General features: G+C 45.3%; 1 protein-coding gene and 1 pseudogene across 2 annotated transcripts in view, besides 6 other annotated features; both read right to left on the bottom strand.

The window, feature by feature from the left end:
• The window catches only part of YPEL2 (yippee like 2), a 70075-nt gene extending 54083 nt beyond the window's left edge, over positions 1-15992 (bottom strand). Inside the window, exon 1 of one of the 2 annotated variants that reach the window (NM_001005404.4) lies at positions 15823-15992. The gene's annotated coding sequence lies outside the window, so the exon portion shown is untranslated. Of the gene's footprint in view, positions 1-14931; positions 15108-15822 lie in introns of those variants that run through there. The other variant, XM_017024621.2, reaches the window with a different exon arrangement.
• Positions 14935-15496: an enhancer, noted in NCBI's record as "H3K27ac hESC enhancer chr17:57409512-57410073 (GRCh37/hg19 assembly coordinates)". NCBI's record gives its function as "activates a minimal SCP1, AML or CMV promoter by ChIP-STARR-seq in naive H9 embryonic stem cells {active_cell/tissue: H9 hESC(naive)}" and the evidence as "EXISTENCE:reporter gene assay evidence [ECO:0000049][PMID:30033119]".
• Positions 15707-16226: a silencer, noted in NCBI's record as "silent region_8778". NCBI's record gives its function as "represses an Ori minimal core promoter by ATAC-STARR-seq in GM12878 lymphoblastoid cells {active_cell/tissue: GM12878}" and the evidence as "EXISTENCE:reporter gene assay evidence [ECO:0000049][PMID:35858748]".
• Positions 36313-36382: an enhancer, noted in NCBI's record as "active region_12506". NCBI's record gives its function as "activates an Ori minimal core promoter by ATAC-STARR-seq in GM12878 lymphoblastoid cells {active_cell/tissue: GM12878}" and the evidence as "EXISTENCE:reporter gene assay evidence [ECO:0000049][PMID:35858748]".
• Positions 36365-36659: a silencer, noted in NCBI's record as "tiled region #3101; HepG2 Repressive DNase matched - State 8:EnhW". NCBI's record gives its function as "represses a minimal TATA promoter and a strong SV40 promoter by Sharpr-MPRA in HepG2 cells {active_cell/tissue: HepG2}" and the evidence as "EXISTENCE:reporter gene assay evidence [ECO:0000049][PMID:27701403]".
• Positions 56732-57579: an enhancer, noted in NCBI's record as "OCT4-NANOG-H3K27ac hESC enhancer chr17:57367429-57368276 (GRCh37/hg19 assembly coordinates)". NCBI's record gives its function as "activates a minimal SCP1, AML or CMV promoter by ChIP-STARR-seq in naive and primed H9 embryonic stem cells {active_cell/tissue: H9 hESC(naive and primed)}" and the evidence as "EXISTENCE:reporter gene assay evidence [ECO:0000049][PMID:30033119]".
• Positions 66196-66576, bottom strand: SNRPGP17 (small nuclear ribonucleoprotein polypeptide G pseudogene 17; annotated as a pseudogene).
• Positions 70284-70363: an enhancer, noted in NCBI's record as "active region_12505". NCBI's record gives its function as "activates an Ori minimal core promoter by ATAC-STARR-seq in GM12878 lymphoblastoid cells {active_cell/tissue: GM12878}" and the evidence as "EXISTENCE:reporter gene assay evidence [ECO:0000049][PMID:35858748]".

The following is a 71163-nucleotide window of genomic DNA, read 5'->3' as shown; positions in this document are numbered from 1 at the left end:
CCTTCTAAGAGGTGCTTCCTCAGTGGCCATGCTCTCAACAGCCTGAAGGTAAGCATCTCTGACTTATACAGCCCTGGCAGGCCTTTGGGCCTCTTTCCCCCTCAAATCCACCCACTGCATGCCAGCCAGTGTTGTCTATTTAAAAAGGAGATCTGACCACGTCATCACTCTTAAAGTTTTCAGAAAGGCAACACAGAGCAGTGGTTAAAAAGACAGGACCGGCTGGACACAGTGGTTCATGTCGGTAATCCCAACACTTCGGGAGGCTGAGGCAGAAGGACTGCTTGAGGCCAGGAGTATGAGACTAGCCTGGGCAACACAGTGAAACCCTAAAAAGAAAAAAGAAAAAAAAGGACCTGGAACTAGTTTCAAATCTCAGCTCTGTCATTTACTAGCTGTGTGACCTTGGACAAATTACCTAACCTCTCTGGACCTCACTTTCCTCACAAAAAATAGAGACAATAATATCTACTTCATAGGGCTCATATGAGGATGAACTAAGTTAGTAGAAAAGTATTCAGCATATGTGCCTGGCATGTAGTAACCACATAATACATTCCAGGTGTGTATTACCACTAACGCCCATGCATAGCTTCGGACTCATCTCATCCTCTATACCTTATCCTCCATCTCCATTTATTGAAATGACATTTAAGAGTCTACCATGTGTCAGGAACTCTCTTAGGAGGCATTTGGCAACTTGTACCACTCCTTGTAGGTCCCCTCAGTACACCACGCTTGCACTTTACGCTTCCATGGTTTTGCTGATGCCATTCCTTCAGGCTGATACAACCTTTCCATCTCTCCTCACAAGGCCCTTACTTGTCCATTGAAACTCAGCTCAAATGTCACCTCAACACCGGGCTTAGTGGCCTCTCCTGTGCTCACCTCCATCTTAACCCTACTGAAATTGAAATTACCCTTTCTGCCTCTGTATCCTCTACTAGAGGTAGGCTCCAAGAGTCATCTTTGTACCCCATGAACTCAGCAGCACAGGACACACAGTAGAAGCTAAACACCATCACTGAACTGAACCTCCTCTGCTTCCCATTGGCTGCTCACTGGACAGGTCCACCTACCTGCACAGGTAGCACATGTGATAAGGCCCCTCCCTCCCTCTCCAAGCAAGGAGGAAGGAGGCGAACTTACTCTGCGTCCCGAGACTCCATCTAACCCAATTCTCTCCTCACCACCTCCACTCTCATCCCGTGCTGTGATGCCCAGGAAAACCACAATTCCTGGGTGCCACTCAAAGGCCTGTCATTGGCATCCATGCCTATTCTTTACACTGCTGGTCTAGGTTTAAAAAACAAACAAATTAAAAACTCTTAGAAAGACTGAAAGGGACCTTGTGCTAACTTTAAGGACGGGAGGGTAGGAACGTGACTAAGTAGCCATAGCCTGTCCCAACATCTGTGAAGAATGAAAGCAGCCCTGGCTGGAGGCACTAAATGGTGGTGGCGGCAGAAAGGAGGAGGCAAGCTACTTCTGGGAGTGGGAGACAGAAAAAAGAGAGAGGTGGAATTGTGAGAAGGCCTTTATACTGGGAAAGTTGTCCTCCTTCCCCATCCTACTCTCCCCAGAATCCTGAGCCTAGAGCAGAGAGCACAGAGAGACCTGTGCCCGCCCAATGAGAGAGGTGGGCAGCAGTGTTGCCCAGCGGTTAAGAGTGCAGGATCTAGAGGTGGGTGGACCTGGATTCCGTCTTGGTTCTTCTCACCAGCTACATTACCACTGGGCAAATTGCCTGAAAGGAGATAACAATAGAGCCTACCTCCTGCAGGAGACAGAAGGATGAAATGAGATAACGCAATTGGAGTATTCAGCACAGCACCCAGCACATGGCTAATACTCAATAATCCCGATTAGCTACAGTCACCCTTACCAGTGAGGGAGAAAAAGCACAGGAATTGTTCCTATTCACAAGACCAAAAGGAATGGCGTTCCCGTCCCCCAGGTTGACTCACGGTGGTTAGGAGGTTAGGGCCTAAACTAATCGACTTAAAGGTACATTGTGGTTTAAGTAGGCTTCTGTGGCTTAGCTGGGGACCTGATATTATTGCTGTCATTCCTAACACAGACCACTCCATCACTTACTGTATTGAAAAAGTTATCTCTGTGGTCTACACTGACTCTACTAATCTCAGGACGGGGCCACTGCTAAAACTTCTCTGAAAATCGTCTATTAAAGCTGCCAAGGAGCTGATGTGCAAGGCCCACAGGAAAATCATCATTTTCTAGACACCTCTTTTACAGCACTGGAACCAGGTGGGACTTCACATCCATCCAGCTGGTAATAAAAACCAGCTTGGATACTCAAGAAACCACGCTCCTTCATAAACAAAAACAACCATTCATCTCAACCCTGGATGCAGGGTCTAGTCTTGGTTTCGGGGGCTTATACGTCAGATGATAATCCTACATGATCTCTAGAATTCTCTCAGCCTTTAAAGTCCTGGTTCCATGTAGTAGTGATGCTCTGCCTGCCGAATCCTGCCTCAGGAGAAAGTATTCCTCTGTCAGCCTTCAAAACGCCCCATCAGGTCAGTGGCGGCATTAGATTCTCATAGGAGTGCGAACCCTATTGTGAACTGTGCATGCCAGAGATCTAGGTTGTGCACTCCTTATGAGAATCTAACTAATGCCTGATGAGCTGAGGTGGAACAGTTTCATCCCAAAACCATCCCCCACATCCGTGGAAAAATTGTCTTCCACAAAACCGGTCCCTGGTGCCAAAAGGTTGGGGACCACTGCTCTAGAGGGATGGAAGAGCTACAGAGCCTTCTGGCAATGCTTCATGAATATCATTTATCATAACCAGGATTTTCGGTAACAAAAATACGGGCAGTCTCCAACATGCCAAGTCCAAACACTAATACTTTTTTTTTTGAGACGGAGTCTTGCCCTGTCACCCAGGCTGGAGTGCAGTGGCGTGATTTTGGCTCACTGCAACCGCTGCCTTCCAGGTTCAAGCAGTTCTCCTGCCTCACCCTCCCGGGTAGCTGGGATTACAGGCGTGTACCACCATTGCTGGCTAATTTTTGTATTTTTAGTAGAGACGGGGTTTCGCCAAGTTGGCCAGGCTGGTCTCGAACTCCTGACCTCAGGTGGTCCACCTGCCTCAGCCTCTCAAAGTGCTGGGATTACAGATGTGAGCCACAAACACTAATACTTTTGAATGCTAACACTATTTGGACTTGGTGCTGCCTTCAGTTGCCTTCATCTGAAATGCTCCTTAATGGGCTTTACTGTGTTTCTCTGGATTCTTCTCCTACCTCTCTGTTTGAGCCTCAATCTCCCCGGCTGTTCTCCTTCCATCGTTCTTGGCAGTGCTTCTGCCATGTGCCTCTGACTTCTTGTTCCCCTGGGCCTTCTTACCCACACCCTCTCAAGCCCTCTAAACCTGTGCCTTCTACTCCTGAACCCTTGACCCCTTTATAAAGGATGTCTCCATGCTGGGCACAGTGGCTCATGCCTGTAATCCCAGCACTTTGGGAGGCTGAGGTGGAAGGATCATTTGAGCCCAGGAGTTCCAGACCAGCCTGGGCAATGTAGTGAGACTCCTGTCACCTTCATTCCAATTCTGTTCCTGCTTCCAGTTGCCCAAGCAGGAAACCCCCTTTATGCTCTCCCTTCTATGTCATACTTCATTTGTCCCCTAGACAGTTGGTTCTGCTTCCTAGATGCACCCTCCCATTGCCACCCTCAGTCACCAGCAGCAGCACTGTGAACCCCATCTTCTCTCATCCTGGACTACTGCGACAGCTTCCCATAGGTCTCCCTGACTCAGCTCTTACCTCTCCAGCCCATTCTAGAATTCTGTTTATAAAACACAACCTGATCACACACTTTCACATTTCAAAACCTCCAGTGGTTTCCTAGTAGCTTACAAGATGTGGTCCAACCCTTCAGGTGGCACCAAGAGCCTGGGTCCAACTCTCCTTATATTGTCATCACCTCCCCACCCTACTCCAAACCTGTTTCCTACAGATCAAACTCAGTCATTATCCTGTGCTCCTTACATTATTCCAGCTCCTATAATGCCTTACCCTACCCTTCTCTGCCTACCTTATTCGTTAAGGGATGAGTAAATGCCTGCTCATCCCTTAATACTCAGCTCCAGTAGGACCCTAACAGAGCTGGTGGTCCCTTCTCCCAGCACACAAAAAACTTAATTTTTCTCTGGAATGGCATTTTATCACACTGTTCATGAGTCTCTATCCCCATAAGACTGGGAACTTCTTGCAGTCAAAGGTCCGGCCTTCCAGATCCCCCCAACCCCACCCCCAGTAGTGTCTACAGGACTCACAGCTCCAGCATACTGGAAATCCTTGATAAATGTTAACTGAGTAAAATGAATGGCCATCAGTGAAACCACACTGCCATGTAAAGCTGGTATTTTTTAAATCACCTTACTCAGTTTGCCACTCTCCAGTACATTTAAAATATCCAATCTGGGCATTACATGGGACTTACACACCATTAATGCTCTACAAAGTTAAAAAGCCAGTAAACTCTTGTGATGCCAACTCATTTGGGCCAGCAGATAGAGTATGAAACTCAGTAGGGCCATGAAATTACCCAGATGAGCCACACCACACAAGCCTCTGATGCTTTTACCTGGCTGCTGTCTGACAGCAGAAACGTTTCCTGCTCTGCCCTTCACACAGTCTGTGTATGCTCCCTTGGGTTAGCTTCCCAAGTGACCCTCCCAGGCGGGCAGGGACTTCCAGACCCCTAGTGAAAAGCTTAGAGTTCCAACCTAGGAGTCTTCTTCCAAGGTGGTCCCCACAAAACCCCCAGGACAGTCTGAACTGCTACCCCAGGCAAGAATGAGTCACAAAAAAATGAAGTGTCAGACTTGATTCAAACCAAGAAGGCAAGGGATCCCTCAACCCTGCCTTGACTATGCAGACGAGAGAGCCAAATGTGCCCTTTTCCTCCAGCCCCAAGAGACTGCCGCCCTTCAACACCAGTCCTTCCTTTTGTATTTGATCATGCTCAGAGATGATAATCCTGGTTAAAACAAAACAAATAGATTTTTCCCATGATCTGTGACCCAGAGAAAAATCTGGTCCATCTTTCTGTCCCCAGACAGGGCTATACTTAAAGTATAATGAAAAACAGCCATTTACAAGATCTAGGAAGAAAAGAAGGTCTTGGAAAATAGGGTAAGAGATACGGCCTATCTTCAGAAGTTACTGCACCAGGGAACCCTCCCCCTGGCCTCGTCCAGCCCCAACTAAGTCAGGCTCCCCTATGCCACACATATAGCACTATCCACAGCTGTACTTTTACTGAGGTGATTATTTGATTGTCATCTGTGTTTCCCACATTCAAATATCTGCTGAATACATGAATGTGTTGTAGACTTTGGGCACTGTGTGACCTTGATTTCTCTTTAAACTGCTGGTCCCCCAGGGCACAGCTGGGGCCCCAATTAGCTACAAACCACCCATCCTAAATCTGCCAATACAATTCTGTTGTTCAGCTGTCAGCATGCCTTTGGCTTTCTGACTTTAATCTCCCAATTCAAATAAATCCAAAACTCTAGACTCTGACATCTGTGGCTGGGCTCCCCGCCTTTCCGCAATTGGAATTTGGAAATTGAACTTTTTAAAAACTGAAGAGCAAAAAAGGGAAGAGGCACTTTCAAAAGGTTGCTTATATGTCTAAAGACCCAGCCATCGCCAGCCCAAAGTTGGAAGTTATTTTGTTCTGGGAATTATTAAACTGTCATCCAGTGGTGCCATTTACTGAGGGAGAGGAAAGGCGGTGGGGTGGGAAAGGGAGGAGACTCACTCTACAGCACATTTCTGGGTTTCTTCTCTGAATGGGAATAGCAGATAGATTTTAACAAGAATCGAAGTCCCTGTTCTCCTTCAATCCTCCTTCTTAAAAGTGCTTCCACCACGTGCCTCTGATCCTTTGAGGTCCAGCAAATGCACGCAGCCTGTTTACCTTTTTAATATAACTTTTTTTTTTCCTGAGACGTTGTTTCGCACTTGTTGCCCACGCTGGAGTGCAATGGCACAATCTGGCTCACTGCAACCTGCGCCTCCCAGGTTCAAGCAATTCTCCTGCCTCCGCCTCCCAAGTAGCTGGGATTATAGGCACCCGCCACCACACCCGGCTAATTTTTGTATTTTTAGTAGGGACGGGTTTTGCCATGTTGTCCAGACTGGTCTGGAACTCCTGACCTCAGGAGATGCTGGGATTACAGGCATGAGTCACCGCGCCTGGCCTTTTTTTTTTGAGACGGAGTCTCGCTCTGTAGCCCAGGCTGGAGTGCAGTGGTGCGATCTCCGCTCATTGCAAGCTCCGCCTCCCGGGTTCAAGCGATTCTCCTGCCTCAGCCTCCCGAGTAGCTGGGACTACAGGCACCAGCCACCACGCCTGGCTAATTTTTTGTATTTTTAGTAGAGATGGGATTTCACCTTGTTAGTCAGGATGGTCTCCGCCCACCTCGGCCTCCCAAAGTGCTGGGATTACAGGGGTTTCGCCATGTTGGCCAGGCTGGTCTGGAACACCTGACCTCAGGCTATCTGCCCGCCTCAGCATCTCAAAGTACTGGGATTACAGGCATGAGCCACCGCGCCCGGCCACCTTAATTTTTTAAAGTTCCGCAAAACAGCCGGGTGCGGTGGCTCAAGCCTGTAATCCCAGCACTTTGAGATGCTGAGGCGGGCAGATAGCCTGAGGTCAGGTGTTCCAGACCAGCCTGGCCAACATGGCGAAACCCCGTCTCTACTAAAAATACAAAAATTAGCCAGGCGTGGTGGCACACGCCTGTAATCCCAGCTACTTGGGAGGGTGAGGCAGGGGAATCACTTAAACCCAGGAGGCTGAGGTTGCAGTGACCGAGATGGCGTCACTGCACTCCAGCCTGGGCAACAGAGCAAGACATCGCCATTTCAAAAAAAAAAAAGTTCGGCTGGGTGCGGTGGCTCACGCCTGTAATCCCAGCACTTTGAAAGGCCGAGGTGGGCGGATCACAAGGTCAGGAGTTCGAGATCATCCTGGCTAACACGGTGAAACCCCGTCTCTACTGAAAGTATAAAAAATTAGCCGAGCGAGGTGGCGGGTGCCTGTAGTCCCAGCTACTTGGGAGGCTGAGGCAGGAGAATGGCGTGAACCTGGAGGGCGGAGCCTGCAGTGAGCTGAGATCGCACCACTGCACTCCAGCCTGGGCGACAGAGCAAGACTCTGTCTCAAAAAAAAAAAATAAATAAAGTTCCAGCTGGGCACGGTGGCTCACGCCTGTAATCCCAGCACTTTGGGAGGCCAAGGCGGGTGGATCACCTGAGGTCAGGAGTTCGAGACCAGCCTGGCCAACGTAGTGAAACCCTGTCTCTACTAAAAATACAAAAATTAGCCGGGCGTAGTGGCAGGTGCCTGTAATCCCAGCTACTCTGGAGGCTGGGGCAGGACGATCGCTTGAACCTGGGGGGGTGGAGATTGCAGTGAGCTGAGATCACACCATTGTACTCCAGCTTGGGCAACAAGAGTGAAACTCCATCTCAAAAAAAAAAAAAAAGTTCCACAAAATTAGTTGTTTCTCAGTCAGACTTCCCACTAGATTGCAAACCATTCCTGGCCATGGTTAATCAGACATGAGACCATGTCTGGTTAATCAGCCCTCATACGCAGCCCAAAGCTTGGCAAGAGGAGCTCAGAAAGCTCAGTAAGCCTTGGTTGGAGGAAGGTAGGAAGTGGGGGCAGTTTGGGAGAGAGACCCTGGAACAACTGCAGATAAACCTCCAGGATTCTACAATTTATTAATTCCCTGTTATGCGTCTATGAGGGGTCATATCTCAATTAATCCTCACAACAACCCAGGGAGACAGGCATTATGATGATGACCCCTGCTTTCCAGACACAGAAAAAGGAACAATTTGCCCAAGATCACACAATTAGAGAGGACCAAAACCAGGATTCAAATCCCCCGTCCCTTGCAAGTAGATCCTTCCTCCCCAAACCAGCCAGAGAAGAGTCTGAGGAAGTGTATTCTCAGTCCCTGAATTCCTTCCAGAGCTTCAAGCAGAATGGGAGAGTCTAAGTCAACTCAACATAATGCAAAATGAAGACGTCAAGTTCTCTCTAAACACCCTCAGACTCTCAGCTCAATGCTTCAACATTAAATTGCCGAAATGGGAGAAAACAAATGAGGGATGGGAATAACCTGAGCCAGAAGGTGGGACAACAGATTAGGCACAAGAAAAAGGGAGTTTTCAGCTCTTGTTGTACCTCTCTGCTAATGAAGCACTTAGCTTTAAGGCTGCAGTTAAGTGTGGGGATAACTTTTCCTCAAATCCTAACAGAAAAAAAGAGCCCCGCGAGCAAAACAAACTGCAAGCCCTATTTAATTTAGGTTTATGTAATGTGCACGTTCATACCATTAACGTAACCTGTCCTGAAAGTTAATTCATTTCTCTCTTATGGTTCATTTGGCAATGGGTCAATGTAGGGAGGGACCCCCAACAGACAAAGACCGAAGTGGTAAAAGAAGAAACAAGGCGTTGGGGTGGGGGTGGGGGTGGGGGGCGCAGATATCCTGGATGACGTGTAGGGGCAACACAAAGGAAAAAGCAAAAACAGAAAGAGCAAGGGCAAGGGGGCCAAAAGCCAAGGCTGCTTGGTAGCTCCTGCCAGAGGGATCAAGCACGACCTCAGTGGTTTCCAGACCTCAGTCATGTGTGGGGTTGGCTGCTTTAGAAGAACCTGGGAAACAGTTTTTCAGGGGTTGTTACTATTTTCTTGTTTTTGTTACAAATTCCCCATCCTGAAAATTCTGATTTTGTAGGCCTTTAGCAGGACGATGAATTCTTAAGGCAGCCAGCTTCGAGAATCCCTAGAGATAGCCTCCCTCCTGGAGACGCCTATGATCTGAGGCAATTAGCCATTGTGCAGTGCTCTTCACCCTTACTGTGAAGGAAGTCACAGTCCACTCCCACGGAGTGCTCTATCTGCAGCCATGGTAGCTGAGAACTACATCCCAGTGCCCTCTTTCCCCATCTCACGTGCTTCCTGAACATTCCCCATACACTCCCTCTTATATTCACACCTCAGTGCCTCTGCACAACTGTTCCCCATGGAATGTTTCTGTATGTGTAAATCCTCTTCATTCTTCACCAATCCATCTCAAAAATAGGGATCAAAATATTCCTGATGGGCAGGATCTGTTCCGTGCCTACACTTATTTGCCTCAGGTACTCCTGAACAGAATGTCTTGAGAAAACAAAATACCAATCACTAGAAAGGTCAGTATTTCCTAGAACTAAAAATTTCGTATCAGGTAAAACAAAGCCACTTTCTCTGGTGCAACTGAACTTGGTCACCATTCACACCCAGAAGATCATGTTTGAGCCTCAGTGGCACCCATCTGCCAACTGGATGTCAAGCCTTCCTTTCCCAGTGAGAAACAGACAAAGGAACTCCAGACACTGGAGGGTAAGCTCACATGGAGCCAGCAATCCAGTTTCGAATCAAAGCCACTCAGTCTAGACACACTGCTTTTAAGACCACAGGGGAGGGCTGACTCCTCTGTAGCTCAGGAGACCCAGGTATTGCTGAGCCATCCAGGTAACAGGAATGCAGGTGGCACTGCTGCACCTCGCAAGCAGAATGCTGCTCTGTCTCGTTTCAGAGAGAAGGTAGACTCTGCCTAGAATGGAGACATGGGCTATTTAGGGTTTAGATGAGGAGCTGGTATTATTCCAGAATGCGCAGCAGTAGGAAGAGGCCTGGGTCTGGGAAACAGAAGGTATGGTTTATAGCTTCCGCTTTGCCCTAATTAGCACTATGTCTTAAAGCAAGTCCTTTTTGTCTGTTTGAACCTCAGTGTGTATATCTCCAAAATGTTAACACCTAAACAGACTTTAATGCCCAACCCAGTATATACCTAATTAATAGAAAACAAAAATTACAAGGTTAACACTAGAAAAAATTAGGATGCAGGGCCCTACATAGTCACTAAAATCAAGCCACAAATTTCACTCTGTACTTCCTGGTAGCCAAAGCAAAAAGCATTTATCATTTATAGCATTTATAGCATTTATCATGCTATAAATTTCCAATTTCCACAAAAGAAAAAGCATACCAGGTTTTCAGGAGAGGCAAAGCTTTTCAGAGACATTAGGTTCTAAAAGAATTTCTCCCGGCCGGGCGCGGTGGCTCACGCTTGTAATCCCAGCACTTTGGGAGGCCGAGGCGGGCGGATCACGAGGTCAGGAGATCGAGACCATCCTGGCTAACACGGTGAAACCCCATCTCTACTAAAAATACAAAAAAAATTAGCCGGGCGTGATGGTGGGCGCCTGTAGTCCCAGCTACTCGGGAGGCTGAGGCAGGAGAATGGCGTGAACCCGGGAGGCGGAGCTTGCAGTGAGCCGAGATTGCACCACTGCACTCCCGCCTGGGCCACAGAGCGAGACTCCGTCTCAAACAAAAAAAACAAAAAAAAAGAATTTCTCCCATGAACTTCTTAAAGGGGGCATTGAATCTGTAGCTAGTCTTCAACAATATAAACCCTTATAAGAATTACAGTAACAAGTTATATAAAGCTATTTCTGACAGTGTCCTTCCATAAAGCAAAGGGCAGACACTGAAGCCCAACTCGGTAAAAATAACAACGGAGGGGCTGACATAATGGCACATGCAGATGGCCCAGCCTAATCAAGTCTAAAACCAAGAATCGCCACAGGAGCAGATAGAAAACTCGTCCTTCCAAAAACTTCTGTAACTGTTACTTCTTCCAGGTGGGTGTTGGGCAGCAGTCAGCTTGCGAATACATGGTTTCTAAATTCCATTCCAGTTCAAATAGATGTAAGTGGCATTTTCAGTCTTTACTTACTTATATTAAGAAGTCCTCCTCTGACCCCACCACACACTGTCCACTCCCAAATCAATGGATTGAGAATGGATTCCTCTGAGCCAGAGAGAGGGGAATCCACCTATTAATGTTAGTGCTGTTATTAATAGCTAGCACTGAGTGCTTAGGTGCCAGGCTCTGTACCTGGTTTCCCCTGCAGTCTCATTTAATCCTCCCATCAGTCCCGTGTGATGCAAACTATTATTAGTACCATTTTAAAAATAAGGAACAAAGATTTAGAGAATTTTAGTAGATTGCCAAGGTCACAGAGCTAATTATCCAGGTCTTTCTGATTCCAAAGTCCAGGCTCTTAGCCCCACATATAGTGCCTCCTGGTATTAATGAAATGTGATTACTGATAGAAATGCTAACATTTGTTAGAAGAAAACAAACAGCGAGGCCTAGAATAAGGTTACTGGGGTAGGTAAGAGTTGTTTATTATTAATGACAACAAAATAACAATGGAGCTTTTGGAGGCTTTGCCAACCTATAAATGGAATAAAGGAATGAAAACTATTGTGAAAAGCAGAAATAGTGCAAGTGAAAGTAATTCTGAGAGCATACTATATTATCCCAGAAAAAGAGAATTATCTTTTCCTCTTAAAGTATATTTCCTCCTCTAGAGATTCTAAACCTTGGTTCTCTTGGTCATTCACGCATTCAACCAACAAATACTTATCCAGTGTCTACTCCACACCAAGCATTTTCAGCAGCAAGCAAGACAGAGAAGCTCTCAAGCTTCCGTGTCGGCAAACAGGTAGATAATATATTTCCAGACGGTATTAAAGTGCTTTGAAGAAAATAAAGTTAAGGGGATTAAGAGAGGCTGAGGGGCAGAGAAGGGAGGAGCTGTTCTAGATAACTGGTCCGTCAGGAAGTAGCTCTGAGAACCAAGTGAGAGTCAGCCACGCAAAAATTTGGAGAAAGAGCCAGGCACGGTGGCTTATGCCTGTAATCCCAAGACTTGTCAGAGGCTGAGGCAGGCAGATCACCTGAGGTCAGGAGTTCAAGACCAGCCTGGACAATATGGTGAAACCCCGTCTCCACTAAAAATGCAAAAATTAGCCGGGCGTGGTGGGGTGCGCCTGTAATCCCAGCTACTTGGGAGGCTGAGGCAGGAGAATCACTTGAATCAGGGAGGCAGAGGTTGCAGTGAGCAGATCACACCACTGCACTCCAGCCTGGGCAAGAGCAAGACCCTGTCTCAAACAGAAAAGAAAAATCTGGAGAAAGAATCCTGGAAAGAGTTACTACCAGTAGAAAAGCCCTATGACAAACCTAAGTATGGCATGTTTCAGAAACCTCAGAAAGGCGAGCTTTTCTCAAGCAGGAAGAAGCAGAGTGGACAGGTTGGGGATTGGTAAGAGATGAGGCAGAAGATGGGGGAGTAGGACAAGCCGTGTGGTGCCTACAAGGAAAGGAATTAGATTATATCTGAAGGGCAATGGGAAGCCATTGGCAAATTGGCGACAAGAGAATAGCAAATTCTGATTTACTTTTAAGCTCTCCAGTGCTATATCCACAGCTCCCAGGTAAACAAACTCAGGCAGTACAATACTTCACAGACTCAAGTGTATCACCTTTTGTTAAGGACAATGTCACTGAAAACTAACAACTCTAAAAAATATCTTTAGCCTGCAGGCCCTGGCTGGCTTTCCATCATTACAGGCTCAAGTTGAAAATGATGCTTCTTCCTTTTCCAAAACTTTATACCTTTTTATGCTCAGGGGAATGCAGTTGTCAGAGCACCTAGTGGTTTGCCTGACAAACCCTAAGGAAATGCCAAGGTAATTTACAATGGGAATTGATCACATCCTCCATCTGAATCTCACTTCAACATCTCTTCCTTCTGGCTTTTCCAATCCTGGGACATCTTATCCCTTGCCATCCTTTTGTTGCTTTCTTTTCTCCATATGCTCAAAACTAAACATTCTGAATGTGAGTTGCTTGGCCAAACTGAACATTATTAAAGTTAATTTTTAAAATCCCACGCTTGATGCTCCCATAAGGCACACCTTTAGCAAGAAGGGCTACAGTGGAAGTTGAATTTGGATAGAGTCCTTTTTGAAGCTAAATCGCAGCTTTCATTAATTCAAATAAATGTATCCTACCAATATGTCTGGACACAATAACTAAGAGGGAAAAATCTAACCTGTGGCTGCATCAGGCGTGTGTGTGTGTGTGTGTGTGTGTGTGTGTGTGTGTTTGTGCCTGAAGGCAGATAACAGCATCAGAAACTGGATGCCTAACAAGATTCGCCTGCACACAGGGACTGGGCCATCACAATGGGAAGTAACCAGGACTGGGGTAGCCCAGGAGGTATGGGAACTTGTGCCTCTTATTAAGACCTGATGGTAGACAAACTCCTGACTCCTCACCCCCCCCCAAATAAAAAGAGTCACCTGCCTGCCTTCCCCCGAGGCTATGCAGTCTGGAATACACGGATACTAAACAAAATCAACCTCTTCTTCAGCTGGCCAATTGTGAATCTCCCAGGCACAATGACTGTGTGGCTGCCTCAAAACCGTGAAAATCATTACGACAATGAAGAATTCACATAATCTATGAACAGCACAGCAACTCACGCAACTCATCGGCACTACTCACATCTCCAACCCCCACACACCTAGAAACATCTCCTGGTACACAACACTGTGCAGCAGCCCTCAAACAGGCTGGAGTGGAGAGGGAGGGATACCAGTCTCTTAAAGCCAACTGCTTCATGGCAGTTGAGAACAAACAATACTGTGCCCTTAGACTTTTCAAAGCCTAAGCTAGTGTGATTGGCAGCTGAGTGATTTTGGGATTGCAGAGTATGGGGTCACATACCTGACTGCACTTCAGAGCCAAGTTAATACCTTTCATTGTTCACTGCCTCCAGTTCCCACTAGATCAGGGGCTCTTATCAAGCACCTGCATCACAATCTCATAGGTCCCCTGGTAAAAATGCAGATTCCTGTGGCCCACTGAAAATAAACATCTGCGGAGTAGCCTGACAAACTATTTTTAAACACTACCCAGGTCATCTTTATACACATTTAAGTTTGAGGACCTCTGCCTTAAAGCGATGCTTCTCAAACTATGGGTCAGGACCTGCTTGGTCAGGAAATCAAATTAATGGGTCATAACCAGCAGTTGATTTTTTTAAATGAAGTAGAAAAAAAAACCTTTAAAACAGAGCACACTGCAGGGAGTAAGGGTAATTATTGTTCTCTGAAACTTATTTCAGTTACAGACCTGTATGCAGTGCAGGTCCCACTCAAAGTCTGAAAACCATGCTCCTAGAGGGAAGAAGGAAAACAGTTTTCTCGCGCATGGTGTTTATTTTCCATTTTCCACCCCTAACTCTAAGCTTCTTGATTTTGGTTCAAGCACAGAAATATCAAGACAGATCCAAGAAATGCTGTCATTGAATGCTAACCTGCGGCGGCAAAGCCCAACTGAGGAAGCGGATGAGGCTCCCACTGCACTCCTGCCTGAGATCCTATCATGGAGCTGGGGACAGGGGATGGTGCCAAGGGGGAAGTCTGCACAGCTCTCCCCAGGCTGGGCCTGTTTCTGGGGAAAAGAACTTGCAGCCACTCAAAACACAGTTTAGAAGAATGAAAATGTTCCTCACCGGAGGCAAGACTCAGCCATTCATAGGCCCTGTGGCCCCCAGAGGCAGGAAAGCACGGGGGAGCAATAACCATGTGAAATCAAGTCCCACCCCAGAGCCAGTGAGGCGGTTTACTGAACTTCTTGCATCTTTAATGCTCTGTGAGGCACAGGGAAGCTGACCGCTACCCTTCTTGCCCAATGCTTTGGAACAAGGAAGAACAAGGAAGGAAGGGCAGGGAGGAAAAGACAGCTGTCTCGTTAGCCTTCAGATTCACCAAAGGCAAGGACTCACTCAAGAGCCTCCCAAGTTGCAAGGACAGCAAATCAGCAAGGAGGCCAGAAAGCAAAAACCCCAGCAAAGCTTCGGAGCAGTTCTCTGGGGCCTTTCACAGCGGCGGGACTGGGGGGCGGGCGAGGGTGCAGCTCCGCTCCAAGCGGAGGAAAACAAGACACTCGCTCACCTGGCTTTTTAAACTCTCGCAGCTAAGACTGAAGGCAGAGGTAGCAATCTTCCGGACAAGAAGTCCAGAAGAACAGGTGTCCCCCACCCCCGCACGCCCCCAAGACCGGAGAAAAGCCCACCACTCCGGGAAAGACACCAGAGGAGGTCGGCGGCCAAGCAGGGTGAACTGGAAGTGGCGAAAGGTCGGGGCCGCCCCTAAGCGCCAGCTCCGGGGAGGCGCTCGCGGCAGAGGCTCCCGCGTTCCGTCGGGCAGGACCTCGCGCCCACCCCCTTGGCAAGGACACCGGGGAGGCGCCGAGACGCGGCCAGGGAGGAACTCGGCTGCGGTTACCTCGACCCGGGTCGGGGCAGACGACGCGCTCCGAGAAATTTCGAGGGCGCCCAGTCCCACAGTGGAAGGCCCCCAGGGCGGCGCCCCTGGACCTAAGTGTCCCCAGGACTCTCCGAGGGAAACGCGGCGTCACGAGAGGACGGAGGGCGTCCCCAGCCCCACCCGGACCCCATGGAGTCCGAACCCATGGGGACGACGCGGAGGAGGAAGCGGCGATTCCAGCTCCGCACCCCCGCCCCAAACCTGGCCCCGCAGACTCGCCCAGCCCCTGGCGCGCGTCTCCCGCCCCGGCCGGGGGTCCCGCGCCCTTGGGCTCCCTCCGCGAGCGGCCGCGGGCCCGGCAGTGTTTGTAAACAAACCGGTCACGTGGCCCGGCGGCCGCTCCCCGTCCCCGGCGCCCACGGGGACCCCACGCGGAACCGAGGGCGCCGCACCCCCAACCCCGCGCAGGCCCGGCCGGGGGAGTCCGGAGGCCGGGGCCGGGGACCCAGAGCCCGAGCTGACAGCGCGCCCCACGCCCACGCGCGCCCGGCCCGCGCCGCACTCCGGTGCACTTACCCGGCGACAGGCGGCCCTGTCCGGCCAGCGTGGGGCTTGGCTCCGCTGGGGTGCGCAGCGGCGAAGCGCGGCCCGGCTGGGGCTCGGGCTCCCGGCACGCTCTTAAAGCCACAGTCTCCGCCACCGCCGCGGCCGCCACTCCGCATCCCTCCGGGTCCGGGCCGGGGGCTACCCCGTGATGGACGCGCCCCCGCACCTATCCCCTCGGCTCAGCACATAGCAACACGCCGCGGGTTGGCCGGGCGCAGCCGCAGCCCATCCGCGCAGAGCCAATCATCAGAGGACGGAACTCCGCCCCCCGCTTCCCCGACCGCCCACTCCCCCACCCCTCGGCCCGGCCCAGCCTGGGCTAGGGGAGAGCGGCTGGTTAGGGTCCCGCCCGTCCCGGCAACTTGCCGGAGGGCAGGGACCCAGAGTGCCAAAGCTGGGTGGGCTCTCAGCGCCTAGGAGGAGGCCGTTTATTTGAGTTTGGGGTTTGTCCCCAGGGCAGGGCTGGGATTCCCAGAACCTGGGTTGTATTTTGGGGCGGGGGGATTTGCAGTGCATCTCCCTGGAGGCTCAAGATAGTCATTCCTTTCTTACGTTTTAAACCTCGCCCTAAGCCATAGCCTAAGTTACCAGAAGTGGCCCTCAGGCCCCGGGTAATTGAATTTAAAATGATAGGGGGGAGGGGGGAGGGATAGCATTAGGAGATACACCTAATGCTAAATGACGAGTTAATGGGTGCAGCACACCAACATGGCACATGTATACATATGTAACAAACCTGCACATTGTGCACATGTACCCTAAAACTTAAAGTATAATAATAATAAAATTAAAAGAAAATGATAGTGCTAGTTGCACCCAGCCCACCCATGCCTTGCTCAGAAGCCAGGCATTTCCCCTCTTCTCTCTGCCCTGCTAGTAATTTCGGCGAATTAAAAGTACGAAAGGGGCTTAGTGGAATTGAAGACCGCCCCATTGCTGCTAATTTTCCATGACTTTCAGAGGCAGATGACGGTAATTAGAGTGGGATGGTCCGAGTGACCAGAGGGGAGGAGTCCACGTTCTGGGTCACCGGGGTGGTGCTTTTCAAGGAAGAGCAGGTTAAAAAATAACCTCGTGGCAGTCAGGAAACCAGGGAGGCACCAGGTGGGTGGAGTGGGGCAGTTTCCCAGCAGGAAAACAGGACAGTTTGATAAAGAATGTTGGCACGGACAAGGTGAACAAAGCAGGTCCTGCCTTTCGCTCAAGACACTGGGGTTCCGCAGTTCCTCTGGGAACTCTTCCTCCAAGGAAACTAGTGTTTTACTGTGCAGCCATCAGGATGTGAGGTGCTGCAGGAGGTGCAGCTGACTCTCCGCCTTCCACACACTGGTTTGCACGTACACCCAGAATGCTGGCTCACCTGCATCTCCACCCAGCTGTTTTTAAAATATGCTTGGTCAACCAAATTGTATTCAGTTAATATCTATTGCATGTGAATCCAGTCACCAAGGTTAGTAAAAACAACAAAACACCCCAAATACCTCAGTATTGTGGGGCTGACATATCAGCCTCAGATTTGCAGTTTCAGTGTAAACAAAGGCTATGTCCTGGTTCACAACTGACTAGTTTGGAGAGTCTAAAACGGGGGGGGGGGGGGAATGCTTTCAGATGAGAGGAATCACAAACAAGAACTGTTTAGCATTTAATCCTTAATCTAAGATGTGATGGATTCTTTAGATTAGTAAGAGCTTGCCGTCTCGCCCTGATCTGCTTCTTGAGCAAGTTTCTTTGTCTCTCCAGGCCTAGGTTTCCACAGTTTAAAACAAGGAGGGTTGAAATAGGATGATCTCAAGTCCCTTCCAGCTCTGAAATTCTAAGTAGGGCCAGAAAGTCATGTTTGTTACAACGTTTCCGCAATATTGTGTGAGCGAATATTTGTGTTGCCACATCACCACTTCCTAACAGTAGATGCTGAATTAGTTTAACACCCTAGGATATTGGTATGTTATGTAACAAGACTGGTGGCTACTGTTTCTGTTTAAATAAAAGATAACGTTAGCTAAAGAAGACTAGCCTGATACAGTGGTTTCAGAGGGAGCTCTGAGGACCCCTTCAGGCCTGCTGTGTGTATGCAGGGGACTGGAAGAGGCCCCAGACCTTAGGGTCAGGAGACAATAAAACCAGCCAGCCGGCCAATAACAAAAAAAGTGTTAAGCCTGATCATGCCTCCTCCCAGTCAAAAAGAGCCAAGCATTTTGAGCTGGTAAAGGAGAAGGGAGAGGTGAAACAATGAAGTAAGTGAAACAAAGTAATAGATGCAACTTCTCTGAACCCAGAGGGGGCACTTGAATTGTCCCTCAATACATTTTCTCAGTGCCTACTATGAGCAGAATTCCCTGCTTGACTTGGATGATAGTATTCTGAAGAATCTACTGAGAGGAGAGACGCTGAGGCCAATGGAGAGTTGGTGAAATGAGACAGATGTTTATCCTGGAAAGCAAAAAGAGATGGAGAGAGAGAGAGAAATAAACAGATCTGTTCAGAGTCAGCCAAGGCTTAAACAAACAAACAAACAAAAACCCTTGCTGGTAAAAGTTTGAGAGATTCCTGGCCTCACAGATTATCAGCCTGCCTTTGTCAATGGAACAGTACCTCTGTCTCCTCTGTGTGAAGCCAAATTCATTCATTCCCAGAGCCTTCACGGAATTATTTTCCAGCAACCTCTCACTAATCCCATCTTCCCGCTGTTGCCATATTGGTGCTACTGCTGCTGTGAACAGAGTCACTTTTATGTGTTCACCTTACTTAACCTCTCAACCTTCACATTATTAATTTGAAATAATTAATTACATCTTCCTTCCCCTCACCCGCCATCCCCCAGTTCATCAACAGGTCCTGTCAGTTTCACTTCACAAATATGTATTTGCTGTGAACACATCTGCCTTTGCTGCTGCACCCTGGTTGGAGCCACCAACATCTCTTGCCTAGAATAAGCAGCAGCTTCCCAACTGATCTCCCTGCTTCCAGCCCATTCTCTGTGCAGCAGCCAGATGGTACTTCTAAACAAACTCCTTCTGGTGGCCCACAGGCCCTAGTAACCAGGCCTGCCAACCTCTCTGGTCTTCCACCATCTGTCCTTTGCTCAAACTGCTGCAGTCAAGCTGGCCTTTTTTCTGTTCCTCGTCCTGTTGTAGGGTGTTTGTATTTGCCATCCCCTCCACCTGGAATACCTTGCCCCCAGAAGGCTGCCTCTTCACCATTTGGTTCTGAGGTCAAATGCCAGGTGCAGTGGCTCATGCCTGTAATCCCAGCACTTTGGAAGGCCAGAGCAGGCAGATCACCTGAGGTCAGGTGTTCGAGACCAGCCAACATGGTGAAACACCGTCTCTACTAAAAATACAAAAATTAGCTGGGCATGGTGGCGGGCATCTGAAATCCCAGCTTCTAGGGAGGCTGAGGCAAGAGAATCGTTTCAACAGGAGGCGGAGGTTGCAGTGAGCCAAGATCACACCACTGCACTCCAGCCTGGGAGACAGAGCAAGACTCTGTTTAAAAAAAAAAAAAAAGCCTCCTCCAGAGAGGAGGACTACCCATTCATACATGCCATGCCCCCTTTCTATCATAACCCCAATTTATTTTCTTCATAATACATATCACTCTCTCAAATAATCTTTTTCATTTCTTTGTGCTTTTTTTTTTTTTTTGGTCCCATCCAGCTCTGAAGTGTAAACTCTGTGTAAACATCAGAGGGACCTGTCTGTCTTGCTTCCTGTTGTGTCCCCAGTGCCAAGAACAGTGACTAGCACTCAACAAATTTTTGAGTGACTATCTGAACAAATGCATGAATGTGCCTACTGCCTCATATCTTTGTCCCTGCGGCTTCTTTCACTTGGAATATTGTTCTCTCCTTTACCCCCTTCCCCACCCCTCAGCCCTTTCCTCTCATCCCATCTCAAATCCATTTGCCTGATGATTCAGTCCAAAGATTGGATCAAGTATCACTTCTGTGGAGGAATTTCCCGTAGCCTCCCCAGAAAAATTAATTTTCCTTTTCTTAGTACCCTACATAGCACTTTACTCAGAGCTCCATTACATCACCCCACACTCTACACTCCCAATTAAGAGTTATCAGTTATCTGTCCTCTCTGCCAGTCCTTCTTGGGCTGGAACCTTATCAGATCGTCCTTGTATTTTCAGCACCTGGCACATGGTAGGCCCTCCCTAAGGGTTTATATCTGAGTTGAATCCAGTGGGAATCCAAGCAGAAATTGATAGGATCTGTTCTCAGAGTATACTGATCAACAGATAGAAGTCTTACTTTGTAGTATGATAACATTAAACTTGAAACTTCAGGCTATTCTATATAAAAGGGACAACCTACATTTTAAAAATCACAATACAATGGAAACTTCCTGAAGGCTAGAGGCCACAGGCTCTCACGCTACCATACCACCTGGGAAAATGGCCAGCTCTGCCTATGTAGGAGGGAGAGCTGCTCCTCACAGGTCTCACCATACCCCCTCCAAACCTCACTCCAGTAAAGTCCCACAACATTACATCACAGAAGAGGGCCTGATGCCATTTTTCCGCAGATTATGGTAACAGTGCTTTGTTTCTTTATGTACAATAAATGCTTTCTCTGAACCCTGTCCAAGTCTCTTATTTTCAGTCATGAAAGTGGCTGATTCTGTGCCTTTCAGACTGTTAACAAGAGAGGGTTGTACCTTGGGCTTCCTGAATGCTTTAACAAAACATTTGCTACCATTTATTGAGCACATATTGTGTGCAGAGCAGTTTATCTTCTATCTAGTTATATTTAATCCTCAAAGCAACCAGCAAGATAGATATTTCCCTCATTTTAAAAAGGAACTGATGCTATGAAATTTGAACCCTGATCCAACTGGCTTCAAAACCTAATCATTCTTTTTCTTCTACACCGTCAAAGACTAAAACTGCTTACCTTCTGTTATCCTGAAATATCCCAATTGCCTTTACAAGAAAATACCCAAAGATCAAACTACTCCACAAAGCAAAACCCTACGCCAATCTAAAAGATCTGGAAGCAAGAGTGGTGAGGGCTTAGCACCTCCCTCTTAACTACAGTAAAAATCATTTATTTGGTGCTTCCTATGTTTTAGAAACTGGTATAGACATGTTACATGCATTGTTTAATTTAATCGAATATTCACAAGAACCACAGGTCTACATTTTTAAAGCATAATTCCAAAGTCCAAAAAGCTCTGAAAATCCAAAGTTAGTTTGATGTGGCTCACTCGATGGCAAAATTTATCTGACGTGACGACATTTCTAGTCTTTGTTAATTCCACCTAGAATATCCATATGTTTCTTGTAGAAATATTAATGATTGAAAGAGTACAAACTCAGCCTGGCAAGGTGGCTCACGCCTCTAATCCCAGCACTTAGGGAGGCGGAGGCAGGCTGATCACTTGAGGCCAGGAGTTTGAAACCAGCCTGGCCAACATGATGAAACCCTGTCTCTACTACTAAAAATATAAAAATTAGCCAGCATGGTGGCACATGCCTGTAATCCCAGCTACTCGGGAGGCTGAAGCAGGAGAATCGCATGAACCTGGGAGGCAGAGGCTACAGTGAGCCAAGATGGCACCACTACACTCCAGCCTGGGCGACAGAGCTAGGCTCTGTCTCTAAATAAATAAATAAATAAATAAGTACAAACTCCCTGGCTTCTCTGTAATATGCAGTATATGAGCTGAAAGATGTCGGAATCTAAAACACATCTATCTCAGGGTTTCAAATAAGAGATTGAGAACTGGCAAGTAAATGTAGGCTCAGAGAGGTTCAGTAATTTTCCCAAGGTCAGCTAGTAATGGTAATGCTAGAATTAGAAATAGATGTGAGGCTGGGCAGCTAGTAAATGGTATTGCTAGAATTAGAAATATATGTGATGCTGGGCACGGTGGCTCACGCCTGTAATCCCACCACTTTGGGAGGCCCAGGCGGGCAGATCACCTGAGGTCAGGAGTTCAAAACCAGTCTGGCCAACATGGTGAAACCCTGTCTCTACTAAAAATCCAAAAAAAAAAAAAAAAAAAAAAATTAGATGGGCATGGTGGTGCATGCCTGTAATCCCAGCTGCTTGGGAGGCTGAGGCAGGAGAATCGCTTGAACCTGGGAGGTGGAGGTTGCAGTGAGCGGAGATTGCACCATTGCACTCCAGGCTGGTTGACAAGAGAAAAAACTCCATCTCAAAAAAAGAAAGAAAAAAAGAAATATATTTGAAACTGAAAAAAAATATTTGGAGCACGTATGACAGACTAAGGACTAATTTTTCTGAAGGCAAAGATATGAAGTGACAGTTCATGGTAGAAGAAAAACAAATAACTTGTAAAGATATGAAAAAAAGTGTTAAATCTTATAACAAGAAAAATTAAAATTACAATGAGGTGCTATTTTTATCTATCAAAATTGGCAAGTAATGGTGGGGCGTGGTGGCAGGCGCCTGTAGTCCCAGCTACTTGGGAGGCTGAGGCAGGAGAATCGCTTAAACCCATGAGGTGGAGGTTGCAGTGAGACAAGATCGGGCCACTGCACTCCAGCCTGGGGTGCATAGCGAGACTCTGTCTCAAAAAAACAAACAAACAAAAAAATTGGCAAGTAGTAAACTGTTCAATAACACTGCTTTGGAGAAGATGTGAAAAAACAGCCACTCATATATTGTTAGCAGTAAGGTAAATTGGCATAATTTATTTCTATAGAGGACAATTTGGTAATCTCTCTCAAAATTAGAGATTAAAATCTCTCAAAAATCTCAAGATTAATATACTCAGAAATTTCACTTCTAGGGATTTATTTATTTTAATTTATTTTTATTTTATATATTGTTTAGAGACGGGAGCTCTCTGTGTTGCCCAGGCTGGTTTCAAGCTCCTAGCCTCAAGCAATCCTCCCACCTCAGCCTCCCAAAGTTCTGGGAATACAGGCATGAGCCACCACACTGGCTAGGAATTTTTTTAAAGCATTTTTTGGAAATAGGCTCTTGCTATGTTGCCCAGGCTGGCCTCCAACTCCTGGACTCAAGCAAGCCTTCTACCTGTCTTTCCAGTCACTGGAATTATAGGCAGGCACCACCATGCCTGGCTAGGAGTTTATTTATTTATTTATTTATTATTTTTATTTTTTGAGACGGAGTTTCACTCTTGTCACCCAGGCTGGAGTGCAATGGAACGATCTCTGCTCACTGCAACCTCCACCTGCCTCAGCCTCCCAAAGTGCTGGGATTGCCCAGCGCTGTGTGCAAGTTATTTTAAAAATAAATTCTGGCTGGGTGTGGTGGCTCACACCTGTAATCCCAGCACTTTGGGAGGCTGAGGCGGGTGGATTCCATGACACCAGGAGTTCAAGACCAGCCTGGCCAAACCCGGCCTCTTCTAAAAATACAAAAATTAGCCAGGCGTGGTAGTGTGGACCTCTAATCCCAGCTGCTAGGGAGTCTGAGGCACTCGAATCACTTGAACTGCAGAGGGCTGCAGTGAGCTGAGATCGTGTCACTGCACTCTAGCCTGGGTGACAGACGGAGACTCTCAAAAAAAAAAAAGAAAAGATAACACACATGTGCACAAAGATGTATGTAAATAGATATTGTAAAATTGTTAGTATTATCAAATGACTGACTCTCTAGGGATGTAACTTTGCAATTGGTTAAAGCCCATTTTACAACTCTCTAACATTGATAATGGTGGATGATTATTTTTTTGTCCAGGAGAAGAGAACCTGAAAGGTTATTATTTTTACCATGCACGACGTTAACTAGTTTTGTATCAAGCTTAGAAATTCAGAATTTCTTTGTTAAAAAATCAGATATCAGATTACAAGCTTCAACAAAATTTCTTTTTATCCATTGACTTTACTCATCTCAAATTTTTTTTTTTTTTTTTTTTTGAGACAGTCTTGCTCTGTCACCCAGGCTGGAGTGCCATGGTGTGATCTTGGCTCACTGCAACCTTCACCTCCCAGGTTCAACAATTCTCTTGCCTCAGCCTCCCGAGTAGCTGGGACTACAGACGTGCGCCACCACGCCCGGCTAATTCTTGTGTGTGTGTGTGTGTGTGTGTGTGTGTGGTTTTTTTGTTTTGTTTTTTGTCTTTTAGTAGAAACGGGGTTTTACCATGTTGGCCACGCTGGTCTTGAACTCCTGGTCTTAAGTGATCTGCCCGCCTTGGCCTCCCAAAGTGCTGGGATTACAGGCATGAGCCACTTCGCCCAGCCTCATCTCAATTGTCGTATTCTCTTTTGAACAGACTTTGTCGTTCTGCTGGTTTCTTCATTAATGAGTTAAATAAAACTCTAATAATGCTTTCTATGCATTTTTATTAGAAATATGCTTTTCATCTTTTGAGACTGATGCTTTGAAATAACCCAAATCTGTCTATAAAGGACTGGTTGAAGAAATTACAATGCTTCTATACAAAGCAATACTATGCAGCCATTAAAAAGAGGCAACTCTACGCATAGATGCTCCTTAAGAGCAAAGATCTTTGGTTCCCTAATGAACCTAAGTGCCTACAGTTGTTTCTGGGCACATAGTAGGTCTTAGTTTATTTCTGGCTATGATAATAACCCCAGTATATCAGTGGCTAATACACATGCACACACACATTCAGATACAAAATTTATTTTTCCCTCATGAATATGTAGAGAAGCTATGGCATACTGCTTCAGGCTGAGGGTCACAGACTGAATTTAGGTTGGTTGGTTTCTACTGTCATTTAGAAACCCTTAATGTGCAAGAAATATATGGATACCTATGATGGTTCTTAAGCCTCTACTTAGAACTGACCCACTGTCAATTCTACCCACAGTCCATTGGTCAAAGGAAATCATATGGCCAACCACAAAGTCAAGAGTGAAAGGAAGTCATACTCTATCTTCTTTACTGATAGAGTATCCAAAGTTACAGAGTAGAGAGCATGATATATAACCTACTGTAAAGAGTAGCAAACAACAATCCAGTCTGTTATAGTGCTTGGTAAATATGTGTTGAATGAATGAATGAAGAGTAAACAAACTCCAGGATTTACATGAAAGAAAAGCATGCTACACAACAATTGTACAAAGTATGCCATCATTTGTTTTAAAATATATACTTATGGCCAGGCGCGGTGTGGCTCACACCTGTAATCCCAGCATTTTGGGAGGCTGAGGCAGGCGGATCGCCTGAGGTCAGGAGTTTGAGACTAGCCTGGCCAGCAGGGTAAAACCCCGTCTCCACTAAAAATACAAAAATTAGCCAGGCGTGGTGGTGGGCACCTGTAATCCCAGCTACTCGCGAAGCTGAGGTAGAAGAATCACTTGAACGCGGGAGGCAGAGGTTGCAGTGAGCCTAGATGGTGCCATTGCACTCCAGCCTAGGCAACAGAGCGAGACTCCGTCTCAAAAAATATATGTGTGTGTGTATATACATATATATATATATGTACACAAGTATGCTTGAATATGACTTTACTATCACCAGAAGAATGTACAAAGCATGCCTAACTGTGGTTGCTGCTGGAGAAGAAAACTGGGACACTGGAGGTTGAGGATGAAAGGGGGCCTTTCCATTTAGTATCATGTGTATGCGTTGCTCTTAAACAATAAAATTAAATTCTCTAAGGAGAGAATAGAAGGAACAACCAAAGACTGCTTATAGGGTCCACACCCTAAAACCCTCTTCTATACACTGTGTTTTGATTAAGTATGGATTTCTTCTTCTTTTTGTTATTAATTCTTTGCAGACACACTGGGCATAGGATCTCTTCTGTCTCTAGTTCCTCCAGACTTACTTATTGCACAGAACTAGTTATAACAAAAATCCAACCAAACCCTCCCAAAGTGCTGGGATTACGTGTGCAAGCCACTGTGCCCAGCCCTACAGCAGTTTTTTGGTTTTTGGTTTTTGGTTTTTTTTGATACAGAGTCTCACTCTGTCACCCAAACTGGAGTGCAGTGGCATGATCTCAGCTCATTGCAACCTCAGCCTCCTGGCTTCAAGCAATCCCTCCCATCTTAGCCTCCAGAGTAGCTGGGATTACAGGCGTATGCCACCACATAGGCTAATTTTTTTTTAAAATAGGGATAGGGTTTCGCCATGTTGCCCAGGTTGGTCTCAAACTCCTGAACTCAAGCGATCTACCTGCCTCGTCCTCCCAAGTGCTGGGATTACAGACTTGAGCCACCATGCTTAGCCTTCTACAGCAGTATTTTCAAACTCAGTAGAAGCCTCCCCATACCTGGGAAGCCTCGTAGGTGAAGTCGCTAAGGAAATAAGAGTAAATTTGTTTACCATGATTCCTTCAACCAAATTAGCTCTTTTAGCTACGTTGCTTCTGAGTAAATAAAACCATTCCTTTAGGCCAGGCTCAGTGGCTCACGCCTGTAATCCCAGCACTTTGGGAGGCCGAGGTGACCAGATCACCTGAGGTCGGGAGTTCGACACAAGCCTGGCCAAGATAGAGAAACCCCGTCTCTACTAAAAATACAAAAATTAGCTGAGCGTGGTGGCACACACTTGTAATCCCAGCTATTCAGGAGGCTGAGGCAGGAGAATCGCTTGAACCCAGGAAGCAGAGGTTGCAGTGGAGCTGAGATCATGCTACTGCACTCCAGCCTGGGAGACAGAGTGAGACTCCCTCTCAAAAACAAAAAAACAAAACAAAACAAAACCCCATTCTTTTAATAGTAAAACATGGCGATGACTGTGGCCTCCTCATACTTTGTGGGTCTGTATAGTCACGTGTAGTCCATATGCACTCCCAGAACTTCAGATATAGTACCTCTCAGAGAGTAACAATAAGGAAAATCAAAATATGATGGAAGAGATTAAACATCTACACAAAAGACACCTTGTCAGCAAGTAGGTGGCTAGAGATTTGGGGCCATCCATATCCAATCACAGGGATTAGGGCATAATTTTTAGGCCCTAATTTAAGAACAATTGTATATTGCTATTGTATCCAAAGCTGTAAAATATTCTAGTCTCTGAGTGAATCCATTGTATTGTATGTTGTCTGAAGAATAGCCTGATGAATTACTGAGGTATCCCAGGGAAGAATAAAAACATCACAGCTGTCCGGGCACGGTGGCTCACGCCTGTAATTCAAGCACTTTGAGAGGCCGAGGCGGGTGGATCACGAGGTCAGGAGATCCAGACCATCCTGGCTAACACAGTGAGACCCCGTCTCTACTAAAAATACAAAAAAATTAGCCGGGCGTGGTGGCGGGCGCCTGTAGTCCCAGCTACTTGGGAGGCTGAGGCAGGAGAAAGGCGTGAACCCAGGAGGTGGAGCTTGCAGTGAGCCGAGATAGCGCCACTGCAACTCCAGCCTGGGTGACAGAGCAAGACTCCGTCTAAAAAAAATAAAAAATAAATAAAATCACAGCTGAAGGAGTTGACAGTGACACCTCAGTTACTAGTCTTACCTCAGCATACCATGTGGGACCCTGCAGTTACTGTATCCTGTTTAATGGATTTACAGATTGTATTACATCATTCCTCTTCCACTAAGCTAACCATCACAAAATGGATAACGGTTTAACAAGATTCTTGCAAAGAAACCACAAATTGAAGATAATAATAATTAAAGCATAAGCAGGCAGGGTACTGTGGCTCACGCCTGTAATCCCAGCACTGTGGGAGGCCAAGGCGGGTGGATCACCTGAGGTCAGGAGTTCAACACCAGCCTGGCCAATATGGTGAAACCCTGTCTCTACCAAAAATACAAAAATGAGCCAGGCGTGGTGATGCATTCCTGTAATCCCAGCTACTCAGGAGGCTGAGGCAGGAGAATCGCTTGAACCCGGGTGGCGGGGGTTGCAGTGAGCCGAGCACCACTGCACTCCAGCCTAGGAGACAGAGCTAGACCGTGTCTCAAAAAAAGAAAAAGAAGGCCGAGCACGATGGCTCAAGCCTGTAATCCCAGCATTTTGGGAGGCGGAGGCAGGCAGATTACAAGGTCAGGAGATTGGGACCATCCTGGCTAACACGGTGAAACCCCATCTCTACTAAAAAACAAAAAATTAGCCAGGCGTGGTAGCAGGCGCCTGTAGTCCCAGCTACTCAGGAGGCTGAGGCTGGAGAACCACTTGAACCCGGGAGGCGGAGCTTGCAGTGAGCCAAGACCGCGCCACTGCACTCCAGCCTGTGCAACAGAGTGAGACTCCGTCTCAAAAAAAAAAAAAAAAAGAAAGAAAGAAAGAAAAAGAAAAGTGTTAATCTTACCATGTTGGCCAGGCTGGTCTCCAACTCATGACCTCAAGTGATCCACCCTCCTCGGCCTCCCAAAGTGCTGGGATTACAGGAGTGAGCCACAGGAGTCCGGCCCCACTTCCTTTCTTTTATTTTCTTTCCATCCAAACACAGGGTCTTGCTCTGTCACCCGGGCTGGAATGCAAGGGTACAGCCTTGAACTCCTGGCTCTAAGCAATTTTCCCACTTCAGCCTCCCAAGTAGCTGGGACTACAGGTGCACACCACCACACCCAGCTAATTTTCAAGTTTTTTTTTTTTTACAAGTTGGGTCTTGCTTTGTTTCCCAGGCTGGTCTCCAACTCCTGGCCTCGAACGATCCTCTGCCCTTGGCCTCCCAAAGTCTGGATTAAAGGCTTGAGCCACCACACTCAGCTAGGTTGACACTTTACTTACCCTTAATACATCTGTCAGCCTGTCTGTCAGACACATTACATTATAAAAGCAATTCAGATTCGACAAGATGATAATACCAAAAAAAAAAAAAAGAGAGAGAGCGCTAAATTATCCACAGATGACTAATGTGTTAGGGTTCTCTAAAGGGACAGAACGAATAGGATAGATGTATATATGAAGGGGAATTTATTAAGGAGTATTCACTCACACGATCACAAGATGACGTTCCACAATAGGCTGTCTGCAAGCTGAGGAGCAAGGAAGCCAGTCCGAGTCCCAAAACCTCAAAAGCAGAAAGCCAACAGTGCAGCCTTCAGTCTGTGGTTGAAGGTCCAAGAGTCCCAAAGCTGAAGAACTTGGAGTCTGATTTCAAGGGCAGGAAGCATCCAGCACGGGAGAAAGATGGAGGCTGGGAGGCTAAGCCAGTCTAGCCTTTTCGCATTCTTCTGCCTGCTTTTATTCTGGCCACACTGGCAGGTGATTAGATGGTACCCACCCAGACTGAGGGTGGGTCTGCCTTTCCCAGTCCACTGACTCAGATGTTAATTTCTTTTGGCAACACCCTCACAGACACACCCAGGAACAATACTTTGCATCCTTCAGTCCAATCAAGTTGGCACTCACTATTAACCATCATAATTTGAAAGGTAGATTTATAATTTTTTACCATTAGGAACACACAATCAAAAAAATTTGGAGACCCTTGGTCTGAAAAAAGTGATGGCTTGTTTTGTTTTTGTTTTCAGACATGGTCTCACTCTGTTACCCAGGCTGGAATGCAGTAGCGCAATCTCAGCTCACTGCGACCTCTGCCTCCCAGGTTCAAAGATTCTCCTGCCTCAGCCTCCAACTAGCTGGGATTACAGGCGCGCATCAGCAAGCCCCCGCTAATTTTTGTATTTTTAGTAGAGACAGAGTTTCACTATATTGGCCAGGCTGGTCTCGAACTCCTGACCTCAAGTGATCCACCCACCTCGGCCTCCCAAAGTGCTGGGATTACAAGCGTGAGCCGCCACACCGAGCTGAAAAAAGTGATTTCTGCAGAGCAAGAATTTCGGCCAGGTGCGGTGGCTCACACCTCTAATCCCAGCACTTTGGGAGGTCAAGGCGGGTGAATCACCTGAGGTCAGGAGTTCAAAACCAGCCTGGCCAAAATGGCAAAACCCCATCTCTACTAAAAAATACAAAAATTATCTGGGTGTGGTGGCTTGCGCCTGTAGTCCCAGCTACTTGGGGGCTGAGGCAGGAGAATTGCTTGAAACCAGGAGGCAGAGGTTGTAGTGAGCCGAGATTGTGCCACTGCACTCCAGCCTGGGCGACAGAGCAAGACTTCATCTCAAAAAAAAAAAAAGAAAGAAATTAGCTGGGCATGGTAGCATGAGCCTGTGGTCCCAGCTACTCCGGAGGCTGAAGTGGGAGATCTATCACTTGAGCCTGGGAGGCAGAAGTTGCAGCGAGCCAAGATTGTGCCACTACACTCCCACCAGCCTGGGCTGACAGAGTGAGACCCCGTCTGAAAAACAAACAAACAAACAAAAAAACAGAGCAATAATTTCTCCAACATGGCAGAAAATATCCTGCCACAGTCTCAGGTATTTCATTCAGCTTAACTGGTTACCCCTACAGAGGAATTGAACAAATCCAGCTAGGTACTATCTTTTAAGGTCATCCAACTCATTTCTTTATTATACCCTTGATTTTCAAGTGTAACTTAAGGTTCTAACTGGGCTCACCAACATATATTTCTTTTTTATTTTTTTGAGACAGAGTCTCTCTCGTTCACCGAGGCTGGAGTGCAGTGGTGCAATCTGGGCTCACTGCAACCTCCGCCTCCCGGGTTCAAGCGATTCTCCTGCCTCAGCCTCCTGAGTAGCTGGGATTTCAGATGCCCGCCACCATGGCCAGCTAATTTTTGTATTTTTAGTAGAGACAGAATTTCACCATGTTGGTCAGGGTGGTCTCAAACTCCTGACCTCAGCTGGTCTGCCCACCTTGGCCTCCCAAAGTGCTGGGATGACAGGCGTGAGCCACCGTGCTGGCCCCAATGTGTATTTCTTACAGGTAAAGAATGCACCATCCAGTGGTAACGTCTAGTCATTGCATAATGCAGCAGTGGTCTCTTGTGAACTTGGTTAACGTGGATTCATCTCCAAGACACTGCTCACCTCTCAATAACGAGGTCCTAGATTTGTTAAGGTAACCTAGGCTTTGTTTCCAAAAGAAGGAAGTTTCTAGCTCTGAATTATATTAATTCTGTAGGACACCTAACTTTTTTTCATTTTTGTTTTGAGCCAGGGTATTGCTCTGTCTCCTAGGCTGGAGCACAGTGGTGGGATCTCAGTTCACTGCAATCTCTGCCTCCTGGGCTCAAGCGATCCTCCCACTTCAGCCTCCTGAGTAACTGGGATTACAGGCGCAAGCCAACACTCCCAGCTAGTATTTGTATTTTTTGTAGAGACAAAGTTTCGCCATGTTGCTGAGGCTGGTCTGGAACTCCTGGGCTCAAGTGATCCGCCTGCCTTGGCCTCCCAAAGCGTTGGGATTACAGGCATGAGCCTGGCCACCTAATGTTATCCTTGCTTAACAGCTCTTTCTTCTGTGGCCTGTTTTTTTTTTTTTTTTTTTTTTTTTTGAGACGGAACCTCGCTCTGTTGCCCAGGCTAGAGTGTAGTGGCACCATCCCAGTTCACTGCAACCTCCGCCTCCCAGGTTCCAGCAATTCTTGTGCCTCAGCCTCCCAAGTAGCTGGGATTACAGACATGTGCCACCACGCCTAGCTAATTTTTGTATTTTTAGTAGAGATGGGGTTTCATCATGTTGGCCAGGCTGTTCTTGAACTCCTAACCTCAGATGATCCGACTGCCTCAGCCTCCCAAAGTGCTGGGGTTACAGCCATGAGCCACCATGCCCGGCCTCTGTGGCCTGTTTTTGAACAGGGTTAATTTACTAATTTGTAAGCTTAATTGTTGCTTTGATCTGCCCAGCACGGAGGCCCAGGCTCCCAACAGAGGTTCATCAGACAACATGATACACAAGATCAACTGAGATGCAGAGGCGAGAGTTTAAACAGCAGCTCAGACCAGCGTTCTACCATGGCAGAGTACGAACTCATTGCATGGCCAGCTACTTCTCCTTTCTGCTGCATTCTCCTTCCCTTGACTGGGCTCTTCCTTCTTTGAGTGAAACAAATAGGTCCATTTCATTTAGTCAAATGACAATATCATCTGCTGTCCTAGCAGCTTGACTGACCAGACTTTTATTTTACCTTCACTTCCTGTTGGGAATATTCCAACTCCATCAGTTTTGCAGGGTGATGAGCAGTCTGTGCAGACAGGGTAACATTGGGCCCCCATGGAATTGGGCAGACTTTAGATCAATTAGGACAGCAGTTCTCAGCTTTGGTTGTATATGCGAATCACCTGGAAAGCTTTTGAAAAATACCAGTGCCACGCATGCCCTACTCCTAGGCAATTCTAATTGCCTTAATTGGTCCAGGATAGATCCTGGTCATGGATGCCTTTATTATTATTTTGTTTTATTTTTTGAGACAGAGTCTTGCTCTGTCACCCAGGCTGGAGTGCAGTGGTGTGATCTCGTCTCACTGCAACCTCTGCCTCCCGGGTTCAAGGGATTCTCCTGCCTCAGCCTCCTGAGTAGCTGGGATTACGGGCACCCACCACCACGCCTGGCTAATTTTTGTATTTTTAGTAGAGATGGGGTTTTACCATATTGGCCAGGCTGGTCTCAAACTCCTGATCTTGTTATCTCCCGGCTTTAGCCTCCCAAAGTGCTGGGATTACGTGAGCCACCACGCCCGGCCATGGATCCCTTTAAAAACTCCACAAGTGGCCAGGCATGGTGGCTCATGCCTGTAATCCCAGCACTTTGGGAGGCTGAGGCAGGAGGATCACTTGAGGTCAGGAGTTTGATACTAGCCTGGCCAACATGGTAAAACCCCATCTCTACCCAAAATACAAAAAAAAAAAAAAATTAGCTGGGTGTGATGATGCATGCTTGTAACCCCAGCTGCTCAGGAGGCTGAGGCAGGAGAATCATTTGAACCTGTGAGGCAAAGATTGCAGTGAGCCAAGATTGTGTCATTGCACTCCAGCCTGGGTGACTGAGCCAGACTCTGTCTCAAAAAAAAAACAAAAAAACAAAAAAAACAAAACTCCACAAGTAATCAGTGATGAGGACCATGGGCTTGGGATCTTCTATTCAAAGGGCAAATTTAAAGCTGACAAAATTTTCTTCTAAGCCTTCTGGTCGGAAGTGCGCTTCAATCATCTGCACACATTCCATTTTACAATTAACTCACACACATATTTGCAGAAAGCTGGAAAGTAAAAATGTGTTCGTGATACAATGCCCTGCTTCACGGGGTGCAAGACATTTTCTCATAGATTCTCTCATTTAACCCTTAAAATAACTCAGTGAGGTCAACAGGGCAAGGTATTATTATCCACAATTTTCTGGTAAGGAAATTGGTATCCTGAGCCAAAGGAGGATCCAGACTTCTGGTTTTTGTTCAGTGCCATTTAATTATATCATACCTACTCTACAGTGCAGTGAATAACCTCGACTGTCACACGGTGGGAGGAAATATTGCCAAAGAGTTAAGAGTGAATATTTTTATTTTATTTTATTTTAAGACAGAATTTCGCTCTTGTTGCCCAGGCGGGAGTGTAACGGCATGGTCTCAGCTCACTGCAAACTCTGCCTCCCAGGTTCAAGCAATTCTCCTGCCTCACCCTCCCGAGTAGCTGGGATTACAGGTACCCACCAATATGCTTGGCTAATTTTTGTATTTTTAGTAGAGACAGGGTTTTGCCATGTTGGCCAGGCTGGTCTCAAACACCTGACTGCTGATGATCCTCCTGACTTGACTTCCCAAAGAGCTGAGATGACAGGCGTGAGCCACTGTACGCAGCCAAAACCCAGGTCTTAATGTCTCATTTAAAAATATTTACTCTTGCCAGGTGCAGTGGCTCATGCCTGTAATCCCAGCACTTTAGGAGGCTGAGGCAGGCAGATCACCTGAGGCCAGGAGTTTGAGACCAGCCTGGCCAACATGGTGAAACCCTGTCTCTACTGAAAATACAAAAATTAGGTGGGTGTGGTGGCCGGCGCCTGTAATCCCAGCTGCTCAAGAGGCTGAGACAGGAGAATCGCTCGAACCCAGGAGGCAGAGGTTTCAGTCAAGATCGCACCACTGCACTCTAGCCTGAGCAACAGAGCAAGACTCTGTCTCAAAAAAAAAAAAAAAACAAAAAAAACCTGGGTTTGAATTTTAGTTTCGTCACTTGCTAGCTCTGTGATCTTGGGCAGATTCATAATCTCTTCAAGACTCAATTTTCCTCATCTGAATATGGTACTGGGATATAGTATCAACTTCGAAGGGATAGCAATGAGATACAATAGTTCTTATTCACCTCACATGATCATGCCACTTTTACACACCTGTTAGAATAGAAAGAATTATTTAAAGTAGTTGGGCCAGGCATGGTGGCTCACGCCTGTAATCCCAGCACTTTGGGAGGCCGAGGTGGGCAGATCACTTAAGGTCAGGAGTTCAAAACCAGCCTAGCCAACATGGTGAAACCCCATCCCTACTAAAAATACAAAACTTAGCTAGGTGTGGTGGTGTGTGTCTGTAATCCCAGTTACTCGGGAGGCTGAGGCAGAAGAATCGCTTGAACACAGGAGGTGGAGGTTGCAGTGAGCCAAGATGGAGCCATTGCACGCCAGCCTGGGCAACAGAGCAAGACTTCATCTAAAAAAAAAAAAAAAAAGCCAGGTGTGGTGGCTCACGCCTGTAATCCCAGCACTTTGGGAGGCTGACGTGGGTGGATCGCCCAAGGTTGGGAGTTCGAGACTAGCTTGACCAACATGGAGAAACCCCATCTCTACTAAAAATACAAAATTAGCCAGGCATGGTGGCACATGCCTGTAATCCCAGCTACTCAGGAGGCTGAGGCAGGAGAATTGCTTGAACCTGGAGGCAGAGGTTTCAGTGAGCTGAGATCGCACCATTGCACTCCAGCCTGGGCAAGAAGAGTGAAATTCCATCTCAAAAAAAAAAAAAAATAGTTGGACTTCTTTATTCTATTCAAAGTTTTTTTTCTTTGGTGTCAATCTTCGTTTTTCTTAACTGATACTGCTGCATAAAGTGAGAAGATGGATTTGTTTGTGAAGGTGGCATTTCACATGACAGTCACCAAATTATTCCCTTGAGATCAGCAATAAGATTCTAAGGCCGGGCGTGGTGGTTCACACTTGTAATCCCAACACTTTGGGCCGCCAAGATGGGAGGATCCCTTGAAGCCAGACTGGGCAACAGCAAGATCCTATCTCTACAAAAAATAAAAATAAGAAAATTAGCTAAGCGTGGTGGCACACATCTATAGTCCCAGCTATTTGGGAGGCTGAGGTGGGAGAATCACTTGAGCCCAGGAATGCAAGGCTACAGTGAGCTATGATCATGCCACTGCACTCGAGCCTGGGTGATGTAATGAGAACTAAGTCAAAAAAAAAAAAAAACAGAATTCTAGGAAATTCATCATTTTAAAGGCTTCTTTGCTTATTTTGCCAAGGCAGTACTTGATCAGATGCTTTTTAAAATTAATAGACCATTTTAGGCCAGGCGCAGTGGCTCATGCATGTAATCCCAGCAATTTGGGAGGCCGAGGCGGGCAGATCACCTGAGGTCATGAGTTCAAAACCAGCCTGGCCAACATGGTGAAACCCCATCTCTACTAAAAATACAAAAATTAGCCGGGCGTGGTGGCGGGCACTTGTAATCCTAGCTGCTCAGGAGGCCGAGGCAGGAGAATTGCTTGAACCCAGGAGGCAGAGGTTGCAGTGAGCCGAGATCATGCCAGCCTGGGTGACAGAGTGAGAATCTGTCTCAAAATAAAATAAAATTAAATTAAAATTAATAGACAAATTTTAGAGTGGTTTTAGATTTACTGAAAAGCTGAACAGCATATAGAGTCCTCATATAACCCTGCCCTTGACATAGTTTCCTGTATTATTAATATTGCATATTAGTGTAGCACATTTGCTATAATTATGCAGATTTCTTTAGTTTTTACCTGATGTCCTTTTTTCTGCTCCAGTATCCCAGCCAGGAGACGACTTTACATTTAGTTGCCATGTCTCCTTGGGCTTCTCTTGGTTGTCATAGTTTCTCAGACATTCCTTGGTTTTGATGCTGTTTTCTTTTTTCTTTTTTTTTTTTTTTTCCGAGACAGAGGCTCGCTCTGTCGCCCAGGCTGGAGTGCAGTCGCATGATCTCAGCTCAAGGCAACCTCCGCTTCCTGGGTTCAAGCGATTCTCCTGCCTCAACCTCTTGAGTAGCTGGGACCACAGGCACTCGCTGCCACACCCAGCTAATTTTTGTATTTTTAGTAAAGATTGGGTTTCACTGTGTTGGCCAGGCTGGTCTTGAATGCCTGACCTCAGGTGATCCATCTGCCTCGGCCTCCCACAGTGCTGGGATTACAGGCGTGAGCCACTGCGCCCAGCCAGTTTTGATGGTCTTGACAGTGTTGAGAAGTTCTCATCAGGTATATTGCAGGCCACCCCTCTATTAAGATTTGTCTGATGCTTTTCTCATGACTAGACTGGGGTCATGTGTGTTTTGGGGGGATGACACAGAGGTAAAGTGCCATTTTCATGACATCATATCAAGGGTACATACTATCAATATGATTTATCAGTGTTGATGTTCTCCTGGATCACCTGGCTGATTGTCAGGTTCCCCCACTGTAGTGACTCCTCCCAGTCCTTGTCATACTCTTTGGACAGAAGTCACCATGCAGAGCTTACACTTAAGGAGTGAGGAGTTATAGTCCCCTCCTTTGCAGTAGAGTAGTTACATAATTTATTTGGAATTCTTCTGCATGGGAGATTGATCAACTGCTTTAGTGTGTAAACCTACTGTCACCATCCACCAAGTCATAACAATCTATTTGGTGGCGCCCTTAGCCCTGTATTGTCCAGATTAGAACTATAATGGGGTCTAGGGAGACCTCTCGTGGTAAAATAAGGGCATAACTAGCCAGCTACACGCTCTCATTTTATGCCATTGACTTTCCTTTAACGCAGTGGTTCTCAATCAAGGGCAATTTTGCCCGCCAGCCCCAGGGAGCATTTGACAATATGGGGAGAAATTTTTGGTTGCCACAACTTTTGGAAAGCGATGTTATTGGCACCTAGCAAGTGGAGACGGAGATCCTGCTAAACATACAGTGATTAAGACACAAACAACAAAAAATTATCTGAGCCAAAATGTCAATAGTGCTGAGGTTTAGAAACTCTGTGATTAACAGCTTTATAAAAGTTACAGATAATGTTCAAAGGGATACATTATAATGTGAAGGAGGAAAAGACCTTATTTTGTGAAGGATGAATTCTTAAAAAAAAAAATACAGCTGGAAGGGTAGCAGAATATGTCACACCAAAATATGCCATTTCAGCATATTAACTATGTTGAGCTGAAGACAATTGAGAAGAAGCAAATACAAGGAAAACTCTCTGCCATCCCCGTATTTGTCTAAAAGCAGGTCATAAATTTGTAAAGGTGGCGCCTCTCCTGAGACAGAGTCTTCCTCTGTTGCCCAGGCTGGAGCGCAGTGGCACCATCATAGCTCACTGCAGCCTTCATCTCCCAGGCTCAAGCGATCCTCCCACCTCAGCCTCCTGAGTAACTGGGCCTACAGGTGTGCACCACCAAGCTGGGCTAATTTTTCTATTTCTTGTAGAGACTGGGTCTCCTTATGTTGCCCAGGCTGGTCTTGAACTCCTGGACCCAAGTGATCTGCCTGCCTCGGCCTCCCAAAGTGCTGTGATTACAGGCATGAGCAACTGCTGGCCAATTTATTTTTGAGTCAGGGCCTCACTTTGTCGACAGGGCTGGAGTGCAGTAGTATGATCATAGTTCATAGCAGCCTTGAACTTCCAGGCTCAAGGAATCCTCTCTCCTCAGCCTACCAAGTTGCTAGGGGCTACGGGCACTTGCCATCACACATGGCTAATTTTTTTTTTAATTTTATTTTATTTTTGAGGTAGAGTTTGGCTGTTTTTGTTTGTTTGTTTGTTTTTTTGTTTGAGACGGAGTTTCGCTCTCGTTGCTCAGACTGGAGTGCAATGGCGCAATCTCGGCTCACTGCAACCTCCACTTTCCGGGTTCAAGCGATTCTCCTGCCTCAGCTTCCCGAGTAGCTGGGATTACAGGCATGCGCCACCACACCCGGCTAATTTTGTACTTCTAGTAGAGACGGGATTTCTCCATATTGGCCAAGCTGGTCTCGAACTCCTGACCTCAGGTGATCTGCCCACCTCGGCCTCCCAAAGTGCTGGGATTACAGGCGTGAGCCATCATGCCAGGCCTGGAGTTTCACTCTTGTTGCCTAGGCTGGAGTGCAATGGTGCAATGTCTGCTCACTGCAACCTCCGCCTCCCAGGTTCAAGCAATTCTCCTGCCTCAGCCTCCTGAGTAACTAGGATTACAGGCGCCTGCCACCACACCCAGCTAATTTTTTCGTATTTTGAGTAGAGACGGGGCTCTACCATGTTGGCTAGGCTAGTCTTGAACTCCTGGCCTCAAACGATCCGCCCACCTCAGCCTCCCAAAGTGCTGGGATTACAAGTGTGAGGCACTGCACCGGCTGCTAATTTATTTTTATTTTTATTTTTTTTTGAGACAGGGTCTCACTCTGTCGCCCAGGCTGGAGTACAGTGGCGTGATCTGGGCTCACTGCAGTCTCCTCCTCCCGGTTTCACGCCATTCTCCTGCCTCAGCCTCCCAAGTAGCTGGGACTACACGTGCCCGCCACCACGCCCCCCTAATTTTTTTGTATTTTTATTAGAGACAGGGTTTCACCGTGTTAGCCAGGATGGTCTCGATCTCCTGACCTTGTGATCCGCCCGCTTCAGACTCCCAAAGTGCTGGGATCACACGTGTGAGCCACCGTGCCCGGCCCCGCTAATTTTTTTCTTTTTCTTTTTTTTTTTTTGAGACAGAGTCTCGCTCTGTCGCCCAGGCTGGAATGCAGTGGCGCAATCTCGGCTCACTGCAAGCTCCGCCTCCCGGGTTCATGCCATTCTCCTCCCTCAGCCTCCCGAGTAGCTGGGACTACAGGCGCCCGCCACTAAGCCCGGCTAACTTTTTGTATTTTTAGTAGAGACGGGGTTTCACCGTGGTCTCGATCTACTGACCTTGTGATCCGCCCGCCTCGGACTCCCAAAGTGCTGGGATTACAGGCGTAAGCCACCGCGCCCGGCCAGGCCATGCTAATTTTTAAAAGTTGGTTTTTCTGTAGAGATGGGGATCTCTCTATGTTGCCAAGGCTGGTTTCAAACTCTTAGCCTCAAGTGATCCTCCTACCCAGCCTCCCAAAATGCTGGAATTACAGTAGTGAGCCACCCCACTCAGCCCATTTTTTTAGCCCATAATTTTCTTAATGATAATTTTTAAAAACTACAAACAATTTTGAGAGGGAGAAAAAAACCACCTCCAGTCCTATTACAACTACAATCCACAACTATTTTCAGTTGCACCTGACTTCCTATATACGCATATTTCTATGTTGTTGCAATTAATAAATATAACCACTTATATTCTGCTTTTTTTCACTGAATTGAATATTTGAAATATTTTTCGTGTTCCTAGTGTCTCCATATATATACATATATATATACATATATATATGTATATATGTATTTCTTCTCTCTTTTTTTTTTTTTTTTTTTGACGAGGTTTTGCTTACGTTGCCCAGGTTTGAGTGCAGTGGTGTGATCTTGGCTCACTGCAACATCTGCCTCCCAGGTTCCAGCGATTCTCCTGCCTCAGCCTCCCAAAGTAGCTGGGATTACAGGTGCCCGCCACCATGCCTGGCTAATTTTTGTATTTTTAGTAGAGATGGGGTTTTGCCATGTTGGCCCGGCTGGTCTCGAATTCCTGACGTCAAGTGATCCACCCACTCGGCCTCCCAAAGTGCTGGCATACAAGTGTGAGCCACCGTGGCCTGCCTACGGTGTTATTCTGATTTGTAAAGGTTGATATAAAGGAATAGTATATTCATGTGTCATGTGTCCTATTTCCAAGTTTTTTTTCTTTTTCTTTTTAACTTTGTTTTTTCTTTTTTTCTTTTTTTTTTTTTTGAGACAAGAGTCTTGCTCTGTCGCCCAGGCTGGAGTACAGTGGCGCCATCTTTGCTCACTGCAACCTCCGCCTCCCGGGTACAAGCGATTCTCCTGCCTCAGCCTCCGGAATAGCTGGGATTATAGGCGCCCACGACCACGCCCAGCTAATTTTTGTATTTTTAGTAGAGACGGGGTTTCACCATGTTGGTCAGGCTGATCTCAGACTCCTGACCTCGTGATCCGCCTGCCTCGGCCTCCCAAAGTGCTGGGATAACAGGCGTGAGCCACCGCTCCCAGCCTTAACTTTCAATTCTTACTGATAAATTGAAGTTAAATTTTTTTTGCAAAAATCCTGAAATTTATTATTTCTTTTTCCATTTGTACTTAGAAAGTTATCCCTTTTTAGAATTAAATACCTACACGTTTCCTTCTAATTTTTTTTAATTTCATTTTTTACATATAATTATTTAAAATCTGGAATTTGGGTGGGACGTAGTGGCTCACGCCTGTAATCCCAGCATTTTGGGAGGCCGAGGTGGGCGGATCACCTGAAGTCAGGAGTTCAAGACCAGCCTGACCAACATGGTGAAACCCCATCTCTATCAAAAATACAAAAATTGGCCGGGTGCAGTGGCTCAAGCCTGTAATCCCAGCACTTTGGGAGGCTGAGGCACATGGATCACAAGGTCAGGAGTTCGAGACCAGCCTGGCCAAGATAGTGAAACCCCATCTCTACTAAAAAAAAAAATACAAAAATTAGCCGGGCGCGGTGGTAGGCGCCTGTTAGTCCCAGCTACTCAGGAGGCTGAGGCAGGAGAATCGCTTGAACCTGGGAGGTGGAGGTTGCAGTCAGCCGAGATCATGCTACTGCACTCTAGCCTGGGTGACAGAGCGAGACTCCATCTCAAAAAAACAAACAAACAAACAAAAAATACAAAAATTAGCTGGGAGTGGTGGCAAGCGCCTATAATCCCAGCTGCTTGGGAGGCTGAGGCAGGAGAATCGCTTGAACCCAGGAGGTGGAGGTTGCAGTGACCCGAGATCGAGCTGCTGCACTCCAGCCTGGGTGACAGAGCAAGACTCCACCTCCAAAAAAAAACAAAGTCAAATATAGAAAAGTTGAAAGAATTGTACAATGAACACCCAGATAAACTTTAAAATCATCTTGCAAGGCCCAAATGAAAACAAAAATGAACCCCTAAAAAAATTCTCTTTGAGAATTTGATGGAATCTACATGAGCAATTACTTTGATAATATCTTTATTCTAACCAGATTCTCCTTCAAAAATATGGTTTATTTTTCCACTTACTCAAGTATTTTTCTTTCTTTCTTTATTTGAGACGGGATCTTGCTCTGTTGCTGGGGCTGGAATATAATGGCATGATGATGTCTCATGGCAGCCTCCCGTGCTCAGGCAACCCTCCTGTCTCTGCCTCCTAAGTATCTGGGACTACAGGGGCACACCACCACTCCCGGCTAATTTTTTAATTATTTGTAGAGACAAAGTTTCCCTACGTTGATCAGGCTGGTCTGCAACTGCCAGGCTCTTGCAATCCTCCTGCCTTGGCCTCTCAAAGTGCTATGATTACAGACATAAGCCATGGTGCCCAGCCTCAAGTATTTCTTTGTGTGTGATATTTTTCTTTTTGTTGCCTTGGTAGAAAGAGTGCAGAGAAAAGTTTTCTTATGAAATTTTCACTGGTTATTATGAGGCCTTTGGGTTACAAATTAATGTTAAAAATGAGGGGTATACTAGACTCAAAGAAGAATTGTTAATTAATTCACTCATCATGACATCTATTGCGCATATGTTGTATGCCAGGTTCTAATGACACCTGAATGAATGTGTCCATTTCTTTATCCTTGGGGAGCTGATGGACTCTTGGAAAAATAAGGCTGGGCGCAGTGGCTCACGCTTATAATCCCAGCACTTTGGGAGGCCAAGGCGGGCAGATCACCTGAGGTCGGAAGTTCGAGACCAGCCCAACCAACATGGAGAAACCCTGTCTCTACTAAAAATACAATAAATTAGCCGGGCGTAGTGGTGCATGCCTGTAATCCCAGCTACTCGGGAGGCTTAGGCAGGAGAATTGCTTGAACCCGGGAAGCGGAGGTTGTGGTGAGCCGAGAGTGCGCCATTGCACTCCAGCCTGGGCAACAAGAGTGAAACTCCATCTCAAAAAAAAAAAAAAAAGGAAAAAGTAGATGGTCAAAAATATTACAAATCTGGCCAGGTGCGGTTTCTCACACCTGTAATCTCAGCACTTTGGGAGGTCGAGGAGGGCGGATCACTTGAGATCGGGAATTCAAGACCAGCCTGGCCAACATGGTGAAACCTTGTCTCTCCTAAAAATACAAAAATTAGCTGGGCGTGGTGGCGCATGCCTGTAATCCCAGCTACTAGGGAGGCTAAGGCAGGAGAATCCCTTGAACCCAGCGGGTGGAGGTTGCAGTGAGCCAAGATAGCACCACTGCACTCCAGCCTGGGTGACAGAGCCAGACTGTGTCTCAAACAAACAAACAAAAAAGTTACAAATCAGGACAATAAAATGCCATAAGGAAGGTTGGTAAGGCTCCACCAATAATGTGATATTTGGTACACAATACAAAGTTTAAAAAAAAATTTTCACCAAGCAAAGGGGAAAGTGCATTCTATGGAGCAGAAAGAACTTGTGTAGAGATAGGGGAAGTTGGGACATTTCTTTCTGAGGGCTGAGGTAGAACACATGGGGATTGATTGGGAGGTGTTGAATAGCACAGAGAATGGTGCGTTTGTTTGATGCAGCTGAAGTTCAGGGTATTTGGAATGGGGGTGGATTCTGGAAAGGTAGGTCGTTAGGAAAGGTAGGTAACATGTTAAGGAGTTTGAACTTTATCACAAAAATAACAGAATGAGCAAAGGTTTTGAAGCAGGAGTTCTAATCGGAATTTGTTTCATTGCTGTGACACCAAGGATGGCTTGGAGTGGGAAGAGAAGAGGCTGGAAAGGTGATGGGAGTCAGATTGTGAAAGGCACTGCATGCCTGAGAGCTTAATCTGCCATTTGAACCTTAGCCTGAAGGAAGGTTCAAATAAGTCATAAAGTAATAAAATACATTGGGATGGGCCAGGCACGATGGTTCACACCTGTAATCCCAGAATTTGGGAGGTTGAGGCAGGTGGATCACTTGATGTCAGGAGTTTGAGACCAGCCTGGCCAACAGAGTGAAACCCCAACTCTACTAAAAATACAAAATTAGCCAGGTGTTGTGGCAGGTGCCTGTAATCCCAGCTACTTGGGAGGCTGAGGCAGGAGAATCGCTTGAACCCAGGGAGTAGAGGTTGCAATGAGCTGAGATTGTGCCACTGCACTCCAGCCTGGGTGACAGAGCAAGACTCCGTCTCGAAAACAAAAACAAAACCCCACATCGCAATGATGAACAGCACAGACAGTAATAACTGCAAATGTTCAGAGGAGGCAATTATTATCACAGGAAGATAATCTTGTCCTTGAAGTCAGATCTGGGTAGGAATTCCAGGTCTTCCACTCATCTGTCATCTGTGAATACATTTTATAGCCCTTTGAGCCTCACTTTATTGACCTATAATAAAATAATGAGGCCAATAATACCTATCTAACTACCTGTTATGAGGATTAAATAAGAAAAACCTGTTAAATGCCAAATACATAGTAGGTATTCAATAGACATTATTTCTTTTTCTATTTAAGTTTTATTTTAAGTTCAGGGGTACATGTGCAGGTTTGTTATATAGGTAAACTTGTGTCATGGGAGTTTGTTGTATAGATTATTTTGTCACCCAGGTATTAAGCCCAGTACCCATTAGTTATTTTTCCTGATCATCTCCCTCCTCCCACCCCCCCACCCTCTGAAAGGCTCCAGTGTTTGTTGTTCTCCTCTATGTGTCCATGTGTTATCATCATTTAGCTCCCACTTATAAGTGAGAACATGTGGTATTCGGTTTTTTGTTTCTGCGTTAGTTTGCTAAGGATAATGGCCTCCCACTCCATCCATGTTCCTGTAAAAGACAAGATCTCATTCTTTTTTATGGCTGCATAGTATTCCATTGTGTATATGTGGCTCAAGGGATCCTCCCGCCTCAGCCACTGGAGCCACATTTTCTTTATCCAGTCTATCACTGATGGGCATTTAGGTTGATTCCATGTCTTGGCTATTGTGAATAGTGCTGCTATAAACATACATATGCAGATCGGGTGCAGTGGCTCACGCCTGTAATCCCAGCACTTTGGGAGGCCGAGGCAAGTGGATCACTTGAGGTGAGAAGTTAGAGACCAGCCTGACCAACATGGTGAAACCTCGTCTGTACTAAAAATATAAAAATTTTCTGGGCATGGTGGCAGGTGCCAGTAATCCCAGCTACTTAGGAGGCTGTGGCAGGAGAACTGCTTGAACCTGGGAGGTGGAGGCTGCAGTGAGCCAAGATTGTGCCATTGCACTCCAGCCTTGGCAACAAGAGGCAAAACTCCATCTCAAAACAAAACAAAACAAATAAAATAAAATAAAATAAAGCAGAACATACACATGCATGTATCTTTGTAATAGAATAATTTATATTCCTCTGGGTATATACCCAGTATTGGGATTGCTGGGTCAAATGGTATTTCTGTTTTTAGTTCTTTGAGGAATCACCACACTGTCTTCCACAATAGTTGAGGTAATTTACACTCCCACCAACAGTGTATAAGCATTCCTTTTTCTTTGCAACCTCACCAGCATCTGTTATTTTTTGACTTTTTAATAATAACTGTTCTGAGTGGTGTAAGATGGTATCTCATTGTGGTTTTGATTTGCATTTCTCTAATGATCAGTGATGTTAAGCTTTTTTTCACACGATTATTGGCCACATGTATGTCTTCTTTCAAAAAGTGTTCATGACCTTTGCCCACTTTTTAATGGAGTTGTTTTTTTCTTGTAAATTTGCATAAACATTGTTTTCAACCACACCAAACTCCTATCCTGATTAGGTTTATAGTGGAGAAGTTTGCATTTTTATTTATCACTGTTTCATGCTCCTGTACTTCTCAAAATCCTCCACCCATTTCACTTTCCCCATCTTTACTGAGGCATAACTGACAAAAATTACATATGTTTAAGGTGTACAACTTGATGTTTTGATATATGGATATCCAAATAATCACCATAATTAAGCTAATTAATGGATCTATCACCTCTCATAGTTACCATTTCTTTTTTCTTTTGTGGTGAGAATACTTAAGATCTATCCTTTTAGCAAATTGCAAGTATACAGTGCAGTATTGTTAACTAGAGTCATGTGGCTATATATTAGACTTCCAGAACTTATTCATCTTGCATAACTGAAATTTTGTATCCTTTGACCAACGTCTCCTCAATTTCCCCTCCTTGCAGCCCCTGGCAACCACCATTCCACTCTCTTCTACTATTATTTTGACTATTTAATTTTATTTTTAATTGTTTTAGACACAAAGTCTCACTATGTTGCCCAGGTTGGACTCGTACTCTTGGAAACAAGGGATTCTCTTGCCTCAGCCACTGGAGTAGCTGGGACTATAGGTGCATCCCACCACACCTGGCTATTTTATTTTATTTTATTTTATAGTAGGTAAAAAAAATTTTTTTTGAGACAGTCTCGTTCTGTCGCCCAGGCTGGAGTGCAGTGGACCTATCTCGGCTCACTGCAACCTCCTGGGTTCAAGTTATTCTCTTGCCTCAGCCTCCAGAGTAGCTGGGACTACAGACCCGCGCCACCACGTCCGGCTAATTTTTTGTATTTTTAATAGAGACGGGTTTCACCGTGTTAGGCAGGATGGTCTCGATCTCCTGACCTCATGATCCACCCGCCTCAGCTCCCAAAGTGCTGGGATTACAGGCATGAGCCACTGTGCCCGGCAGAAAAATATGTTTGTACTCGCAAAAAGCAGTACCTGATGAATGGTGAACTACGGAAACTCACAGAATTGATTTTGCGTTTGGAAGTATTCATGTGCGATACCCTGCTTTCAAAGGGTTACAGAGGCAAGTTAGTTTGTCTTAGGTGATTTAGACTGCTTTAGATCCACATATAAGTAAGATCATACAGTATTTGTCCTTCTATGTCTGGCTTATTTCACTTAGTATGATGTTCTCCAGATTCAACCATGTTGTCACAAATGGCAGGGTTTCCTTCTTTTTTTTTTTTTTTTTTTTTTTTTTTTGAGACGGAGACTTGCTCTGTTGCCCAGGCTGGGGTGCAGTGGCGCGATCTCGGCTCACTCACTGCAAGCTCCGCCTCCTGGGTTCACGCCATTCTTTTGCCTCAGCCTCCCGAGTAGCTGGAACTACAGGCGCCTGCCACCACACCTGGCTAATTTCTTTTTGTAGTTTTAGTGGAGACGGGGTTTCACTGTGTTAGCCAGGACGGTCTCGATCTCCTGACCTCGCGATCCGCCCATCTCGGCCTCCCAAAGTGCTGGGATTACAGGCGTGAGCCACCGTGCCCAGGCGGTTTCCTTCTTTTTAAAGGCTCCATAATATTCCACTGTATATGTATACCACATTTTCTTTATCAATTTGTCTGTTGATGGACATCTAGGTTGTTTCCATATCTTGGCTATTGTGATAGTGCTGCAATGAACATGGGAGTGTAGCTATCTCTTTGACATGCTGATTTCATGTCCTTTGGATATATATACCCAGAAGTGGGATTGCTGGATCATAAGGTATTCTATTTTTAATTTTTTTAGGAACCTCCATACTATTTTCTGTACTGTTGGCTGTACCTACCCATTTCATTTTTCACATCTACATTCTTGCATTTAAATTCCCCCTCAAACATTATGTTAAGGAATAAACAGGAACAGAAAGTTAAACAACGCGTGATCTCACTCATATGTGGAAGCTAAAAAAAAAAAAAAGGTGATCTCATAGACGTAAAAAGTAGAACAGAGGATGCTATAGGCCAGGAAAGGTAGGAGGAAGGAAGCGATAGAAAGCTAGATAGGAGGAACAACTTCTAGTGTACCACTATAGGATGACTATAGTTAACAGTAACATGTAGTTTCAAGTAGTTAGGAGAAGGATATTGACCGGCCTGGGCAACATAGTGAGAAGAAAAGTAAAGAGAAGAATAGAAGAGAAGAGAAGGGAAGAGAAGAGAAGGAAACGAAGGAGGGAGGGAGGGAGACAGGGAGGGGGAAGGGAGAGGAAGGTAGGGGAGGGAAGAAAAGAAAAAGAAAAAGATAAAAAAAAATTAGCCAGGCACGGTGGCACACACCTGTGGTCCGAGAGGCTGAGGCGGGAGGATCGCTTGAGCCTGGGAGGTCAAGACTGCAGTTAGCTATAATTATGCTACTGCACTGCAGCCTGGGTGACAAAGCAAGACCATGTCTCACAAAAAAGGATATTGAGCATTCTCAACACAAAGAAAGGATAACTGTTTGAGATGATGGATATGCTAATATCCTCACCTGATCGCTATACATTATATGTATTGAAACATCATTATGTCCTGTGTGAAACACAAGTGATAGAAAACAATGTTTTAAAAAGGAAAAAAAGGTAACATTACTATGTGCTGCATGAATATGTACAATTATTGTCAATTAAACACATAAATAAAATAAATTCCACCTTAAGACAAATTTATTTTTGTTGTATATTCCTTATCCTCTCCTTGTATTTTATCTTTCAAATCAAAAAGAGCATTTTAGATCCGGAGGGACCATTTCCTCTACCTGCATATGTCACCCTGTAAATATCACATTTTTTTTTTGTTTTGATTTGTTTCACTTTGTTTTGAGACGGAGTCTCGCTCTTGTTACCCGGGCTGGAGTGCGTTGGTGCAATCTCGGCTCACCACAACCTCTGCCTCCCAGGTTCAAGAGATCCTCCTGCCTCAGCCTCCCGAGTAGCTGGGATTACAGGCATGCACCACCACACCTGTCTAATTTTGTATTTTTAGTAGAGACGGAGTTTCTCCATGTTGGTCAGGCTGGTCTCGAACCCCTGACCTCAGGTGACCTGTCCGCCTTGGCCTCCCAAAGTGCTGGGATTACAGGTATGAGCCACTGTGCCCAGCACTATCACATTTCTTAAGATTTGCTTTCCTAATTCTGTCTGATTCCAGGGTCAAAGTCCTTGACTATAGCACAAGCAGTTTAGCTTAGGAAGACCATGGCTTATTCATTTTCCTCTTCCTCCACTCTACTGCCTTCTTAGCTTTGGGCTTAGAAGTCAACCAATAAAATCTCAGTGCCTGCAACACATGGATTGATATCATTGTCCCCAAACCCATTTTGCAATCTGTGATCAACTTTTAAATTAGTCATAGTGCTTATTATCAGGAAAGGGGAGTATTTCATGTCCAGACAAAAACTAATTTGTAAGTGGATCCACAGCTGAAGCTGCAATATAACAATTCATTTATTTAACAAATATTTATTGAGACCTTCTATGTGCCAAGCATTGTTCTAAGCTCTGAGATAAGGCAGTAGCCAAAACAAATTCCTTATGGTTATGGACTTATATCCTGGTGGGAAGAGACAGATAAAAAACTAGCAAATATATCAATATATAAAAAAAATGTCAGCTAGTGATATGTGCTATGGATAAAAATGAAACTGGATAAGGGTGAGAGATAATGAGAAGGTATAAAGGGCTATTTCAGATGAGTACCTTTGTTTTCTTTCTTTCTTTTTTTTTTTTTTGAGACAGAGTTTCGTTCTTGTTGCCCAGGCTATAGTACGATGGCCCGATCTTGGTTCACTGCAGCCTCCGCCTCCCGGGTTCAAGTGATTCTCCTGCCTCAGCCTCCTGAGCAGCTGGGATTACAGGAATCCGTCACCATGCCTGCTAATTTTTAAAATATTTTTAGTAGAGACGGGGTTTCACCATGTTAGCCAGGCTGGTCTCCAACTCCTGACCTCAGGTGATCCGCCTGCCTCCACCTCCCAAAGTGCTGGGATTACAGGCGTGAGCCACTGCACCCGGACTTCTTTCTTTCATTTTTCATTTCTTAATTATCAAGGGTTGTGGCATTGTAGGAAGTAAGAAGGTGCTGGGCGAGGTGTTAGAGCCCCGGCATCGAAAAGTGGTCAACCCGCTGTCTGGTAAGAAGAATTGACTGACAACAGTACAGGTTTGATAAAGGAAAGTTGTATTAGAAACAAAGAACATTGCAGAAGAAGCCAACGAGGTGCCTCAGCAAGAAAGGACTTGGATTTTCCTTAGAAATATTTATGGACCTTAAGGCAGAAGCTTGAGGGTAATTTGGACCATATTAGTAGGCCATGATAAATGATTACGTTTGTAGCTATTTTGGTGCCTTAATGTCAGCAAGGATTGCATAATGATTTTCCATATGACATTCCTGAGATGTATAGAAATTCTAGCTACTTAGAAATTGTTTTGAAAGAGACCTGGAACCAGATGCAGACTTTAGATACAAAGGAAGTTTAATTACTTCTAAATTCTCCAGGTAAGGAATTTTTGTCCCCAGTGCCTGCTTGATCATCAGGTGATCTTTGCTCTCCTCAGAAGGGATTGGATTCTGGATACATTTTGAAGGTAGAGCTGACAAGGTTCTTTGATGGGATTGAGGTATAAGAAAAAGGGAGTATCGGCCGGGCGCGGTGGCTCACGCCTGTAATCCCAGCACTCTGGGAGGCCAAGGTGGGCGGATCACGAGGTCAGGAGTTCGAGACCAGCCTGGCCAACATGGTGAAACCCCGTCTCTATTAAAAGTACAAAAATTAGCCTGGTGTGGTGGCATGTGCCTGTAATCCCAGCTACTCAGGAGGCTGAGGCATGAGAATCGTTTGAACCCTGGAGGCGGAGGTTGCAGTGAGCCGAGATCTTGCCACTGCACTTCAGCCTGGGTGACAGAGCGAGATTCCATCTCAAAAAAAAAAAGGTCGGGGGTTGGAGGGAGTATCAAGTATGATTCTAAGTTTTCAGACTTCAGCAGAATGTGATTGAACCCAGGAATTCTCTTGTTTTATTTTGTTATTTTATTTTATTATTTATTTGAGACAGACTCTCACCCTGTCACCCAGGCTGGAAGTGCAGTGGCACGATCTCAGTTCACTGCAACCTCCACCTCCCAGGTTCAAGCGATTCTCATGCCTCAGCCTCCTGACTAGCTGGGATTACAGGCACCCACCACCATGCCTGGCTAATTTTTGTATTTTTTTTTGTAGAGACAGGGTTTCACCATGTTGACCAGGCTGGTCTCGAACTCCTGACCTCAAATGATCCACCCCCCGCCCCCCACACCCCACTCAGCTTCCTAAAGTGCTGGGATTACAGGCGTGAGCGACAGTGCCTGGCCTTATTTTGATATTTTATTTATTTATTTACTTATTTATTTTTAGAGATGGGGTCTCACTATATCGGTCAGGGTGGCCTTGAACTCCTGGCCTCAAGCAATTCTCCTGCCTTGGCCTCCCAAAGTGCTGGGATTACAGATGTGAGCCAACATGCTTGGCCTTTTTAAATTTTTATTTCTTTTTTTGAACCCAGGTCTTCCGTACAAACTTTTTGTTACTATTGATAACACAGAGAAACAAGCAGGAATCACTCCTCCAAACCTCAATTCTGTAACATCCAGTTTAGCAACTATTCCATGTGACAAGGCTTTGCCAACCTTTAACCTACTTCTACCTGTAACCAAAAAGTCATTTCTACTGGAGGAATGCCAGTTTACAATGATAAGTGACAAAGAGTGGCTGTGTTTACAAATCTCCCCCAAGGGCTCTACACATTTCACAAATCTCCTATGGCCAGTTACTTACCTCAAAAACAAAGCCATTTCAAAAGCAGGTAATTAAGAGGTGTGAAAGAAGCAAGAGAATCTAGGGCAGAAAAGCTAAAACCTTCTCACATGAAAACAGCACAAAGCTATCTTGCAATTCTTAGTTAAGGTAAATAGAGCTCCGGGTCTTTCAAAAGCGCTCAGAAATAATCCAGACAGGAAACAAAAGTACTCCTCTTGCTCCCAGAGCAAGGCTACCGGAATTGCTTAGGGCATTCACAGAATGATATGATCTTGGTCAATAAAACGTTCAAGATGAATATTAAATTTGCACAACAAATTTACTGTTTTACTTTCTTGGATAATTATCTGAAAGGCTTATGAGTCAGTTTTCCTATAGCTGCTCTAATTATGGGGATGAGGAGCATGTTACAATTTGTGTTACTCTACTCTGAAAAAGTAGAATTCAAAAACTTTCCAGTGGCGGGGTGTGGTGGCTCACGCCTGTAATCCTAGCACTTTGGGAGGCTGAGGCGAGCGAATCACTTGAGGTCAGGAGTTCGAAACCAGCCTGGCCAACATGGTGAAACCCCGTCTCTACCAAAAATGCCAAAAAAATTATCCAGAAATCGCTTGAACTCCAGAGGTGGAGGTTGCAGTGAGCCAAGATTGCACCACTGCACTCCAGCCCGAGCAACAGAGCAAGGCTGTCTAAAAAAAAACAAAAACAAAAACATAACAAACAAAAAAACTTTCCAGTGACTGAATGTGGATAATCATCAGTAAGCTATATTAGAAATGGAAGCATGAGGAAATGGCATCTTTTATTGGCTTCTTCTGGTGACAATAATGGCCCACATCTTCAAGTTACCGGCAAGAAATGAGGGCGGAATTTGAGATTGCAACATGTTCACCAGTGCAAAGGTAATTTGATCATTCACATGAGGATTAAATCCACAGCCTTGGCCTCATCACCAGATCCTGATTAACTGAACTAACCAGTCCTTTGTAGCAGGGACTGTCAAACTATGGTTCACAGGCCAAATCCAACCTGTTTGTAAGAATGGATGTTATATTTTTTAGATGGTTAGAAAAAATCAAAAGAAGAATAATATTTTGTGACACATGAAAAGTACATGAAATGCAAATATATATTGGAACACAGCCCCACTTATCTATTTAGGCAAGATCTATGGTTGCTCTTGTACTGTAACAGCAGAGTTCAGTAGTTGTGACAAAGACCCTATAGCCTGCAAGACCTGATACATTTGCTGTCTAGCCCTTTACAGAAAAAGCCAATTCCCAGCTCAAGGCTCGGCTCAGTGGCTCACGCCTATAATCCCAACACTTTGGGAGGCCGAGGTGGGAGGATAGCTTGAGCTCTGGAGTTCGAGGCAAGCCTAGGCAACATAATGGGACCTCCTCTCTAATATTTCCATCTCAATATTATAAATACTACACTGATGTATAAAAGGCAGAAATAACAGTTGAAAGAACTTATATTTCCAAAATGCAGTTAAGTACACATCCTGGAAATGGAAAAGCACAGAGACTAAATGGTTAATGTTGCCTGTGTATAGCTTTTACCTTCAGCACTTGGCATTTATTCTTTCCAGGCAAGAGAAAGGAGAATGATTGCTTTTCCAAAAAAGAAAGGAGTACTAATCCGTTTAATCAATTAAAATCAGATGCCATTCAAGTTTTCTGCTCTTAGATTGTTCTTTTCTGTGGGGAGTTAATAAAAAAGAGTGCTGAGGCCAGGCGTGGTGGCTCATGCCTGTAATCCCAGCACTTTGGGAAGCCAAGGCGGGCGGATCACTTGAGGTCACGAGTTTGAGACCAGCCTGGCCAACATGGTGAAACCCCATCTCTACTAAAAATACAAAAATTAGCCAGGCGTGGTGGCACATGCCTGTAACTTAGGAGGCTGAGCATGAGAATCGCTTGAAGCTGGGAAGCAGAGGTTGCAGTGAGCCGAGATCATGCCACTGCACTCCAGCCTGTGCAATAAAGTGAGTCTCCGTCTCGAAAAAAAAAAAGCGTGCTGAGTCAGATAAAATACAATGGTGGTTTAGTCAACCTGCACACAAGTTGGATTAAAATTTCAGAATGGACTTTCAGAACAGGAACCTTGTCTGCCTTTTTCACTACTTTATCCATAGAACCTAGCACATTGTAAACACTAAAATATATAGATATTTTAGGAGACGGGGTTCCGCTATGTTGCCCAAGCAAGTCTGAAACTCCTGGGCTCAAGCAGTCCTCCCACATCAACTTCCCAAAGTGCTGGGATTACAGGTGTAAGCCACCATGCCCGACCTCAGATAATTTTTTTTTTTAATTGGGAGAGAGTCTCACCCTGTCGCCCAGGCTGGAGTGCAGTGGCTTGATCCTGGCTTACTGCAACCTCCGCCTCCTGGGTTCAAGCAATCCTCATGCCTCAACCTCCGGACTAGCTGGAACTACAGGTGCCCACCACCACACCTGGCTATTTTTTGTATTTTTAGTAGAGACAGGGGTTTCATTAATTTGGTCAGGCTGGTCTCAAACTCCTGACTTTAGATGATTCTCCCGCCTTGGCCTCCCAAAGTGCTGGGATTACAGGCGTGACCCACCGTGCCTGGCCCAAAGACTGCTGATTATATGAGAAGAAAATAAACCAAACCAAACCAAACCAAACCAAACCACAATAAAAACCAGAGTGCTCTTACTCAAAGGAAGCTATTTTCTTTTTCTTTTTCTTTTTTTTTTTTTTTTTGAGACGGAGTCTCACTCTTTCACCCAGGCTGGAGTGTAGTGGCGCGATCTCGGCTCACTGCAAGCTCCGCCCCCCGGGGTTCACGCCATTCTCCTGCCTCAGCCTCCCGCGTAGCTGGGACTACAGGCGCCCACCAGCTCGCCCGGCTAATTTTTTGTATTTTTAGTAGAGACGGGGTTTCACCGTGTTAGCCAGGATGGTCTCGATCAAAGGAGGCTATTTTCTTTTCACCCACTAAACACTGAAGGAAGTTCATAGATTTCTTAGCTATTTCTTCTAATTGCAAATATGGGACTAATTAAATTATCTGAAATATTAACCCTGAAGAATTCTGTTGTTGTTGTCCACCCAAAAAGAGACTTTCCATAACTCAGTTTCTCTTTTCTTGCTCTTTTCCACTTCAAGTTTTAATGAGCATCTGCCATGTGCCTCATATGCATTTTGCCAGGTTGGGAAAGATGGAAATAGAGGTGGATAAGATGAGTTTCTGGCGCTCCAGAAGCTCGGTGTAATAAAAGGTCTTTCTGTACGTCACTGCAGTACCCAAAGGAAAGTGGAATTTATATACCTGCTCTACATATTTTAGACAAACAGAAAAATGTAAGAAATCTCTGCTCTACTGAATAATGCGTACTTCAGTTTTGTGACACAGAAATTTCAACAAAAATACTTTGGAGTTTTATGATATCATTTAAAATCTTTTTAAGATTGTTGCCTAAGTAGTCTCAAGAGAGAAATAGCCAGAACACCACCAGTTCTCAAAAATATCAAGTACAAATGTACTTAACTATCAGAATAAAATTTTCCTTATGTCTAGCATAAAAAGGGAAGGAGATATAGAGAAAGAAATCAGAGCTCCAGGCTCTCTCTAAATTTAGGTACAAAATATTAATCCTTGTTGTATATATCATGAGCTATGTCATCAGAAAACTCCACTCTGTGATTTATTTGATGATCAACCTTGAGCAATTCTTGGAACTCTGAGGCTGTATTTCTCTGTTTATGTATTTATTTATTTATTTGAGACGGAGTTTTGCTCTTGTTGCCCAGCCGGAGTACAATGGTGCCATCTTGACTCACTGCAACCTCTGCCTCCCGGGTTCAAGCGATTCTCCTGCCTCAGCCTCCTGAGTAGTTGGGATTATAGACATGTGCCACCATTCCCGGCTAATTTTTGTATTTTTAATAGAGATGGAGTTTCCCCATGTTGGTCAGGCTGGTCTCGAACTCCTGATCTCAGGTAATCTGCCCACCTCGGCCTCCCAAAGTGCTGGGATTACAGGCGTGAGCCACAGTGTCCAGCCTGCTCTATCTCTTAATGCCTAGAATGAAGAATAAAGTAAGGTAATATATATAATGCCTTGCAAAGTGTAATTGCCCATCAATCCCTTGCAAGTAGGGACTGCATCTTATACTTTATAAAATCTTCAACCTCTAGGACAGTGCCTGGTACACAGAAGACACTTAATGTTGCTTGAAGGAATAATTCACTATATAAATATTAGTTCTTACACAGCTACTTTCAGTATAACTTATGGATTAATAGTAGGTTAGTAACTAAATATAAGATGACAAGTTAGAAACTGTCCTTAGGCCATTAAGCTCTTATTCTAAGTCTTTTCTTCTAAAATATGGCTTTCTGGCCGGGCATGGTGGCTCATGCCTGTAATCCCAGCACTTTGGGAGGCCAAGGCAGGAGGATCACCTGAGGTCAGGAGTTCGAGACCAGCCTGGCCAACATGGTGAAACCCCATCTCTACTAAAAATACAAAAATTAGCCAGGCATGGTGGTGTATGCCTGTAATCCCAGCTATTTGGGAGGCTGAGGGAGGAGAATCACTTGAACCTGGAAGGTGAAGTTTGCAGTGAGCCGAGATCACGCCACTGCACTCCAGCCTCGGCAACAGAGCGAGACTCTGTCTCAAAAAAAAAAACAAAAAAGATTTTCTTGAGGGTAGGGCCCAATTTCAAAGTTTTGTACACATTAGACATTCCATATGTGTTTACTAAACTAATGAAAATTGGATGTGCACATTGAGGGAAAAAGTCACTCCAATATGATACCTTTTATTTTGAAGATGATTTTACTGACAATATCAGTTGGATATTGTGCTTCAGATTTTCTCAACAGTTTACAATGAGCCAGCTGCACCATTTCTCTCTGGTTTCCTGTGAATAATGGCACACGTTTGTGAAGGCAGATTGCCAGAGTTCAGTGATATGGAACAGTTCTTCTCAGCAAGAGGTGACAAATTGTAATGTGGATCAAAGTCATACCAACATCTCATTAACTCAAGGTTCCAATTAATTAAACTGACCAGACTGGCCAGGTGTAGTGGCACATACCTATAATTGCAGCACTTTGGGAGGCCAAGGCAGGAGGATCATTTGAGGCCAGGAGATCAAGACCAGCTTGGGCAACATAGCAAGACCCCCCATCTCTACAAAAAAGAAGAAAAACTAGCTGGGCATGATGGCGTGTGCCTGTAGTCCCAGCTATTCAGGAGGCTGAGGTGGGAGGATCACTTAAGATCAGGAGTTTGAGGCTACAGTGAACTATGCTCATGCCACTGAACTCCAGCCTAGGCAATAGAGTGAGATCTGGTCTCAAAACAAATAAACAAACCAGGCTGTAAAATGGCAAAGATATGGGGCAATTACAGGACTAAGTAAGCCTGGAAGCTCTGAGGAAGAGAAGCAGTAAGTACACATTCTGAAGATTAACTGCCCTCAAAACTTTTGGTATATATATATTTTTTTCTTTTTCATATTTGATTTCCTAGAACTGAAAAAGTTTTGGTTTATAACAAGAGATTTATTTTAGAAGTTTTTCTCACTAACTTGCCTATTTATATTATTTTCCCCTATTACTTTTTTTTTTTTTTTTTTTTTTGACACAGAGTCTCACTCTGTTGCCCAGGCTGGAGAGCAGTGGCGCAATCTCGGCTCGCTGCAGCCTCTGCCTCCTGGGTTCAAGTAATTTTCCTACCTCAGCCTCCAGAGCTGGGATTACACCACCATGCCTGGTTAATTTTTGTATTTTTAGTAGAGACGGGGTTTCACCATGTTGGACAGGCTGGTCTTGAACTCCCTGCCCACCTCGGCCTCCCAAAGTGCTAGGATTACAGGCATGAGCCACCACTCCTGGCCTCCTGTATTATTTTTGGATTGTTCATCAGTTCCTTCTTCACTTTTATGAACTATCAAATGTGCTGCAATATTTTTCCCTGTCTTTTGACTTATGATATTTTTGGACATACAGGAGATTCAAATATTTATAGATTAAGATGTAATTCATACAGGCCGGGCATGGTGGCTCACACCTGTAATCCCAGCACTTTGGAAGGCCGAGGCGGGTGGATCACCTGACGTCAGCAGTTTGAGACTAGCCTGACCAACATGGTGAAACCCCGTCTCTACTAAAAATACAAAATTAACTGGGTGTGGTGGGGCATGCCTGTAGGAGTCCCAGCTACTCTGGAGGCTGAGGCAGGAGAATCGCTTGAACCTGGGAGGCAGAGGTTGCAGTGAGCCAAGATTGAGCCATTGCACACTCCAGCCTGGGCAACAAGAGTGAAACTCCGTCTCAGAAAGGAAAAAAAAAAAAAGATATAATTCATACAACATATGATTCCAGAAGATTGTGGGGAAAAGAAAGAGAGATCAGATTGTTACTGTGTCTGTGTAGAAAGAAGTAGACATAGGAGACTCCATTTTGTTCTGTACTATGAAACATTTTTCTGCCTTGAGATGCTGTTAATCTGTAAACCTACCCCCAACCCTGTGCTTCCTGAAACACGTGCTGTGTTAACTCAGGGTTAAATGGCTGTGCAGGGTGTGCTTTGTTAAACAAATGCTTGAAGGCAGCATGCTCGTTAAGAGTCATCACCACTCCCTAATCTCAAACCACTCCCTAATCTCAAGTACCCAGATACACAAAACACTGCGGAAGGCCGCAGGGACCTCTGCCTAGGAAAGAGACCAGGTATTGTTCAAGGTTTCTCTCCATGTGATAGTCTGAAATATGGCCTCGTGGGAAGGGAAAGACCTGACCATCCCCCAGCCCAACACCCGTAAAGGGTCTGTGCTGAGGAAGATTAGTAAAAGAGGAAGGAACGCCTCTTTGCAGTTGAGATAAGAGGAAGGCTTCTGTCTCCTGCTTGTCCCTGGGCAATGGAATATCTCGGTGAAAAGCCGATTGTATATTCCATTTACCGAGATAGGGGAAAACCGCCTTAGGGCTGGAGGTGGGACATGCTGGCAGTAATACTGCTCCTTAAGGCATTGAGATGTTTATGTATATGCACATCCAAAGCACAGCACTTTTTTCTTTACCTTGTTTATGATGCAGAGACATTTGTTCACGTGTTTACCTTCTGACTTTCTCTCCATTATTATCCTATTATCCTGCCACGCCCGATAATGATCAACAAATACTAAGGGAACTCAGAGGTCTTGGCCTCTGATTACCTTAAGGAAACTGAAGCAGCAACCCTTGATAGCTTTGCTCAACCTCAGGATTAGAGACCTGAAAAATCTAGTGGCCCTAGGCCCCCTCTTTGTACTTGTATCCAAGGGCAAATACAGCTCTTATTTAGTTAAGTCTCAACTAGAAGATCTGGAAGATTTATTTTTGACTCCAGATTATTGGGTTGGACAACATCAGATAGGACTGGGCCAGTATGAGCAGAGCCGTGTTTACAACCTTGCTCTCCTCCCCTGGAGTCAAAGTTCTTTCTCCTCAAAGTGTTTTTCAAAGACTGCTGGTTATTTTATTGATTGATTGATTGATTGACTGATTTTGAGATGGAGTTTCGCTCTGTCGCCCAGGCTGGAGGGCAGTGGCACGATCTCGACTCACTGCAACCTCCGCCTCCTGGGTTCAAGCGATTCTGCTGCCTCAGTGTCCCGAGTAGCTGGGACTACCGGTACACACCACCACACCCGGCTAATTTTTGTATTTTTAGTAGAGACAGGGTTTCACCATGTTGGCCAGGCTGGTCTCAAACTCTTGACCTCAGGTGATCCTCCTGCCTTGGCCTCCCAAAGTGTGAGAATTACAGGTGGGAGCCACCGTGCCTGGCCAATTGAGCGTATTTTTTTTTTTTTTTTGAGACAGAGTCTAGCTCTGTCGCCCAGGTTGGAGTGCAGTGGCATGATCTCGGCTCACTGCAACCTCCACCTCCCAGGTTCAAGCAATTCTCCTGCCTCAGCCTCCCGAGTAGCTGGGATTACAGGTGTGCACCACCACATACGACTAATATTTGTATTTTTAGTAGAGACGGGATTTCACTACGTTGGCCAGGCTGCTCTTGAACTCCCAACCTCAGGTGATCCTCCTGCCTCAACCTCCCAAAGTTCTGGGATTACAGGCATGGGCCACCACACACGGCCATCAGCCTAATTTTTTTTTGAGTCAGAGTCTCGCTCTGTCGGCCAGGCTAGAGTGCAGTGGCACCATCTTGGTTAACTGCAACCTCCGTTTTCCGGTCTCAAGCAATTCTCCTGCCTCAGCCTCCCGAGTAGCTTGGATTACAGGTGTGTGCCACTACGCCGGGCTAATTTTTGTATTTTTAGTAGAGACGGGTTTTCACCATGTTGGCCAGGCTGGTCTCCAACTCTCTAACCTCAAGTGATCCACCCACCTTGGCCTCACAAAGTGCTGGATTACAGGCGTGAGCCACCTTGCCCGGCCTATCAGCCTATTTTTTAAAAGAATTTTTATTGTTTCATTTTCTTGATATTTAAATCTTTGTTCCATTTGAGATTTGTTTTGTTTTGTTTGTAGAGATGGGGTCTCCCTATGTCGCTAAGGCTAGTCTCAAACTGCTAGGCTCAAGCCATCCTCCTGCCTTGGCATCTCAAAGTTCTGGGATTACATGCCTTAGCCACTTCGCCCAACTAGGTGTAGTTTTAATATCAATGTTGGCCGGGCAGGGTGGCTCACGCCTGTAATCCCAGCACTTTGGGAGGCTGAGGAAGGAGGATTGCTTGAGGCCAGGATTTCCAGCCTGGCCAACATTGTGAAACCCTTGTCTCTACTAAAAATACAAAAATTAGCCCAGTGTGGTGACACACACCTGTAATTCCAGCTACTTGGGAGGCTGAGGCATGAGGAGTGCTTGAATCCAGAAAGCAGAGGTTTCAGTGAGCCAAGATTGCACCACTGCACTCCAGCCTGGGAAACAGAGTCTGTCTCAAAAAAAAAAAAAAATATATATATATATATATATGTGTGTGTGTGTGTGTGTGTGTGTGTGTGTAAATATCAGTTGGCCAGTTTACACATAAGTTTATCAAATTTATTTTGACCTTTTTTTTTCTTTTGGGGACAGGATCTCTGTTGCCCAGGCCGGAGTTCAGTGGCACAATCATGACTCACTGTAGATGCCTGGCTAATCAAAAAAAAAAAATTTGTTAAGACCTGGAGTCTCGCTGTGTTGCCCAGGCTGTTATGGAACTCTTGGCCTCGAGCCTTAGCCTCCTAAAGCACTGGGATTACAGGCATGAGCCATAGAGCCTGGCCTGTTTTTGTATTTTTAAAATAGTAGCCATTCTTATAGGTGTGAGTGGTTGTAATAACTTTAAAAAACAAGTTATTTGGGAGAAGTTATTCCAAAAATGAATGAATTTAGAAAACTATAATATTTTCCCTAGGGAAATGTCATACTTCTCAGCTTTCCTCATCTGAGTCAAGAGGTTTCTTTCTTCTAAGAGGATATCATTTATCTTAAGTTTCTGATAGGTTAAATTTGGATTGTTCTTAGTGATCAGTAGGACCAGGTGCATCCTGTTATATTTTGCAAAAGTGCCTAAATGTTTCTTATTTCAGAATCACATGACCTAAAAAATGATGACTGCAGGCATATCCATCAAAAAGGGAAATGAATCAGCCACAGAGGAGAAGGGTGTTGGTTGGGCATGGTGACTCATGCCTCTAATCCCAGCACTTTAGGAGGCCGAGGCAGGAGGATTGCTTGAACCCAGGAGTTTGAGACCAGCCTGGACAACATAGGGAGACCCTGTCTCTACAAAAAAATGCAACAAAAAATTAGCCAAGGCAGGAGGATCACTTGGGCCTGGGAGGTCAAGGTTGCAGTGAGTTATGATGGTGCCACTGCACTCCAACCTGGGTGACAGAGTGAGATCTTGTTTAAAAACATTAAAAATAAAAAAAGAGAAAGAGAAGGGTTAGGAAAGAACTTGTGAAGGATTATATAGTTCATCTGTACTTTCCGCATAAGTAGACACAACTATAGACTCATCATCAGTAAATTTTACTATTTGGCCTCCAAGAGAACAGAAGACAGAAAAGGTGAAATGCCTGTATTTTTAAAAATTCAAATTTCTTTCTTTCATAAATATGATGAAAATGGTTAGAATGAAGAAGTGAAAAAAATTCTCTCCATAACACCATACAGCAGTTGTATTAGACATCAACGTTAATATTAAACATTAAGCATCAAACGTTAGTGTATTTAATCCAAAATCTTACTTGGAAGAGAAAGGAAAACAATCACATGAGAGTTAATTTTCTTTTTTCCTTTTTTTTAAGAGAGTTGCCCAGGCCGGAGTGTAGTGACATGATCATAGCTGACCGCAGCCTCAAACTCCTTGACTCAAGTGATCCTCCTTCCTCAGCCTCCCGAGTAGCTACGACTACAGGTGTGCACCACCATGCCCTGCTAATTAAAAATTTTTTTGTAGAGAGGCTGGGCACGGTGGCTTATGCCTTCAATCCCAGCACTTTGGGAGGCTGAGGCGGGTGGATCACAAGGTCAGGAGTTCGAGACCAGCCTGACCAACACGGTGAAACCCCTTCTCTACTAAAAATACAAAATTAGCCAGGCATGATGGCATGTGCCTGTAGTCCCAGCTACTTGGGAGGCTGAGGCAGGAGAATCACTTGAACCCGGGAGGCAGAGGTTGCAGTGAGCCGAGATTGAGCCACTGCACTCCAGCCTGGGTGACACAGCGAGACTCTGTCTCAAAAAAAAAAAAAAAAAAAAAAAAAAAGTTTTGTAGAGTTGGAGTTTTGCTATGTTGCCCAAGCTGGCCTCGAACTCCTGGCCTTAAGCAGCCCTCCTGCCTCGGCCTCCCAAAGTACTGGGATTATAGGCATAAGCCACTGCATTCAGCCAAATTTTATTTCTTTTACGACACTCTTTCCAAAGTATTATTTAAGAAGTTCAGTGACAAAGGTTACGGAGAAAGAATAGCAGCGCTTGTGTTAAAAACAGCTTTGAACTTGCTCTCTCAAGATTTAGGATTAAAGGCTGGGGACGGTGGCGCACGCCTGTAATCCCAGGACTTTGGGAGGCGGAGGTGGGCAGATCACTTCAGGTCAGGGATTTGAGACAAGCCTGGCCAACATGGTGAAACCCCGTCTCTACTAAAAATACAAAAATTATCCAGGCATGGTGGCAAGCACCTGTAACCCTAGCAACTCAGGAGGCTGAGGCAGGAGAATCACTTGAACCTGGGAGGCGGAGGTTGCAGTGAGCCGAGATTGTGCCACAGCATCCCAGCCTGGGCGACAAGAGCAAAAACTCCGTCTCGAAAAAAAAAAAAAATAGATGGGTTTGAATGCCAGGTTTGTCATCTTACTATCTGTGCAATTTTTCGTGAGTCTCTCAACCCATCTGAGCTTCTATTTCCCCATCTATAAATCAGAAATAATACTACTTATCTCGTAACACTATGGTGAAGATTAAATAAGATGATGAGTGTGATAGCAACCTGGCATACAAAAGGTACTAAATAAAGGTTAACTGAATTCCTTCCTTCAAAGTAGGGTTGAAGTTGTCTAGTCATTTTGTTGAGCCTAAGGTATGCATACTTGGGCTTGGGATGTTTCTCACTTGATCTTAGCCAAAAGGCTGAGAAGTGATGGATAATGTTTCTCAAAATGTGAATTGAATCAGAATGTTTCACATTCCCATTGGAAATCTGTTTCCTTCTCAGTTTTCTCCATCTCAGTAAGTGACCCCACTATTCATCTATCTAGTTGTATAAGCCAAACCAATTCTGAGTGTTGAATGACAAATGTTTAATATTACTTTGTTCTTACCTGGGATTTCTTAATTTCTCAAAAAGGTAGTGGTATAGTTTTCCATCTGTTCCCACAGGCAATGGTTTCAGTTATTCATGGGAATAGTAGCTTGATTCCTATCTCCACAAATGCTATTAATAGTGTTTAAGTAAGGGAACAGTAAGTACATTTGGCATATGGGAATTTTCTGTTTTGTAGCTTTTATTTGGAAAGTTTACTTTCTATAGCATAACATTGCAACTGCCCTTTCTCCCGGCTTTTTACGTTTCTCTCAGCATTGAATGGTGAATGGAAGAAAAATTAGAAAAGTGAGAGTGAGTTGGAAGGTTAAGGAGACCCAACCACATCACTTCTAGCCAGGTGACCCTGTAAATTCCCTTTGAAGGTATCATCTAACTCACAGTTTCATATAAAAAACAGGAAGGTGATAATCTCAACTGCTCTACCAGGTTGTAGTAAGAAACACAGGAATACATGTAAATGTGAAGAAAAATTTAAACTTCACATAAATGTAACATTTACCGTTTTTTAACAATGCCCAAACTTTCAAATTCACTATTCCTCAAATTAATCAGAATTTAAACATTTGAGGCTGGGTGTGGTGGCTCAAGTCTGTAATCCCAGCACTTTGGGAGGCCGAGGTGGGTGGATCACTTGAGGTCGGGAGTTCAAGACCAGCCTGGCCAACATGGTGAAACCCTGTCTCTACTAAAAATACAAAAATTAGCAGGGCATGGTGGTGCATGCCTGTAATTCCACCTACTCGGGAGGCTGAGGCAGGACAATCACTTGAACCTGGGAGGTGGAGGTTGCAGTGAGCCGAGATCATGCCACTGCACTTCAGCCTCGGTGACAGAGTGAGACTCTGTCTCAAAATAAAGAATTTAAACCTTTGAAAAGTTTATTTCCTCCCCCTAGTGATCTAGATTGTTTGTTATCAATACTCTAAATCTCCAAGTAGGTATCCAAGGAAACAAAGAAATACACAACCTCTTTCTGACAATCCCTGGCTACACTAGATTTCTTCTCTCTCCTAGCCCTTCTGTGGTCAGCTGCAAGTGCTGCCTTTTCCCCTTCCCATCTCTGCCTCCTCTCGCACATAACCAATCTCCAGCTCTCTGCTTTGACCCCCATCCCCACCTGTTATGAACTAAATTGTGCCCCCCACGCCCCCCTCCCCCACCAAATTCATATGTGTAAGCCCTGACCCCCAGTGTGACTGTATTTGAAGACTGAGTCTTCAGCAGGTATTAAGGTTAAGTGAAGTCATAAGGGCGGGCCCTAATCCTATAGGACTGATGTCCTATAAGAAGAGTAACAGACCACACTAGTTGGCTTTACTACTTTATCCTCTTTCAAGTGCAAATCATCCCAGTCTTTCTTTTTTTTTTTTTTTTTTTTTGAGATGGAGTTTTGCTCTTTTTGGCCAGGCTGGAGTGCAGATGGCACAATCTTGGCTCACTGCAACCTCCACCTCCAGGTTCAAGCAATTCTCCTGCTTCAGGCTCCCGAGTAGCTGGGATTACAGGCCTGCACCACCACGCCTGACTAATTTTGTATTTTTAGTAGAGATGGGGTTTCACCATTTTGGCCAGGCTGGTCTCGAACTCCTGACCTCAGGTGATCTGCCCGCCTCGGCCTCCCAAAGTGCTGGGATTACAGGCGTGAGCCACGGTGCCTGGCCCATCCCAGTCTTTTATACTTTTCTTCCCATCCTTCCCTGAAGTATGTATAAAAAAGATACCTCTTCCTTCTCTCAGCTCTGGATAACTTAACTAGACCATAAGTACCAAGGGCAGGAAATGTTCAGTATGATTCACAGGTGCTTGGCAAGGCAGGCATTCAGCGAATCTAAGGATTCGTTGAATAAATTACAAGCCACACAGTCTTGAAGCGATCATTGCTCACATGTCCTCTCTCTCCAATATCTCCAATCTCTCCACTAGCTCCTTCTTGTTTTCACACATTTATAAGCCTCCCACATAGAACACAACTCACTTGATACTGCTGCCCTTTCAGATGTCTTGATTTTCTAATTCCTGTGAATAAGTGGCTGATTTTTACTAGCCTCATTTAGTATAATTCAGTCCTCTTGATTCCTTTGCAGTCTCATATCAGTTCCATCAACTATAGAGATAATTGAATCATAGTTACAGAGGCCTCCTTTTGAAACAAATGCAGGCCAGGTGCGGTGGCTCATGCCTGTAAACCCAGCACTTTGGGAGGCCAAGGAGTGTGGATTGCTCAGGAGTTTGAGACCAGCCTGGGCAGCATGGCGAAACCTCATCTCTACAAACAATACAAAAATCAGCCAGGCGTCATGGCGCAAGCCTGTAGTCTCAGCTACTCTAAAGGTTGAAGTGGGAGGGTCGCTTAAGCCTAGGAGGTCAAGGCTGTAGTAAGCCATGAGGATGGCACGGCACTCCAGCCTGGGTGACAGAGAGAAACTCTATCTCAAAAAAAAAAAAACAAAAAAAACGCAGTTATCCCTTTTCTGGCCCTTAATCTCAGTATTCTCTTTTGGGCATTGATGATAATCACCTTCTTTCTTTCTTTTTTTGAGATGGAGTCTTGCTCTGTCGCCCAGGATGGAGTGCAGTCGCACGATCTCAGCTCACTGCAACCTCCTGAGTTCAAGCAATTCTCATGCCACAGCCTCCCAAGAAGCTGGAATTACAGATGTGCACCACCACACCGGCTAATTTTTTGTATTTTCAGTAGAGACCAGGTTTCACCATGTTGGTCAGGCTGGTCTCGAACTCCTGACCTCAAATGATCCACCCACTTCAGCCTCTCAAAGTGCTGGGATTACAGGCTTGAGCCACCGCGCCCAGCCTACCTTTTCTCTTAAATTCTGTTTTCATGGGGTTGAAAACATACTCTCCCTTGCTTCTATTTCTCAGACCACACCTTCTCTCCCTTGAGCATATTCCAAACTTGACTTTCTGGGTCATTCTTTTTCCTACTGAACTCTTCCTTCAGCTTTTTCTCTTAATTTCAATGATTAACTCTTTTGTTGATGACTTGTGAAATCACAACTGAGTTGAATGATTTCATCTTATTTTTTTCTGTATTTATATATTTATTTTTTTGAGACAGAGTCTCGCTCTGTTGCCCAGGCTGGAGTGCAGTGGCACAATCTTGGCTCACTGCAAACTCCGCCTCCCGGGTTCAAGCGATTCTCCCACCTCCGCCTCCTGAGTAGCTGGGATTACAGGCACCTACCATCATGCCCGGCTAATTCTTGTATTTTTGTAAAGACGGCATTTCACCACGTTGGCCAGGCTGGTCTCAAACTCCTGACCTCAGGTAATCCACCTGCCTCGGCCTCCCAAATTGCTGGGAATAATGGCGTGAGCCACCGCGCCCAGCCTTCTTACCACAATTAAAAAAAAACACTATTAACATTGGCAGATAGCATTTCAGACCTTTAAGATGAATATTTTTTATTTACACAATACACAATTTTGTGGCTTAGTGTTTTCACTTAATATTCTCATATCACTAGATATAGAACATTCATATTTTACAAGGATCTATCATAATTTATTTAACCAGTCCCTTGTTTTGCGATTTTGTTTTTTTATTTTTATTTTTATTTTTTTGAGACGGAGTCTTGCTCTGTAGCCCAGACTGGATCTCGGCTCACTGCAAGCTCCGCCTCCCGGGTTCACGCCATTCTCCTGCCTCAGCCTCCCGAGTAGCTGGGACTACAGGTGCCCGCCACCACGCCCGGCTAATTTTTTTGTATTTTTAGTAGAGACGGGGTTTCACCGTGTTAGCCAGGATGGTCTTGATCTCCTGACCTGGTGATCCGCCCGTCTCGGCCTCCCAAAGTGCTGGGATTACAGGCGTGAGCTACCACGCCCGGCCATACATTTTGTTAAATAAACTTAAAAAAAAAAAAAAAAAAAAGGCGGGGCATGGTGGCGGGTGCCTGTAGTCCCAGCTACTCGGGAGGCTGAGGCAGAGCTTGCAGTGAGCTGAGATCCAGCCTGGGCAACAGAGCAAGACTCCTTCGCAAAAAAAAAAAAAAAAAAAAAAAAAAAAAAAAAAAAAAAAAAGTCTAATGTGAAAATGTACATGACCTAATTTTTACATCATAGTAAAACAGGACCTATAGAGAGAGGGCATAGGTTTCTCTGCTGAACAGCCATTATTTTTACTCATTCCAAGGCTTCTAACATGACGATACTATTTCCTCATATTACGTCCATTCCAATATTGTTCTGTTGCCTACTAGTCGCCATCTCCACACATTCATCTATCACAAGATTCATAAAGGGATCAAATCTTCACAATATGTCTGCCATCATTTAATTTCAATGATAATTTCTTGTTCATAAATTTTTTCAACTGGGGAGAATGAGGTTTGCTCATGGTGTCTGCTCTGTGGGCTCACAGATGCCTTGGAATGGAATGCACGGCCTCCCTCACTGTTTCGTTGCTGTTTTTTTATTTTTTTGAGACAGAGCCTCGCTGTGTCACCCAGGCTGGAGTGCAGTGGTGCAATCTCGGTTCACTGCAACTTCTACCTCCCAGGTTCAAGCGATTCTCCTGTCTCAGCCTCCCAAGTAGCTGGGACTACAGGAGCCTGCCACCACGCCCAGCTGATTTTTTTTTTTTTTGTATTTTTAGTAGAGACGGGGTTTCACTATGTTGGCCAGGCTGGTCTTTAACTCCTGACCTCATGATCCGCCCACCTTGGCCTCCCAAAGTGCTGGGATTACAGGCATGAGCCACCACGCCCGGCCTCCCTCACTGTTTTTTGTTTTGTTTTGTTTGAGATGAAGTCTAATTCTGTCAGCCAGGCTGGAGTGCACTGGTGTGATCTTGGCTCACTGCAACCTCCGTCTCCCGGGAGGTTCAAGTGATTCTGGTGACTCAGCCTCCCAAGGAGCTGCGACTACAGGCCCGCACCACCACACCCATCTACTTTTTTTTGTATTTTTAGTAGAGACGGGGTTTTGCCATGTTAGCTGGTCTGGAACTCCTGGCCTCAAGTGATCCGCCCGCCTTGGCCTCCCCAAGTGCTGGGATTACAAGTGTGACCCACCATGCCTGGCCTAACCAGTCCTTTAATGTTGTATATTTAGGTTGTTTCCAATTTTTCACTCTGCATATGTATCTTTGGACACTCATCCTATTTTTTTCTTGGAATATTATTCCTAGCACTGGAATTTCTGATGAAAGGATGTATTTGAAGGTACTGTCAAATTTATCCTAGAAGTGTTCTGCCAAGGCCAAGTGTTGTAGCTCACACCTATATTCCCAACACTTTGTGAGGCTGAGGTGAGCAGATGGCTTGAGCCCAGGAGTTTAAGACCAGCCTGGGCAACATAGCAAAACCCTGTCTCTACAAAAAAATACAAAAATTAGCTGGCGTGGTGGTACATACCTGTAGTCCCAGCTACTCAGGGGTCTGCGGTGGAAGGATTGTTTGATTCCAGGAGGCACAGGTTGCAGTGAGCTGTGATCATGCCACTGCACTTCAGTCTGCAACAGAGCAAGACTTTGTCTTAAAAAAAAAAAAGTGGGGGAGGAGGCGTGGGCTTTGTCAATTTATATTCCTACCAACAGTTTATGAGTGCTTGTTCTCCTATGCCTCTCATCAACACTTTCATTCTTGCTTACCTGAGAGTCGGGAATTAGTATCATATTCAATATCATTTCATTTTGTAAGTCTTTTATTATGAGGGAAGTTAAACATTTTTCATGTCTCTTGGCCATTTACACTTGTGAATTAGCTGTTCATATCCTATGCCTGTCTCTCACCCCTCCTTCCCCACCTATTGGTTGTTCTTGAGAAGTTTCTGACCAGAAAAAAATAATCATAAACCATTAAGGGAACTGACTGAATTTTTAAAAGGCTTTGAGTGAGTTATCAGGGAAGGAAGGGAGGGAAGAAGAAAGAGAGGAAGAGGAGGGGAGAGAGGGAGGTTCTATTAAAGTCCGGAGGGAAAAATCTTAGAACAAAGAATGCAAAAAAGGTTTTTGCAGATAATTCCTATTTCAAATCAATTTTATGTTGAACTCATATATGAAACAGAAAAAAGTGGAGCAGCTCTCATCAAAGTGGGAATGGGTAACCTGCTACACCTGCTCAGCCTCCTCTTGCCCAGGAGAGGCTGTCCAGGACCTGCCTTGTTATCTTAGGACTTTAAAAAACTAAATTTAAAAACTACTCAACAAACCAGAATAATGTATTCTTTTCATAAATAATGCGATGAGTTAAAATTATGCCTGTTTTGGCTGGGCACGGTGATTCACGCCTGTAATCCCAGCACTTTGGGAGGCCGAGGTGGGTGCATCACTTGAGGTCAAGAGTTCAAGACCACCGTGGCCACATGGTGAAAGTGCATCTCCACTAAAAGTACAAAAATTAGCTGGGTGTGGTGGCATGTGCCTGTAGTCCCAGCTACTTGGGAGGCTGAAGCAAGAGAATCGCTTGAACCCGAGAGCAGAGGTTGCAGTGAGCCAAGATTGCACCATTGCACTCCAGCCTGGGAGACAGAGTAAGACTCCATCTCAAAAAAAAAAAAAATTATGTCTGTTTTAATAGAGCTCTCTACTTTTGAAAGAAAAAGGCATAAATGAATGAGATCATTTGTTATGTTGTATGTTATTATTCAGTCTCACTAGGCATTCACGAACTAGGCATCTGGTGGCATGGTACTATTCAAACTGCAAGTAGTATACTGAGAAGCAACTAATATCACCTCTAAAGAGCTAACTTTGCAAATTCATACCTGTGAAGTACAGGAAATGCCTAAATCTATTCCTCCAGATTTAGCCTTTCATCCAAGGGCGAATATATCTAAAGCATAGCCACTCAAACTTCTTTTTGCCCTTTCAAACTCAAGTGCGCCCACATTCATCATCTTTACCACCACATTGTTTCTCCTCTCCAGGTTCCCCATTTTTTTGCAGCTTTGTAACTTTCCCTTCTTCTTTTAAGCTTATCCAGTCGCCAGCTCTTATTATTTCTTCCCTCTTTTAACTTTTATTTATTGAGACAGAATTTCACTCTTTTTGCCCAGCTGGAGTGCAATGGCATGGTCTCAGCTCACTGCAACCTCCACTTCCCGGGTTCAAGTGATTCTCCTGCCTCAGCCTCCAGAGTAGCTGGGATTACAGACACCCACCACCACATCCTGATAATTTTTGTATTTTTAGTACAGACAGGGTTTCACCATGTTGCTCAACCTGGTCTCAAACTCCTGACCTCAGGTGATCCACCCTCCTCAGCCTCCCAAAGTGCTGGGATTACAGGCGTGAGCCACCGCACCTGGCCTAATTTTTCCTTTACAGAGACACATAGATTCATTGTTTCCCTACTTATAGTACCATTACTTCCTTTTTTTTTTTTTTTTATTTGAGATGGAGTCTTGCTCTGTCGCCCAGGCTGCAGTACAGTGGCACAATCTTGGCTCACTGCAACCTCTGCCTCCCGGGTTCAAGTGATTCTCCTGCCTCAGCCTCCCAAGTAGCTGGGACTACAGGCACGTGCTACCACGCCCAGCTAATTTTTTGTATTTTTAGTAGAGAAGGGGTTTCACCGTGTTAGCCAGGATGGTCTTGAATCTTCTGACTTCGTGATCTGCCCGCCTCAGCCTCCCAAAGTGCTGGGATTACAGGCATGAGCCACTGCACCCGGCCTCTTCTTTTTTATTTTGAGATGGAGTCTCACTCTGTTGGCCAGGGTGGAGTGCAGCAGTGCCATCTCAGCTCACTGCAGCTTCCGCCTCCTGGATTCAGGCAATTCTCCTGCCTCAATTCTCGTGTAATCCCAAGTAGTTGGGATTACAGGTGTGCACCACCACACCTGGCTAATTTTTTTTTTTTTTTTTTTTTTTAGTAGAGATGGGGTTTTGCCATGTTGGCCAGGCTGGTCTCGAACTCCTGGCCTCAAGTGATCTCCCTGCCTCAGCCTCCCAAAGTGCTGGGATTACAGACGTGAGCCACTGCACCTGGCCACCAAATTTTTATGCCATCTAATGGCAATTTAGATTTGTATTAATCTGTTTAGACTTCTGACCTGGTTTCTGGACAGTTCTCTGCTCTAGGCTTGTATCTTTCTTTCAGATTATAGGATGATCAACTTTCCAAACATTAATTTTTCAGCGCTACCTAAATGAGGCACAGAAAATGTCTTCGTATGCTCCGAGCATTTTGATTTCCTCTCTGACGCTTGCATCTGACTTCTTTAGTTCTGCTTTTGTTTTGAGGCCTGGTTGCAGACTGTTTTTCACATTTTTCTTTTGTGTCTGAAATCATTATGTCATATTATTGCCTAGCAGTTTTGGTTCTTGTTTCCATTGTCTCAAGTTTAGCCATCTACTTGAGCTGTATGACTTTCAGTTTAGAACAAACTCTTCAGCCTGGCATTCATGGCCACCCTTAACTTGTCATTCTTATCTATTGCAGAATCTCTTTTGATTTTTTTTTTTCCAATGGATTCTTTCTGGGGTCACCATTTTGCATAACTCTAGGCAAAATCATTCAGGCTGTGTTATATATTAATGGTTTCCCATACTGGAGCATACTATGATTTATTATTTATGTTCTGTTTTCTCAACCCATCACAGCCATCCTTTCTTCACAGTGTGGCTATGAGATGACTCCCTGTAGTCCCTCCCCACTCCTCAATTTCTAGAACTGAAATGAGAGCTTTAAGAAATTCTGAGGCCGGGCGCAGTGGCTCGTGCCTGTAATCCCAGCACTTTGGGAGGCCAAGTCGGGCAGATTGCTTGAGCCATGGGCAACATGGAGCAACCCTGTCTCTACAAAAAAATACAAAAATTAGCAGGGTGTGGTGGTGTACTCCTGTACTGGCAGCTACTCAGGAGGCTGAGGTAGGAGTATCACTGGAGCCAGGGAGGTTGGGGCTACAGTGAGTGGAGACTGAGCCACTGCACTCCAGCCTGGGTGGCAGAGCAAGACCCTGTCTCAAAAAACAAACAAACAAACAAACAAAAAACTTGATGCCCCTATCAAAAAGCAGAATTCAGATGTTAACTGAAT

Source organism: Homo sapiens, chromosome 17, assembly GCF_000001405.40.
Source record: "Homo sapiens chromosome 17, GRCh38.p14 Primary Assembly".
NCBI lineage: Eukaryota > Metazoa > Chordata > Mammalia > Primates > Hominidae > Homo > Homo sapiens.
This window is presented reverse-complemented; position numbering and strand designations above follow the sequence as displayed.